General features: G+C 28.2%; 4 protein-coding genes and 2 long non-coding RNA genes across 6 annotated transcripts; 5 read left to right on the plus strand and 1 right to left on the minus strand.

The window, feature by feature from the left end:
* Positions 1–20,222: 20,222 nt before the first annotated feature.
* On the plus strand, positions 20,223–24,128 carry LOC136092136 (uncharacterized). The gene is made up of 4 exons (XR_010644223.1): positions 20,223–21,587; positions 21,860–21,937; positions 22,945–23,109; positions 23,939–24,128. It is a non-coding gene; the product is annotated as an uncharacterized LOC136092136 (long non-coding RNA).
* A 5,367-nt stretch (positions 24,129–29,495) lies between these two features.
* Positions 29,496–29,951, plus strand: LOC136091678 (uncharacterized). Its single transcript, XM_065819386.1, has one exon. It carries the CDS (start codon positions 29,496–29,498, stop codon positions 29,949–29,951), a length of 456 nt encoding a protein of 151 aa, XP_065675458.1.
* A 9,870-nt stretch (positions 29,952–39,821) lies between these two features.
* On the plus strand, positions 39,822–40,397 carry LOC136091679 (histone-lysine N-methyltransferase SETMAR-like). The gene has a single exon (XM_065819387.1). The coding sequence runs from the start codon at positions 39,822–39,824 to the stop codon at positions 40,395–40,397; it is 576 nt and encodes a 191-aa protein (XP_065675459.1).
* Positions 40,398–44,688: 4,291 nt separating this feature from the next.
* On the minus strand, positions 44,689–46,415 carry LOC136091658 (uncharacterized). The gene is made up of 2 exons (XR_010644164.1): positions 45,462–46,415; positions 44,689–44,883 (listed from the first exon to the last, which is right to left on the minus strand). It is a non-coding gene; the product is annotated as an uncharacterized LOC136091658 (long non-coding RNA).
* Positions 46,416–50,535: 4,120 nt separating this feature from the next.
* LOC136091680 (uncharacterized) lies at positions 50,536–50,910 on the plus strand. The gene has a single exon (XM_065819388.1). The coding sequence runs from the start codon at positions 50,536–50,538 to the stop codon at positions 50,908–50,910; it is 375 nt and encodes a 124-aa protein (XP_065675460.1).
* A 7,279-nt stretch (positions 50,911–58,189) lies between these two features.
* Positions 58,190–59,749, plus strand: LOC136091681 (zinc finger MYM-type protein 1-like). Its single transcript, XM_065819389.1, has one exon. It carries the CDS (start codon positions 58,190–58,192, stop codon positions 59,747–59,749), a length of 1,560 nt encoding a protein of 519 aa, XP_065675461.1.
* The last annotated feature ends 12,340 nt before the right edge of the window (positions 59,750–72,089 follow it).

Consider the following 72,089-nt stretch of genomic DNA (forward strand, 5'->3'; position numbering starts at 1 on the left):
AAATAAAAACAACTGCGATCCAGTTTTTTTTTTATTTGAATGCAAGCCAACACAGCAAGTTGATTTATGTATCAGAAAACTGTTAAAGCTGCATCAGAATTATCCGGCTTTAAAGATATACTGAACAGCATGTTTTGAGATGGCGTTCAAGAATTGTTTGATGTTGTGACTACGAACGTTGTGGTGGATTGTAAATGCACCGTCTTCTAGAGAAGGAATTGCAAGAACTTTTCTTACAATTGGGATCAAATATTTAAAATTGAGATACAACTAGCGATTGAGGATTGAAATGACTGAGGTTGTATTCAATAACCAGCAAATATAATCTTTCTCTATAAAATGTTAAATAATGATATATTGAGAAATATTGATGGGTTATAATTAAAATATTGGTAGACAAATTTTGGAGAACTAATAATTTAACTCACCAAAATTTATCTATTTATAGTATTTAAAAAATAATTGTATTAAAAACATAAAAGAAATAATTAGTGTAGTTTACAATACTCACAAAACAAACATAATACATCAAGTTATCGTGAAAATATATTAATTAAAATACTCGAATGGGGATCAAAATACCATCCCATTTTATAATCATAAATATAAAAGTAATATATAAAAGAGCTGAGAACAAATGTGAAGAATATCAAACAATTGCATGCCATTATTGAATAGAACCCTCATGCAATACATTATACAGTTGAAGCACTGACGTCAATTAATCATTTTTCAATCAATTGTACTTTTTTTAACGCTCCTAAAAAAAGCAAATAATCATCACATCAAATACACCGAAAATTAACTTAATTAAAGGATAGAGTTGAGACATAAAGAATATTTATCCCAAGAGAAAACTTGTGGTTTTATTTGTGACAAGTCAGTTATCGTTAATTAAGTTAATGAATGTGAATATACCGGAACAGTAGTAAGACATGCCAGTTTTGTAAGAAAAATTTGTTCTACATCTTTAAAACAGCAGGTTTCATTCATTTAGATAATAATGATATACACCTATTATATTGGATAGGGGGATACCATTATTGTCTAACACTATTTCAATTGCTTAAAACCTGTTAAACTCAAAATAAATGAGCAAACAACAGAGATCCAAAATTTATTAGTTTTTAATTTAAAAAATATTTAAGCTGATAATATATAAACACTTAAAATTCCTACTTAAAAAAGTATTTGCAAAGTAAACGACTGTTTAACACGAAAAGATGTTTTGCCATGGCTAACGAAGATAACTTAAGATTACTTAAGTAAAACACATATTGCTTGTTTTTAAACAAAAATTTATCTAAATATAGCTTTTTTTGAACAAAAAGGGTTGATCTTCTTTATCTAAGCTTTTTTTTCTTTTTTATCTAAGCTAGTGTAGACGTAAATCTTTGTTATATTTTCTCTTGTTTTAAGTTATGAAAGCTAAATCTTCTTCGTCCTACTTATGAGTTTTTGCTTGTAACTCTTTGTTAGTGGCTATGCAACTCTTTTTGTTAACTCCTAATATATATAACTTTAAATCTTAGTTTAATGTGTTTGAGACAGACTGGTAATTAGATTTTCTGAAACTCTGTGGTAGCTTCGAACTATATGGTAGCTCTCAAATTTTTATGTGCTTTTGTTTAGTATCTCTTCACTCAATCACCTTTCCCTTTGTTATTTATCATTCTCCTCTCAAGACTGCACTCTTTTCAATTATATTTCCGATTAAATTGACTATGTGTCCTTTCTCTTTATCCATTATTAGACTATTGTTGTTAATGGTGACTTTAATGCTAATCACAATTATTTGCTTGATACCAATGACTCTATTTTAATTAAATAAATTAGTATTAATTAATACTAATTTATTTACTAACCCGTTTTAAAGGTTGCAAAGTAACTACAAGTAGTATATAGTAGTTTAGCTCGTCATATTTCTTTAATTTTTTTTAATTGGTACTATTTGGTTGTTTTTTTCTTGTGATATGCATTTAGATTTTCATTTTTCAATGCTCATTATACAGGAGATATGCTGATTTAAAGCTTTGTAAATAAATCATGTAGCGTCTGAGTGGGACTTATTGGTAATTTGATTGGATTATTTTAATAATTTTATCAATAAATCAGAATTTTCCACCACTTTTCAGCCAGTTTTCTGTCTACCTTTTATCCTTATAACGCTGACAAGCTCAACAGTTGATTTGACAGAGAAACTTCACATAATTTTTGAAATTATTAAATATGGGCATTTTCAATTTTTAATATCAATATTGAAAAAACTAATTAGATGTAAACTGATTTAAGCTTACAAGCAAAAAGCTAATTATAGAATTATGTTATTAGCTAATGAGAAAAATCTGTTTTTTTCTGTTTTAAACCGGCTTAAATTTGTTTCTTCCGGTAAAAAAAAAATCGAAAAAAGTTATATCCCAAATTTCCTAACCATTTGCAACTATATTTTAGCATAAATAGGAGCGAAAATAGGAAATATAGATATTATACTTTCTGTAAAGGTTGTAAAGTGTTTGATATAAGCAACTTATTATTTACTTAAAATAAATGCAAAATATTTAATTGTAAAGTTATATTTAAAAATTTAAGTCTACGTTGTAAACCTAATTAACCTAAACACAATAGATTATCATTTACCAATTGAAAAGTCTTTAACCACATTTCAAGCCCAAATTTGAAACGCTACAAGATTATGGGTCTATGGATATATTCGTCATTGAAAAAAAGTACAAGGAAATTAAAAGTTTTTGAACTTAAACATTTTAGCGAAAAGTCCGTTGCTGTATTCTACATAAGAACTCCGGATTTTAAATTTATTATTTAAAATGTCCAACCTTTTCCACCTGAATTATTAATGTCCAAATTTTTCCACCCAAAGTATTCCTTTAGTCTCCTAAGATTTTTCTAAATATCAAATGCTTGATATTTACGACTAGATTAATTTCTAATTTTTTTGTTTAAGCGACACAAACGCCACTCGTCAGGGGCGTGTTCTTGCAATATCTCACCGTAATTATTTATTTATTATAATTATTAATTAATTAATTAATCTATTCGTAAATATCACAATGCTTGATAGTTACGAATAGATTAATTTTTGCAACAATTTGAGATGATATTTTTTATTTTAATTTTGAACTTCGTAAGATTTTTACTTGTAAGTGATAATCTTATCAGCTTTTACCATTTTGAATAGTGTAAAGAAAATAATGAATATTATTAAATTTATGTGTTTAAGTTATGATTTAAAAAAAAGAACAGCAAGGTGACTCAATAGGTGAAAACTACAATAAAATGCACATTTTCCCCACTAAATTGCAACATTTCTTTTTTTTAAAGCTTGTTATCACAATAAAGTGAACATTTATGCCAATAAATTTCTTAAACTTAATTATCAGGGTGGCCATCAAACAATGAACTTTTTATGCCACCTTAATCCACGCAGCTTCTTGTAAAAAGAAGAAGAAAACATATTGTTGCCCTAATCCAATTAGCATTCCTTTACAGATTCTTTTAATTTCATTTGAATATAGACACTTTTAAAATTTAAATTAAGGCATCTTTAAAAAAAGTTACAATGTTTAAGGTCCATATTATTTCTGCCTGACTCGAGTTGAAGATTAAAATTTTCTCTATAGTCAGCTGTGCCAATTTGTAGTTTATAACTTTGTTTAAATTAGGAGAATGTTCTCGCAAGTTACTTGAAGCTGCCTCATGGCCAGATGATTTACCGGTATTAATTTTTTTAATGGAAAGTGTGTAAAAAAAAGAGTTAAAACTAACCTCAACCATTTCCACAATTCTAATTCCTTTAAGCTTTTAAAATTCAAAAACACGTTTTAAAAAAAGGGAAAAACTTAAAATAAAAGTTAACAAAAAGTATACCAGTAATATATATATATATATATATATATATATATATATATATATATATATATATATATATATATATATATATATATATATATATATATATATATATATATATATCATATATATATATATATATATATACATATATATATATATATATATATATATATATATATATATATATATATATAAATTTATATATATAAATATATATTTATATATATACATATATATTTATATATATACATATATATTTATATATATACATATATATTTATATATATACATATATATTTATATATATACATTGTGTGCTCTTGGGTGTCCTTTATTCTTCTTGGATAAAAATACAAAGAAGATACACACATGTTAGAAATATCAATATCTGCACTAATGACATCTTCTTTTCTTAGAACTTAAAGTTAAAATTTTAAGAGTACTTTTAAAGGATAGAGAAAGGATGGAAAGCAGCACAGTCATTTCGCGATCTGAAAAAACTTTTTGGCAAAGGAACAATCAGCAAAAGTCAGTGTAAGGAGTGGTTTTCCTTTTTTAAATTAAGCGATACCAGCTCAGAGGATAAGCCAAGAGGAGATCGGCCATCAGATTTCGATGATCAGGCTATTCTAGCAGCCGTGGTGAGAACGAGAGCCTGACCACATGAATGCTGGCTGAAGACTTCAATGTCAATCCACGGTCGTTTGTTGCCTTAAAAAGCTAGGAAAAGTGTAGAAAATTGCTGGATGTGTCCCCCACGAGCTCTTTGACAACATTGGAGCAGATCGCGTTCTATTGATCAACTGCTTTAAAAGAATGGAAGCATTGGAAGCAAACATTTGAGAATTTTATTTAGGATTGTGGAGGAGATCCTCCATACAAACTTTGTTCCACCATTAATTCTGTCTTATGATTGCATTGAAGTGGGATATTCTTATGAAAGTATTATTGAAACCTTGGAAAATTTATAGATAAAAACCCTAAATAAAATTTTTTATAGGAATCAATTACTTATAAGACATCAAACATCAGATGAATCTTTAGAAGGTTTTCCTCAGGGACTGTGTAAACTCAACAAAAATTGTAACTGTAAGGATGTGAAATTGTAATTATAACGAAGATGTAACTGCAGAAGTAATTGATGTAAATAACAGTCAATCACCTGAAATAAAATTTGAAATAAAAGTTATAATAAATAACCAAATAAATCTGACATTCTATATATTATATTAAAATGATGCAATTTGATTGTTGACTTTTCAATATAAATGGAAAGATTGTTGTGATTTCTAGTATTTATGTGATTTTTAGTGTTTCTAGTGTTTATATTGGTATTTAGTTTGCTATTTTTCTTATTTTTTAGATATCTATTAGAAAAATTAAAAAAACTTGTGCAAACTACATAGAATAAAAAGGACAAAGTTTGAGTTTCAGATTGATTTTTTTTGCTTACAAAATGCAATTGTTTATTTATTTTGCATAACAGTTACTGATTGTTTTGTAGTGCTTGAGATTATATTTTGACTATACGAAGGCTTTTTAACTACACATAGGCTTACAATTTGTTGACTTAGTAATATAAGATTTTTTACACTACGACAATTTTGTTTTTGGTAAAGCAGAATTTAGTATTATAAATGTGAATAAAAATATTACATAATTATCCCATAATGTTGTAGTAGAATTAGTAAAAAAAAATATTTTCTTTTTAAACACAGATAAGAAGTGTGGAGAGGGTTTTCTTTCTCTAAAATCTTTTGTGCGAAATGCCGTGTAATACCACTATAACAATAACAATATGGTCAAGTTCGCAAAATTGGGAAAGCGGAACAGTATCGAAAATTAACAGATCGAAAAAATGATTAATATTGAAAAATTACTGACCAAAACCCATTTTAATAATTAAGATCGAAAATGGGATTTTCAGATTAATACCGAAAAGCTTTTATATCGAAACTCACAAATGTGGAACAATATCAAAATCAATAAAAACGGAATAAGATCGAAAACTCATTTTAATGATTAACATCAAAAATGCGATTTTCAGATTAAATAGTAACCAACATGGTTTTCGAAAGAACAAAAGCTGTACTACTAATCTACTAGAAACACAAGATATTTTATTTGATGCTATTGAGAATGGCTGGTGTGTTGATATGTTGTATACAGATTTCTCAAAAGCTTTTGATAAAGTATCTCATATGCGATTGATGTTAAAGTTAAAATCATATGGTATTTATGGAGTAATTCTAAATTGGATAGAAGCCTATTTACATAATAGAAAACAACGAGTAATTTTAGGGTATTGTGTATCAAAATGGCTAACAGTCGAGAGTGGAGTTCCACAAGGTTCTGTCCTTGGGCCTCTTCTATTTCTTATTTTTATAAACGATCTGCCAGACACATTAAAAAATAATATCAAATTATATGCAGATGATAGCAAAATTATAAATATTTTTAAATCAGATGAAGATATTCGCATAAACAAATTACAACTAGATATTGATAATATTATGAAATTGTCGTCATTATGGTTAATGAAATTTAACTATGAAAAGTGTAAAATTATGCACATTGGCTTTAAAAATCCATGTATAACTTATTCAATGTTCGACGCTGAAACTCAACAGAATAATATCTTAGCAACATCAAAAGTAGAACAAGATTTAGGAGTAATGATGCAATCTAATTTAAAATGGACCAGTCATATTGATAAAGCTGTCGGAAAATCAAATCAAATGCTTGCTCTTATTAAACAAACTTTTAAATATTTTGACTCAAATATGGCAAAAAAATTATATACGACTTTTGCAAGACCCATCTTGAGTTTGCAATCCAAGTATGGTGTCCTTATCTGAAGCAAGACATCTTAAAGTTAGAAAAAATACAGAGAAGGGCAACAAAACTCGTACCAGCATTTATAAAAATGCCACATGAAAAAAGACTACAGTTATTGAAATTAAAAACTCTAGAAGAACGTCGTTTAAGAGGAGATCTGTATTTTATATTTTTCAATATAAAATACAGAACGGTTATGAGGAAATAAATTGGATAAACGACTCAATATCTAAAGTTCAATTAAAACCTTACAATTTTCGTAGGCATAACCAAAAGTTAACAAAGGCATATTGTAAGAGTAATGCTAGATATAATTTCTTTTCGTGTAGAGTCGTAAATGATTGGAATGATTTACCACAACATATTGTCGAATCAATAACAATTGACCAATTCAAAAATAAACTTGATAAATCAGATTATTGCAAAAATTATTTATTAAATACTAAATAATATTTATATACATTGAAAAGTAAACAATGTTATTTTTAAAACATTTATAGCTGTTATAGCACAACATCTTCTGTTATTGTGCTCCACAATTGATTTCATCAATTGTCACAGTGTACATTATTATTGTTATTGTTATTATTGTTATTATTATTATTGTTATTATTACTATTATTATTATATCGAAAAGTTTTTATATCGAAATTCATAAATGTGGAACAATATAAAAAACAATAAAAAGGGAATAAGATCGAAAACTCATTTTAATGATTAACATCGAAAATATAATTTTCTTAAGAAACTTACTAAAAAAAAGTCACAGTTTCGATGGTTTCATTTCTCAATCAATAACTATCAATTTTTATAACTGAAGCAGTTTTTATTATGAATGAATGTTCCTATTATTTAATGAATGTTCTTAACAATTTTCCATTGTATACCATTTTTGAAAAGTTTAAACTTAATTTTTTTTAGTTCAAAGTTCAGAGTATTCTGTATATTTCTGTAAATACATTTCATCAAATATTAAACAGTTATCTTGCAACATTTTGGGCCAATATTGAGTAATAATTTTGCATATTCTATTGAGTCAATATTACCAGAATGCGTTTTCAATAAAGAAAGCAATGGAACAACTTGTAAAATATTTTCATTTAAGCTCTCAGCAACTTGTATAATAAACTCAATAACTTCTGGTATGGAAATTTTATTAAATAACATCTTGTAAAATACAATATGATACTTAACTTTTAATATTTGGTAGGTACATACCATACCAGCAATGTATTTAAAGTTGTGTGCTCAATATTTTTTTAGTATTTACAATGTTAAACATTCTGGAACAGAATGACCAGATGACTACGTGTAATAGTAATTTTTCCATGGTATTTGGAGGTAGAGAGGGTATTGTTTATAATCTTTTATTAAAAAGGATCTTTTAGCATGCTCTTCTTTTTTTTATTAATCAGGATTTTTTAGTTAGTTTTTTTAATTATTTTATTAAGCAGGATCTTTTATCCTGCTTTCCTTGTTTTAAAGTATTTTTTTCTTGAAATTTTTTTGCACATATAACAGATGACTTAGTTGCATATAGTCAGTGGCGTAACTAGGGGGAGCACAACCCCGCAAAGCGGGAGGGCCCCGCGGAGATTTTTCACGTATTCTTAAATGAAAAACAGATTATTTTTCTATAATAGGAACTCTATTTTAGAATTTAATTTCAATAGAAATTCTATTAAAGATTTAGTTTTAACAGAAGTTCTATTGGAGAATTAAATTTCAATAGAGATTCCCAGTCGGCAAATTTAGTTGTAAATGCGCATTAGAAACTCGTTTAAATACGTATCGTTGTGGTATGTATGTTAGCCATTTTCTCGTGTCAAACACGCATTAGAAATACGCATTAGATGCGCATAAAGACAGGTATACAATACGACGCCTACTGAGTATCAGATTCGCATTTGAAACTCTTGTAAACACGTATAAAACACGATAACTAGAGAATATTAAATACGAAATTTTCCTGGTATTACATGCGCATTTAAAACTCTCCAGAATACGCATATATGTTAGCCATTTTATCGTGTCAAACGCGCATTAAAAATAGACATCAGATGCGTATAAAGACAGGTATACAGTACGACGCCTAATGAGTATCAAACTCGCATTTACACACGTATAAAACGCGATAACCAGAGAATATTCAATACAATTTTATTAACTATTATGAATTCATAACATAATGATAATGACTAGCAGTAAGCAACCCGTAATACGGGTTATGAGTTATTAAATCATTAATAACAAAAAAAAACATTAGTAACTTTGATATATTATCTAAAAAATTAAATACAAATTTATATATAAATATTTTAACTTTGAGTCCCTATCAGCAACGTCATTGCTTATAGTTAACGACATAAAGACCGCATTAACATCAGTTGAGTTCTTTTTAAAATCTGTCGCAACACAGGTACCTGAAAAGGAAAGTCAAGTAAAGCCTGCAAATACCTAAAAAGAGAAACGAAAAAAAAAATTACAATTTTTAACTACAAAAGTACCATTTGCATTTTGTTAGTAGAATTAGGATAATAATAACAGAAAATATATATTTTGTGTCTACAGAATAATTCAAAAAGATTATAAAAAAGTTAGACAACACAATGTTGAAACACTGGCAAATAACACTACAACTTAATAAGATATTTTATTAACTTAAATACTTGGACTAAAAAGATTTCATTTATTACAATATTTGAACAATCAAGGGACAATTATAGTTAAACAATTTGAGCAACTATATCATAGAATAGCAAGCAACTCGTAAAACATTTGTTATAAATGGTCATTATTATTTGTGGTATTAAGAAATACGTTAGAACTCAGTAATTATAAGTTTCATTAAATTTCTCTCTCATCTAAGAGAGAGAGAGAGAGAGAGAGAGAGAGAGAGAGAGAGAGAGAGAGAGAGAGAGAAAGAGAGAGAGAGAGAGAAAGAGAGAGAGAGAGAGAAAGAAAGAGAGAGAGAGAGAAAGAGAGAGAGAGAGAGAGAGAGAGAGAGAGAGAGAGAGAGAGAGAGAGAAAGAGAGAAAGAGAGAGAGAGAGAAGGAAAGTGTTTCCAAAGCAGCATGTTAACAAAAGTAAAAAAACACGGAATAAATAGTATTAACTGGTTTTATTATGTTACTAGTAAACAAAATTATTTTTACCTTGATTAAAAGCCAGTTTCCAGCATTTCATAATTAAGCTCCAGCTTCTCTCTAACTGTTGACTAATGATTAATAGAGTAAATTTCATATCATACTAAATTTACAAAAATTAAAACCATGTTTCAACAGTAAGCTAACTAATCAAAAGTTGACAAAGGGAAGACACACTAAAAAAAATGACAAAAAGAACATAATTATGATAGAAATTATAAAAAAAATTAAAATTATTTAATTTAAAAGTGTTAATTATTACTATAAATAGTTAAACTCATACTCCGGTTTGTTCTAAAGTAAAATCAAATTTACAGACATTAACACTGCTTGACACTGAATTCTGTCAAGTAAGTTTTCTGCTTGCCGAGCAGCATTTCCTACATTTCAACAACGATTAATTTCATCCTGCCTAGATTTTTTTTTTTTCATTTGACAACTATTTTTAAGTTGCCTATTAGCATTTACATTATTAACTTTTTTGAGCCTAATACTATCTATTTCAATTTCACTATTATCTTTAAACATATTACCAGTTATCTTACCATTGTTACAACTAAATAAATGAACATAAAAGAATCTTACAAATTGTGATCTTTTCTAATCAAAGACTTTATTTAAACGTAAGATTTATTGAAATCCATATCTTTTTATATGTTCATATACATAAATCGTTTTTCAAAAATATTAAACAATATTTATTTACATCAATTATTTTTAATTCAACAAAGAATCTAGACTACAATGCACAAAATTATTTTTACCTTAATGCACAAAAATAATAAATGCAAAATCTTGTATAAAAAATTGAAGCAATGTCAGTCAGCATATTTTACTCTAAAGTATATATATATATATATATATATATATATATATATATATATATATATATATATATATATATATATATATATATATATATATATATATATTCATATACCTTTAAAAAATGGTATAACACTTTACACAATGAAATATGGAAAAACATCATCATTTTTTTTCAACTACTTTCAAAAGGAATTTATTTATTTTTTCTATTCTGTTATTTTTTCTAAGAAAGAATAGTTTATAGACGCAGAGAAATATGAAATATAGGCAGATTTATGTTTATAAACTTTCGTGTCAACAAATTAGTTAGTTTTCCATGTTAAATACATAAAATATAAATTTAATATAATATATATCAAATATAAAATAAATCTAATATAAAATAAAACAAAATAGTAAACTTACTCAAATCAGCATCAGTTATACCGCATGAAGTAACCAAAAAACACTTCAGTTCTTTTCAATTACTCTAAAAAATAACTTTCAGCTCTTTCCAATTGCACTAAAATATAAAACAAAACTTGGTTAGCTGAGTTGCCTAGTTTATAAGAATCTGAAAACAGATAAGTAAAAAACCAAGCAAAAACAAACATTTATTTATTAGAACTACTATATTTAAACAAATTAAATTAAACAAAGAATAACGCCAATTCTCCTTAAAGGCTAAAAAAAATTTTCAGCTCAAATTTGCTTGCAGACCTTGCTTGTAAAACCATGTGAATAAGAAACACATTTAGAAAAGCCCAGAAACTACTTAAAAATGACATATGCAACATTGAAGTTTGAACATTGACTGGACTAATTATTAGCAGATGTTTTTAAAATTTTCATCAAAATTTACATATATTCATTCTTTTATATCGCATAAATCCATCACATGATAAATCTGAAATGAAAAAATGTAAGGGATAAGTAAATACAAAGAAAAAAATTCATGTCATGATAAGAGAGTAGTAGTTGTTAAATATTGTTATTTCATTTTAGCTTTTAGAAAACAATTCATGTTGGTACGTCATGGTTCTAAAAATTCAAATTAAGGTATAAACAAAATGTATATACGGCAAAATGATTTTTCTTGAGCGGCTTTTAGTGAATGATTAAAAGCAGTGAGTTTTATTAATAAAACCACTTATAGTTTTTAACAATAGACACCAGCATAAAGGTAAGCCAAATGTAACAACATTAGTAACATAAATAACAACTTTACGCAAAATCTTGCTCAACATGTTTGCCAAAGTCACACACTTTGAAAACATAGAAATAACATAAAATAAACATATATAATAACTATAATACATAATACATTTATTTAACTTTATATAACATATATAAACACCTCATATAATATTTATATACACAATAGATATATTTTATACTATTCTAATGACACATTTATAAAACAATTATATTAACACATATTACCACATACATATATTTATCAAAAACCTTTTAACTTTAAACATATTATAAACATATATGCAAACTATAAACATATGTAACTTATTATTATATAAAAATAACTGCCGAACAAAAAATTTAAAAATGATATGAAAAAATCTAAAATGATTCATATATATATATAATATATATATTCATATATAAAGACATATATCTCGTAATAAAATATCAAATTATAATCATATTTAATTTAAATCAAATACTTATTGAATAAAGAGCAAAATACAAATAGAAGAACTGCAATCCTTATAACAAAATTTAACGTTTAGCAACAATGAAATGTCAGTGTTGACTCGAAAGTTTAATTTATTTATCTAAATTTTCTAAAACAGAACAAAAAAAAGGTAATAGCATAACAGAAATGTCAATAAAATAGTAATCAACGGAATAAAATAAGCAAGGTATAAAATGATAGGATTTAACGTATATTTGAATTATATTAATTTAGGACTTCATAAAACTGAATAAATAAATTTAAAGGTAGTAATAAATATTTTTATGATAAAGTTTTAGTAACACTTTTAGTGCAAAAAAGTACTGTAACTGTATTGAAGATATGTGATACTGCTTAGCAGAACGATATCTCTTCATATAACTTTTCATGTATTTCTGTCGATTCCTTTTCATTTCAGACAAATTTTATACCATATTTCTAAAGAAAAATCTTTTTATTTTAAATTTTGCTTTCGCAATTTCAGTTTAAGCATGCGCTTTAAAGCAAAGATTTTCGTTTTTCATTTATATGTTGATATTTGATCAAAATCGGGTACGATATCGTATCCGATTTTGATCAAATATTAAATAATGCATATTTTTGATTAATAAGTGGTATTGAACTCGAATTCAAAACTTAAAACTAAATGCGAATTTTTCTGGTATCAACGGCGGTATGTTATTCGTGGTCAATACTCCGAGTATTTACAATATGCCGACTGGGTTCTGTTACAGAATTTAATTTCAATAGCAAATCTATTATAGTATTTCAATTGAATGCTAGTAAACATTAGTGAATATTAACGTTGTCTATTATAGAAATAGCGCTGATATAATTTAGTACTTTCGTATTTGTCGATAAAGTTAGGTGATTTTGAAGTGGAAAATTAAGTATAAATTATTAAATATTATTATATTTAGAAGGTAAGTGCTTTTCTTTTTATATGCATTCATGCAAAGCAGTAAAAATCATAGAATTATAATTTTCATTACAATAAGTTAAGGTATCAGAATGTTTAGGTAATAGGTAATAAACTAGTTATATTTATAATATTGGTAATATTTTTTAACTGCTTGTTAAAAAAAACTTGCAATTTTGTTCTAGCGATTTAAAATTTGATTTAAAATTACATTTTTTAATTTAAAATTTTTAAATTAAAAAATGTATATAAACGCGATACAGGTATAACAATGTTTTTGTGTTGAGTACGCACTAGGTTTTGTTATAGTACGAGGATAGTACGAATTAACAAAGAAACACAAATTATGTGTACGTATCTGATATAAAATTAAAAGGGCGGAGTCAAAATACGAACCAAATAATAAATACAAATTAAGTCTATTATTTATTCAAAAATATTTAGCTATATGTATTTATATCTATTGGGTTAAAACATAGATATAATTGTTCTAATAAAATATTTTTCTTACAATAGCATGGACTCAAAAAGAACTTGTATGAGTAGAGCCAGAAAAAGGAAATTAAAAAAGGAGACTGATGATAGATTACGTAAAAACAATACAAAGATATCCTTATTTTTTTATCAGTAGAACAGAAACCTAGTGAAGTAGTTGTAGATAAAAAATATCATGATATGTCGAATACTCAATATCAAATATGTCGTTACTAGTACTTCTCAAGCAACCCAACAAGAAAAAATGTTATCTGTTTCAATTAACTTAGAACACAATGAAATTTTGAAAGATCATAATGAATCTTGTTATAAAAGTAATGCAGATATTTTTGCAAATCCTAACAATCTTACCACTGCAATGCAAGTTAAAGAAACAGATCCAGAACCGAATATATTTCAGTAATTAAATACATTTACAACAGATATGGGATATTTTAAAGGAAAATTTCTTGATGAAAGCACAAAAAGATTTATTATTTCCTCTGAAAGATGTAAACCACAAGGAACATTTAAAAAAGATCCATCATAAAATTGTAGACATTTTCCCACAAATTATTATTATTATGCATATAAATTTGGTCGAACACAGCGATTTTGGCTCACTATAAAATATCTTAGTCCAGCTATCCAAAATGAAGTAATTCAATATTTAAATCAAAATTTAGAAAAAACATTATTGGAAATAAATGAATCTGCCTTTTTTCTATTATAGTTGACACAACTTAAGACGTATCTAGAAAAGAACAACTAAGTTTAATTTTTCGATACGTTCACATAATTCGCAAACAGGACACTCAACCTTGTCAAATAGAGATTAAAGAAATATTTTTGGATTTTATGAAATAAAAGATCACTCGGCAGTAATTTTGACCAATCAATTGTTATTATTGCTCAAAAATAAAGGAATAGATTTAAAAAAGTGCCGTGGTCAAGGATATGACGGAGCTAATGTGATGATCGGCATTTATTCAGAAAAAAATAAATAATATTCAGCCATCTGCGCAATATGTTCATTGTGCGAGTCACTATTTAAACCTGGTTATAAATGACGCTGTTTCTGGTTGTAGAGAAGCAAACAATTTTTTTATAATTTTACAAGAAATTTTCTCTTTTTTTAGCAACAGTATTAAAAGATGGGATTTGTTATCAAATTTTAGCGGGGAATCGGAAGAAACATTAAAAAAATTAAACCCAACAAGATGGTCTTTAAGAATTAATTCTTTATTAGCTATAAAGTTACACTTTTTAGATATAGTTAAAAGTTTAACTGACATTTTTTTAAAATATTCAAAAAGAGTAGAACAAGCTGAAGCTTTAAAATTAAGGGACAAAATATCAAACTTTAAATTTGTTTTTATTTGCGTCATTATGTATCAAATATTAACAAATGTAAACTATACTGCGTTAAGAAAGTATAGCTATTATGAAAATAAAAATTCTGCCATAGAAATAAGTGAGGTAAAGTTAGTTTTTGCTATTAAGTATGCATCTCTTAAACATAATTTCAATGTTCGTTCTTTTTATAATTATTTTGAGAAAAGATTCTTGATTATTTCTTAAATTTATAAAATAAATATTTTTTATATACTTAATCGTGTTATATTAACTCAATATAACAATCAAATATTGGATATTTCATTTGTATATGTGTATTGAAAAAATTTAAAGTGGGAGGGCCCCTTTACACTTTTGGCGGGGGGGGGGCAAATTTATAGTTACGCCACTGCATATTGTTTTGCATATTTAAAAATAACTTTATCCTTTAAACTTTTTATGGTTCGTAAGTCTTTATTGATTTCGACTAAAACTTTTGTAACTTTTTATGGTTTGTTGACATTTAATGAAATAAAATCAAAACATCTTGTTTCAAACCGTTTTATAAATAGCCAACAACACAACATTCAATATTTTTTTGTTCTACTAATAGAACTTTTAGTTTATATTGTATAAATTATACACTTTTACAGTATAATTACTACACTTTAATTCAAAACCGCAAAATACTAGCCTTCTATTTATTCTGCTTTTGGAATTTTCGAACCTATTCCTTGTTTCGCATTTTCGATATTATTCCAGAAAGCTTCTATTTGATTTTATTCCTTTTTTTACAACTTCGATATTATTCCGGAAAGTCCCTTTTCGATATTATTCCTTTTTTCACAACTTCGATCTAATTCCGTTTTTTAAATTTTCGATACAATTCCTTTTTTTACAATTTCGATGTTATTTTCTATTTCGATGTTATTCCGGAAAGTCCCTTTTCGAGATTAATCAGTTTGGCTGTTTTTGTTACTGTTACTACTACCCCGCAAAATTGTTTATAAAAGAAAAACATTACCGTTGTAACTAAGATAAAAAAGTATAAAACAATTAAAAAAGAATGCCAATTGAAATGCCAATGTTTTTAATTAGATTAGACTAACTGATTGGTTTCTTAAATAAAAAAATCAGTTTCTTAAAAAAATTCTTATATGAAAAAATATATTGATAACATTCTTGTTACAAATATAAAATTATATTTTATATTTAATAAATAGTAATTAGTAATTATTTAATTTAATATATTATTTAATGAATAAACAGATATCTGTTTATAAGCTATATAGCTTACGCAAAAACCAAAAGCTTTCGTAAAAATCTGTTTAGTGAAGCTACTTGAATGGCTAGTGTTTGTTTTAGGAGAGCTTGCATGGTATGGCTACTTGCATAGCTCATGTTCGTTTTAGGAGAGCTTTTCTCAGGCACTCATTTACTCTTGTATCTTTGATACAAGAGTTGAAATATATATACAGGCCTTTAGTTGAATAAAGCCTTTATCAAGTGGTCTTCATTTTATGAGTTCATAACAATCAGGAAAGTCAAACTTGATTTCCTAACTCAGTACAGGCATTAGTCAAAGTCTCTCATTTTCCTATATCCACTTTTTTTTTCAAACTAGTTTATTTCCAACAAGGCTGCAAGCGAGCAAAATTTAAGTTGGGAGTGAGCAGAAAACAAAAAATATTGGTATAGAGCAAGAAAAACGATGGACAAAACATTTAAAAAAAACTGTAATTTATATGAGTTTGAAAATTACAAAGAACTTTAATATTGCAATTTATAAGAAATGATTTATTAATGTCAAAAACCTTCTGAGGTATACATTATAAAACAAGCTTATAAAAAAGAATAGCATGCCAGAGTTTATTGAAAGCGTTTAATATGTCAAGAGCAATAACCTTTGCCTCGCCATCTTTAAATAATGAACAATAAAACCTTTCAGTTAAAAAAGTCAAGAAATCAGCTGCAGAACGAGAGTATTATAATACAAATTAATTGTCAAAGAGTAAGTTTTTAGGCTCAAGATGAGACATTAAAAGTTTGTTAATTGAAGACTACAAGATCTTGCTAACAATAGAGAGAAGAAAAACTTGACAACAGTTAAAGAGGTCAGAGTGTTCTCTAGAGTTTTTTAAAAAGAGGAAACGCAGATGCTATTTGATAGCATGCAAGAAAACTAGGTTTAATAAAGCATTTATTAAATAGTTTACAGAATATAAAAGAGAGTTCTGGAGAACATTTTTGTAAGACTTTGACAGGAATGTTATCTAGACCACAACCAGTGAAATGGTCAGAGAAACAACTTTAACAGAGAAACAACTTTAGCAACAGAAGCCAAAGTAATTTTAACATCTAATAACACATAAACCTCTTTCCCAGGTAAGACAGAAAAAGTGTGGTCATTAGATTAAGAAACAAATCAGAGGAAAGGTTTCTGGCTTATTTTTTGGAGAAAAAAGGTTTATTGAGATCAAAGGAGAACAAGAAAAAACCGAGCACAAGCCATGAGTTGTGTCAAGTCAAAAGTTGAGAAATGCGAAAGCTATGGCTTTTATTTTTAGCAGGGTAAGTGGTACCAAGTCATTAATTGTGATAACATTATTGGCTAATGGGTTAAGGGAAAGGACACAGTCAATTTGATCTCAACACTTATAAGAGTGTACTCTTTTTTTTTTATTTTTTTATTTTTTTATTAAGGTGCCCCAAGAAGACCTAACGGTCTTGTCACAGAGCACCGCGGAAGTGAATTTAACCAGGAAGTTCACGCCTCCTTTCTTACCGTGACGTCCAAACGTCAAAAGTCCAAACGTCCAAAACTCGTCCAAACGTCCAAAAGCTCGTTTCGAACCTGAAATCTCCTGCTTAAAAAGCAAGCGCTCTAACCACTGCGCCACGGCCGCACAAAAAGATTATTATTGTTCTCCTTCTCTTGAGAAGGAGAACAATAAAAAACAAAGAAAAAGACGGGTAAAGGGTTTGAAATAAAAACACATAAAAAAATAATCAGAGGATTCAAACTTAATTTTACAAAAAATAAATGAGTTGATACATAAGCATAAAAATGAAGTAAGCATAAACTTGTGGTTAATGCAGCCTTTGTGAATCAAAGGACAATAGCCAATAACACTGAAATCTAAAGATGAAACAGGTCAACTCAAATTAGTCACACAAAAAGTCTGGTAAATGTTCAAGAGTCTTTAACAGATTTAACTGATAAAAATTACTTCAAATGCCACAATTATTTATAAAAGAAAGATTTAAATATATAATAGTTGGCAGTAATATTTTTAATGATCAAATCAATAATAATAATAACAAACTCTAATTAGCAATAATAATAAACTCTAGTTAGTTGGTACCTAACTCAAAATCGCAACAAAGGGCTATGTATGTGCCTTGATAATACACATCAAAATCACTAGCAGGGAATTCATCCATTTGCGAAATCCATTTACCAAAAGCACGAGCAGGGTCGCCATCTATATCATGGTACTGGGATAATGATCAACACTCTGATAGAATCACCCAAGCTGAGAACTATTACAGAACTCAAGAAACCTTACTACGAGAGTAAGAAACCTTACTACCAGAACCATACCTCTCATTAGGAGTTAAAAAGAAGAGTTGTACAACCGCTAACAAGGAGACACAAGCAAAAATCCACGAGTGAGGTCAAAACGATCTAGCATTCACCACTTAAGACAAGAAACAATTTAGCACAGGATTATATTTATACCAGCCTAATAGATAAAAAGATGGTTAACAGAACTTACCTCTTACACCTTAAGCCTCGGCTTGGAGGCCAATTACAAGACAATAGCCAGTTGCAGTTAACATCTCTCCAAGATTAATACTTTTATTGAGACATCATTTCTAGCTTATACTTAACTAGGAGCTCCAAGGCAGAGGTATTTCAAGTCTGAGTTATCTTTTCCTAGCATTTACTTAGAAAAGCAAATCTTAAAGGGCAGCAGGCCATGGTGCAGGTTGAACTGGATTATGTATCAAAAGTAGTGGAGTAATCGTGATGATCCTAAACCTGACTCGATATTTCTATGGCTTAGTTTGAGTTAGCTGATCTTCTCATCTGTTTCTGACTCATAACTACATTGATGCTGTGTGTCATGCTTTATTTCTTTTTTACCTTTCTCTCTTTTCCCCTTAATGTCTCTTCATGCTACGTTTTGCAGGAAAAAACACTTTCTCTTTGCATAAAAATGAATTTGAACTCTTCATTCTGGATTTTTATCACCACGCCTACTGTTAAACATGTTGATTTTTTGTTCTGTGAACTTTCATAGACAGACAATTTTTCATTAGACAACTTGGGTACTCTGGCTTGCATCCAAATAAAAACAACAGCCTAGTGGTTTACCCTCCGATTTTTCCCGGTCCCCCTGCAGGCGACTGAAATAGTTTATATTTCTTACTTTCAAGTAAGAAACATAAACTATTTCAGTCGCCCGCAGGGGGACCGAAAAAAAACATGATATGATATGATAACCAGTAGCTATGATAACCAGTAGTCCGGTTGAATAACTTTTTTTGGTGTTTTTTATCTCGGGTGAAAATACTCAAGAAAAAAAATTTTAACGTCTTACTACTAAGATACGACGAATAGGAAGCAGATTAATTAAAAATAAATTAATGGAAAAAAAAAAAAAGAGAGAAACTTTATAAGCTGTAAAAAAATATTGTTAAGTAACTTTAGTAACAAAGAGATATTATTGAAGATATATCTTTAAACACAATTTTAAAGATCGTCATTTTTGTCGTAGTCGATATCTGTTTCGCGTCGTTTCTTTTTGACAATCTTAACAAAAGTTTCATTACGCGGAGAAAAAAAGTTGAAAGCAAAGAAACCCAGTCGGCATATCTAGTATTGTAAATACTCGGAGTATTGATCACGTATAACATACTGCCGTTGATACCAGAAAAATACGCATTTAGTTTTAAGTTTCGAATTCGAGTTCAATACTACTTATTTATCAAAAATACGTATTATTTAATATTTGATCAAAATCGGATACGATATCGTACCCGATTTTGATCAAAATCGGATACGATATCGTACCCGATTTTGATCAAATATCAACATAAAACGGAAAAACGAAAACTTTTGCTTTAAAGCGCATGCTTAAACTGAAATTGTGAAAGCAAAATTTAAATTAAAAAGTTTTCTCTTGAGAAATTCAGTAAAAAGTTTGTCTGGAATGAAAAAGAATAGTCAGGAATACATGAAAAGTTGTATGAAGAGATATCGTTCTGCTAAAGCAGTATCGCATATCTCCAATACAGTTACAGTACTTTTTTGTACTAAAAAAGTTACTAAAACTTTATCATAAAAATATTTATTACTACTTTTAAATTTATTTAGTTTTATGAAGTCCTAAATTAATATAATTCAAATATATTATAAATCCTATAATTTCGTACCTTGCTTATTTTATTATGTTGATTATTATTTTATTAACATTTCTGTTATGCTATTACCTTTTTTTTGTACTGTTTTAAAAAATTTTGAAAAATAAATTAATATTTCGAGCCAACACTGACATTTCATTGTTGCTAAACGTTAAATTTTGTTATAAGGATTGCAGTTCTTCTATCTGTTTTTTGCTCTTTATTCAATAAGTATTTGATTTAAATTAAATATAATTATAATTTGATATTTTATTACGAGATATATGTTTTTATATATGAATATATATATATGAATCTTTTTAGATTTTTTCATATCATTTTTAAATTTTTTGTTCGCGCAATTCAAGTTATATATGTTTATTGTTTGCATATATGTTTATATTATGTTCAAAGTTGAAAAGTTTTTGATAAATATATGTATGTGGTAATATGTGTTATGTAACTGTTTTATAAATGTGTCATTAAAATAGTATAAAATGTATCTATTGTGTATATAAATATTATATGAGGTGTTTATATATGTTATATAAAGTTAAATAAATGTATTGTGTTTTATAGTTATTATATATGTTTATATTATGTTGTTTCCATGTTTTCAAAGTGTGCGACTTGGCAAACGTGTTGAGCAAGATTTTGCGTAAAGTTGTTATTCATGTTACTAATGTTGTTACATTTGGCTCACCTTTATGTTGGTGTCTATTGTTAAAAATTATAATTGGTTTTATTATTGAAACTCACTGCTTTTAATCATTCACTAAAAGCCACTCAAGAAAAATCATTTTGCCATATATACATTTTGTTTATATCTCATTTTTTATATCTCATTGTTTATATCTCATTGTTTATATCTCATTTGAATTTTTAGAACCATGAAGTACCAACATTTGTTTTCTAAAAGCTAACATGAAATAACAATATTTAAAAACTACTACTCTCTTATCATGACATCTTATCTCTATCAGATATATTGATTTTTGATTCATATTTGATGTTTATCTTTGTATTTACTTATCAGTTACATTTTTTCATTTCAGATTTATCATATGATGGATTTATGCGATATAAAAGAACAAATGTATGTAAATTTTTATGAATTTTTTCTAGGCTTTTCTAAATGTGTTTCTTATTCACATTTTATTTTACAAGCAAAGTCTGCAAGCAAATTTGAGCTGAAAATTTTTTTTAGCTTTTAAGGAGAATTGGCGTTCTTCTTTGTTTTATTTAATTTGTTTAAATATAGTAGTTCTAAAAAATAAATGTTTGTTTGTTCTTGGTTTTTTACTTATTTGTTTTCAAATTCTTATAAACTAGGCAACTCAGCTAAGCAAGTTTTGTTTTATTTTTTAGTACTATTGGAAAGAGCTGAAAGTTATTTTTTAGAGTGATTGAAAAGAACTGAAGTGTTTATTAGTTACTTCACACGGTGTAAGTGATACTGGTTTGACTAAGTTTACTATTTTGTTTTATTTTATATTGGATTTATTTTATATTTGATATATATTATATTAGATATATATTTTGTGTATTTAACATGGAAAACTGACTGTAATTTGTTGACACGAAAGTTTATAAACTTAAATCTGCCTATATTTCAGTATATTTATATATATATATATATATATATATATATATATATATATATGTATGTATATATATATATATATATATATATATATATATATATATATGTATATATATATATATATATATATATATATATATATATATATTATATATATATATATATATATATATAATTACTTTAGAGTAAAATATACTGATTGACATTGCTTCAATATTTTATACAAGTTTGTGCATTATTATTATTTTTGTTCATTAAGGTAAAAATAATTTTGTGCATTGTAGATTCTTTGTTAAATTAAAAATAATTGATGTAAATAAATATTGTTTGATATTTTTGATAAACGACTTATGTATATAAACATATAAAAAGATATGGATTTCAATAAATCTTAAGTTTAAATAAAGTCTTTGATTAGAAAAGATCACAATTTGTAAGATTCTTTTATGTTCATTTATTCAAATGTAACAATAGTAAGATTACTAGTAATATGTTTAATGATAACAGTGAAATTGAAATAGATAGTATTAGGCTCAACAAAGTTATTAATGTAAAATGCTATAAGGCAACTTGAAAATAGCTGTCAAATGAAAAAAATAGATCTAGGCAGGATGAAATTAATCGTTGTTGAAATGTAAGAAATGTAACTCGGCGTGCAGAAGGCCTACTTGACAGAATTCAGTGTCAAACAGTGTTAATGTCTGTTAATTTGATTTTACTTTAGACGCTTCAGAACAAAGTAAAGTATGAGTTTAACTATTTATAGTAACAATTAACACTTTTAAATCTAAATAATTTTTTTTTTTATAATTTCTATCATAATTATGTTCCTTTTTTCATTTTTTTTTAGTTAGTCTTCCCTTTGTCATCTTTTGATTAGTTAGCTAACTGTTGAAACATGGTTTTAATTTTGCAAATTTAGTATGATGTGAAATTTACTCTATTAATCATTGTCAACAGTTAGAGAGAAGCTGGAGCTTAATTAAGAAATGCTGGAACTTAGCTTTTAATCAAGGTAAAACCAATTTTGTTTACTGGTAACATAATAAAACCAGTTACTACTATTTATTCCGTGCTTTTTACATTTGTTAACATGCTGCTTTGGAAACACTTTCTCTCTCTCTCTCTCTCTCTCTCTCTCTCTCTCTCTCTCTTAGATGAGTGGGAGATTTAATAAAACTTATGTAATTACTGAGCTCTTACGTATTTCTTAATACCACAAATGATAATGACCATTTATAAGAAATATTTTACGAGTTGCTTACTATTTTATGATATAGTTGCTCAAATTGTTTAACTATAATTGTCCCTTGATTGTTCAAATATTGTAATAAATAAAATCTTTTTAGTCCAAGTATTTAAGTTAATAAAATATCTTATTAAATTGTGGTGTTATTTGCCAGTGTTACTATAGTAACAATGTATACATTGTGTTGTCTAGCCTTTTTATAATCTTTTTCAATTATTCTGTAGACAGAATATATGAACCTGTCATTTCGAAAAGGACATAAGTCCAAAACTTTTAGCAGTTAGTTTATAAGTTTGAATTAAAAATTTCTGTATGATTTATGTTTTTTTTATAAAAAATAAAAAATACATAAGTTATATACGTTCTTTATTTATCTACTTCTATGTTTAATTTCTTTAGCAACCTAGACATTATTGTAATAAAAATCATATTTTTGTTGATTTTGAAAAGTTTTAGTAAATGGACTTGTGCCCTTTTCGAAATGACAGGTTCATATATTTTCTGTTATTTTTATCCTAATTCTACTAACAATAAAATGCAAATAGTACTTTTGTAATTAAAAATTGTAATTTTTTTTTTAAATGTCTTTTTTTAGGTATTTGCAGGCTTTACTTGACTTTCCTTTTCTGGTACCTGAGTTGTGACAGATTTTAAAAAGAACTCAACTGATGTTAATGCGGTCTTTATGTCGTTACCTATAAGCAATGACATTGCTGATACGGAGTCAAAGTTAAAATATTTATAGATAAATTTGTATTTAATTTTTTAGATAATATATCAAGTTATTAATGTGTTTTTATTGGTATTAATGATTTAATAACTCATAACCCGTATTACGGGTTGCTTACTGCTAGTCATTATCATTATGTTATGAATTCATATTAGTTAATAAAATTGTATTGAATATTCTCTGGTTATCGTGTTTTATACGTGTTTAAATGCGAGTTTGATACTCAGTAGGCGTCGTATTGTATACCTGTCTTTATACGCATCTGATGTCTATTTTTAATGCGTGTTTGACACGATAAAATGGCTAACAAATACTCGTAAATAATGCGTATTCTGGAGAGTTTTAAATGCGCATGTAATACCAGGAAAATATTGTATTGAATATTCTCTGGTTATCGTATTTTATACGTGTTTACAAGAGTTTCAAATGCGAGTTTGATACTCAGTAGGCGTCGTATTGTATACCTGTTCTTATACGCATCTAATGCGTATTTTTAATGCGTGTTCGATACAATAAAATGGCTAATATACACACCACGTCGATACGTATTTAAACGAGTTTCTAATGCGCATTTACAATTAAATTTGCCGACTGGGAACGATTTATAAAAAAAAAATTCTATTATTCTCCCTCAATCTTCAATTAAATTTAGTCGAAAATATATAGCTTTATATGCTACTGAGACCATTTTTTTTCTTATTTCTCCTAGTACTTTAATAAAAGCTTTTTTTAAGCCTAAAAAATTAAACTTAACAAATCAATAAATGTTGAAGCTGTCTTTCAATAAATATTGAATGTGGTTTTATAATTGTTGTTTTACATTCATTTTATTGATAATACACTTCTCTTATTTTGATGACAAAACCTAAAGTTCTTTACCTAAAGTTCTTGAACACACTTATTAAACTTTTTTATACAAAGTTTTGTGATGTCCTTTACTTAAAGTTCTTAAATGATATCACAAAACTTTATACAAAGTTTTGTAATATCATTTAATGTGCCTTTTTTTTGTAAGAAATATTCAAGTTGTTTTAGTCTATTTTCATATTCACTGAAAGTATGCTGATCAATTTGACTTTTAATTTTTATAAAAAGAAAAAAAAAATATTTTATTATTGTAATTGAAGAAGCATTAAGCTGTGTGAAAAAATATGAGTTGGCCACTACAACAAGATTTGTTGTCTATAGTGTAACCAAGGGCTTTGGAATAACAGGTAAACTATAGTTTTGATACCTAGTTTTGAAACAAATCATTTTGCATTACGCAAATGTTTGCAATGTAAAAGCAGAGATTTTGTGACATGTTTTTTTGACTAACATAAAATACTTGGATTGAATAATATAGTTTATTTAAATGCAAGATTAACTTAGAAAATAGTTTATTTAAATGCAAGATTAACTTTGTATCATAACTAAAAATATTAAATATGATAATTATTTTCATTTTGTCATAATTTGTTTTTAATTTACTCAATGTTTTCAAAAACCCTAAGAGTTCATAACATTTTAAATGGTTTTAATGAAATAAATTGTGCTGAATGAATATATGCCAAATTCAGCATCTTAATATATATAAAGGACAATGTGTGTGTGTTTGTTTGTTTGTTCTCTATAGAAATCCAAACCGCCGGACCGATCTCGATGAAATTTGGCATGGGGGTAGTCCTCGAGGGGGAGAAGGTTCTTAGCTGGGTTTTGACCCCGTACCCCGACTCCCGGGGTCAGGGGGGCCCAAAAATGGATACCCCTGACCCCGGGGTCAGGGGGGACCATTTTTTGGGCCCATTTTTGTGTACAGATATCAGGTAAGCCAGTTTAAATATTGGCCTGGGCAATGCCGGGTAACTCCAGCTAGTTATATATATTATATATCTATAATGCTGAATAAAATGCTTTATTATATATATATATATATATATATATATATATATATATATATATATATATATATATATATATATATATATATATATATATATATAATACAATGTTTTGTTTTTTTAAGGTTGCGATAATATACTGTGTTTAATTTGTTTGTGTTGCTTTAAAATAATTTTTTAATAAATTAATTAGTCACACTCCAAAAACCATGAATATTTTTTATAGAAATGATAACAAAAAATCATAATTTTCTATGGGAAGATTATGCTATTCAGTATTCAGGCATACCCCATGGCTGTTGCTCACAAAATTTTAGATTGTCACCATGGTTTTGATAGGAATATTTCAGCGAAAAGCAGTTATAAAAGAAAGTACCTACTAACATGGGGATGGGAGTCTATATCATCTTTATATAGAAGTTCTCCATTTTTAAATATTGACACATTCACCAATGATTTTGTGTTAAGTAAATCAAATATATTCAAACGTAACCATATAAATCATACTAGTTTCAACTTAATTAATGACACTATTTGCAGTAAAACACCAACAAATCCATAATAAGATAGTACAAGAAAGAGAAACTCTACGGCCTCTGTAGTCTGCGAAATGTTAACAAGCATAAAAAATTTAACATTTGATTTTAATGAATCATCAGAAAAACTATGTCATCTAGATGGAAATATACTCAGAAAGCTTTATCAAGCAAGAAAGGTCTACCATTAAGTTCAGGTAATGTTATGCATGATTATGTAAATTTACCTTTTGTTAAAAAAAAAATTTATTCAAATCGTGGGGAAGGGGGGGGGGGACAAGTTGATGGTAGCCTCTATAATAAATTTTAAAAGCAACTCTCAGTAAGCACCAGTACAGGAATCAATTATTGCTAAAGATCAAATAACTGGTAAAGATACTTTTCAAACAAATTCTCTTACAATGAAGCATTTTTTGAAAAATGATTATTCAGGAAAATCAGTTTTATTTGAAAGAAATTATTCTTTGATTTCACAAGAAGATTTTGAAGACATTTCAAAAAATCAAATGTTATCTGATACAGTTATCAAATTTTTCCAAGATATGTTAAAGAAAGCTAACCCATATGCAAATGGACTTCAAGATCCCATATTGGGACAATTATTAAAGTTTGATGTTCTTGGCTCTTTACCATTTGTACAAGTTATATATAATGGATATTACCATTAGCTTGCCATCAGTACATATGGTTGTACATAAGGTGAAATAAATGTGCTTGATAGTAACTTTCATAGGTGTTTAAGCCTTGAAACACAAAAACAAATATGTTCTCTTTTAAAGTACAAAAAAGATGAGATAACAGTAAAAGTGCTCTCAGTACAGCAACAAGATGGTGGTATTGATTGTGGTTTGTTTTCAATAGCGTTTATTGCATTTATCTTATCACAAAACAGGTATCCAATAGAAGATATTTGGTTTGATCAAAGAAAGCCCTTTCCTGCTTAATAAATAATTTAATAATTCCTTTTCCACTTACAAATATGCAGTAAATATATGCGGTAGTGGTGTAGTGGTAGAGCGCTTGCTTCATAAGTGAGAGGTTCCGAGTTCAATCCTCACCTTGTCCCTGGTAGTACCGCACTCAACTCGTTTCACCGTGCAGCAGCCTTGTTCGTCAAGGTTTGTGTTTCGGAGTTATAGAGTTGAGAGAGGGTTATACCACAAAAAAGTAGCCTCCTCGTCTGTAGTGGCCTTCTCCACCTTTAGGAGGTGAGTTAACCAAAAAAAAATTAAAAAAGATAATGCAAGCCTAGATGCTCTTCAAAGGATTTTAAATTAAAACTGCACTGTTCTTGCAGGTTGATTTGGATTCCGTCAGATAGAACAATATTTGGAAGGTTTTGTACTACATGTTCGACTTTTGGCACTTACAGACATTGTGCAAACTTTAAACTTTTGTATGTTCATGCTTATCTCAAATAAGAATGTTTTGCAAAGAATTGTTGTGATTGGAACCCTTAATTTTTGGCCCACCCAGCCCTCGATTGAAAATATTTTATTAACTCATTGCTGGGAGCAATGAGTTGGTAAAATATTTTCTTTACTATTCTTATCTAAATTTAAATTCATCAACACATTTCAAATTTCATGCAATAACCTCTTTGTGTTCACTTTTTATGACCCTGCAAAATTTGCAGCCCCCTCAAATTGAGAGTGGTTAAAACCTAATATAGTAATAATTTTCGAAAAATAAGAGATTATTGCATGAAATATAAAATTTATTGATGAATATAAATTTAGATAAAAATAGTAGATAAAATATTTTATCAACTTATTGCTCTCATGTTAAGGGCTGGGCAGGCCTTTAAGTTAGGATTTTTTTGTTTCCAATCTCTAATCACTACAATCTAATTACAAATCAAATCAGGAATATGAAGAAATCCAAGTTAGAGCATCATTTTTTATTCAAAAAAAATCTTAAAATTTCTATTTTTGCCCAGAATAATTTTTAGGGGTCATTTGGAAGCAGTATTACAATTACTTTTGACTACAATTACTTTACTCTGGGTGATATAAATAAAAACATTTTGATAGCATCTTAAGAGTTGGATATCTGAAAATTAATAACATTCACAAAATAAATAGATTCAAAAAACGCAAATCTTTTTTTCAAATCAAAACGACATATATATCGTTATATATATATATATATATATATATATATATATATATATATATATATATATATATATATATATATATATATATATATATATATATATATATATATATATATATATATATGGTCTTTATTATTTTTTCCACACACTCCATATTTCTGATATATATATATATATATATATATATATATATATATATATATATATATATATATATATATATATATATATATATGGTCTTTATTATTTTTTCCACACACTCCATATTTCTGATATATATATATATATATATATATATATATATATATATATATATATATATATATATATATATATATATATATATATATATATATATATATATATATATATATATATATATATATATATATATATATATATATATATATATATATATATATATATATATATATATATCAGAAATATGGAGTGTGTGGAAAAAATAATAAAGACCAGCATTAGCATACCAGTTAGGTTAAAAAAATTAGCTATATTAAAAAGGCTTATTTTTATTTGTAGGCAAATGGCTCGATGTTATACTTGTAACCATTGGTTTCATAAGAAATGCAAAAAAATCAACAATATTGCTTTTGAAAACAAAGATAAATTTTGGAAATGTCAAGATTGCTACAACTTGATAAGAAACTAATGGTTTGTTGTATAAATTATTAATAATTATTAATACCTGTTGTGTTAATGCGATTTATGTATACATATATGTTTTGTATTACACTATATATATATACTTTATGTATTTTGTTATTTTGTTATAAGCTAGTATTATTATAGCTCTTTTGAGCCAACATAATTAATTTGGTTATTCTTTACAATCAAAAGAGCTAATATTATTATGAAATCAAAGAAAGATGGAGCGATTCATGAAACCTGATAGGCTTGGTATAGATCCGAACTCAACAGATGCAGAAAAAACATACAACCACTGGTTAAGAACATTTTACAATTTTGTAAGTACAGTTGATGATAACTCCATTAAGCTTAATCTTCTAATAAACCATATTGAACCTAATGTCTATGAATTCATATTAGAGTGTGATGATTTTGAACAAGCAACAAGTATTCTCGAGTCTATCTACTTAAAACCAAAGAATGAAATATTTGCCAGACACATTTTATCAACACGGAAGCAAAAACCGAGTGAATCAATAGATCAATTTCTAAATGAACTTAAAAAATTGTCTAAGGACTGTAAGTTCACTGCTGTAAGTGCTGAACAATATAAATCTGAAATGATTCGCGATGCGTTTATAAATGGCTTACTCTCCAATGTTATACGTCAACGCTTACTAGAAAACAAAACATAAGACCTTTCATCAGCCTTTGACCAAGCTAGATCTTTAGACGTCGCCCAACAAAATTCAAACTTATACTCACAACCAACTATACCTATCTCTGCCTCTATTCAGGAAATCAAATCATCTTTGCAAAATCAATCCATGACTGATAATCACTTAGCTGCTATAGTAAAATCAAAACAACTGTGTTGGTTTTGTGGAAATATCAGACATCCACGTACTAAATGTCCTGCTTGTGAAGCTATCTGTCACAAATGTAAAAAAGTTGGTCATTTTGAGAAACTTTGCAGATAATTTAGTGTTTCTGCTGCCGTTCCTAAAATTGATGATGATTACTTCTGTGCCACCATATCAGCTTCGGCAAACTCTCCTTTCAGAGTCTGTCATAACATCATTATTAATGATAAGTATAAAGCAAAAGCTTTAATTGATAGTGGGAGTACAAATAAAAGTTTCATTAATAATAAACTAGTGGCCCTACTCAATCTAGATGTTATTTATGAACAGAGTGTAATCGGAATGGCATCAGCTTCTTTATCAGCAAAATCAGATGGATATTGCTATGTTTCAATAACTCTTCAAAACAAAATCTATAACAAAGTCAAGTTGCATGTGCTAGATAACTTATGTATAGATGTTATTCTTGGCACAGATTTTCAAGAGTTGCATGAAAGTATTACCATTAAGTATGGTGGGAAAAGACCACCCATAACATTCGCAGCTTTAACAACAATGAACACTGAACCTGATGAATTGTTTGCTAATCTCACGAAAGATTGTCGACCGATTGCCACTAGATCTAGAAATTATTCTCAAAGAGATAAAGAATTTATTAAATCTGAAATCCATCGCCTGGTCCAAGCAGGAACAATAGAGCCTAGTAATTCACCTTTGCGTGCCCAGTTCCTAGTAGTAAATGAAAAGACTAAACGTCGTATGGTTGTTGATTATTCTGAAACTATTAATAAGTATACTCAATTGGACGCATATCCTCTACCTAAGATTGAAACGATTGTAAGCATAATTTCCAAATACAAAATTTATAGTACTCTCGATCTTCGCTCAGCATACTACCAAATACCTTTATCAAAAAAAGATCGACCATATACTGCCTTTGAAGCTGACAATAAGTTGTGGCAATATACTAGAATGCCTTTTGGAGTTACCAATGGATCTGCATGTTTTCAACACAAAATAGATAACTTTGTTAGAACATATAAACTAACTGACTGCTTTCCTTTCATTGATAACATTACAATATGTGGTAATAGTCAGAAAGAACATGATGAAAATCTACTTAAATTCAGATTAGCTGCTATTGATGCTGGGATTACATTTAATGAAGAGAAGTGTGTATTTTCAACTGAGACCTTAGATTTTTTAGGTTACCGTATATCTTATGGGTCCTTGAAACCAGATCCTCAGAGACTTGCTCCTCTCATTAAATTACCTCCACCTGATAATGCAAAGTCTTTACAGCGTATTATTGGAATGTTCTCATACTATGCAAAATGGATAAGAAAGTTTTCAGATAAAATTAGACCTTTGAACTCTGTTACCCAATTCCCACTCAATCAGCAGCAAATATCAGCTTTTGAAACATTAAAAAATGAGCTTGTTCAATCTTCCATGCAAACCATTGATGAGAATATACCTTTTACTGTAGAGACTGATGCTTCTGATTTTGCCATATCCGCCACGCTTAACCAAGATGGAAGGCCTGTTGCCTTCCATTCACGAACCCTTCAAGGGAGTGAACAATACTATTCATCAATGGAGAAAGAAGCTCAAGCGATAGTCGAAGCCATAAATCATTGGCGCCATTTTCTTTTGGGTCGAAATTTTATTCTCATCACTGACCAACGATCTGTGGCATTTATGTATGATTATAAATCAAGCAGTAAAATAAAGAATGATAAAATAATGCGTTGGAGAATAGCCTTGTCTCCATATTCTTATGATATCCACTATCGCCCTGGCCAATGTAATAGTGGTCCAGATACATTTACTCGTATTAGATGTGCAGAAATAAGTTCAGAATCATTATATGATTTGCATGTTGCACTTTGCCATCCTGGTGTTACTCGCCTCCATCATTTTATTCGATCAAAAAACCTCCCTTATTCAGTAGAAGATGTAAAACAAATATGTAAAGATTGTAGAATATGCAAAGAAATAAAACCCAAGTACTATCGCCCAAATGATGTGCACCTAATTAAAGCAACCCAGCCATTCGAACGTATATCTATTGACTTCAAAGGTCCATTACCTTCTTCCCTGAACAATATATGCTAACAATTGTAGACGAATACTCACGTTTTCCTTTTGCTTATCCTGTAAAAGATATGACAACTCAGACAATAATAAACTGTTTAGCTGATCTTTTTTCTATGTTTGGTATGCCTAGTTATGTTCATTCTGATCGTGGATCCTCATTAATATCTTCTGAATTAAAGCACTGGTTCTTATCAAAAGGGATTGCAACTAGCAGAACAACCCCTTACAACCCGACTGGAAATGGGCAAGTTGAAAGATACAATGGAATTATTTGGAAATCAATATTACTCACTCTTAAATCTCGAAATCTGCCTATATCATCATGGAAAAGAGTTCTACCTGATGCACTTCATGCTACAAGATCCCTATTATGTACTTCTACTAACTGTAGTCCACATGAACGTCTTTTCAATTTTCAACGAAGATCATCATCTGGGTCCTCAATTCCTTCATGGCTTGTCAACCCGTGACCTGTAGTTATAAGAAGAAATGCGATGCAAAGTAAATATAAAGATTTAGTGAATGAGGTTCAACTCATCGAAGCAAATCCTCATTATGCTCATGTGAGATTTCCTAATGGTCATGAGACAACAGTGTCTACTAAACAGCTGGCTCCCATTGGAACAACTCCTATAATACAGACATCAAACAACAATTTAGAAGTAACAACCATCGATCACCCAACCCCTAATTGATAGTAATGAAACTCCTTTAATCTCCAAAAAGGGACTAGAAAACAAAGTGAATCCTATAGAACAAATTAACACTATGCCTCGTAGATCTTCACGAACTTCTAAAGCACCAGAAAAACTTAACTTATAAATACCCTTGAACACTTTTAAGAGGAGGGTGAATGTTGTGTTAATGCGATTTATGTATACATATATGTTTTGTATTACACTATATATATACTTTATGTATTTTGTTATTTTGTTATAGGCTAGTGTTATTATAGCTCATTTGAGCCAACATAATTAATTTGGTTATTCTTTACAATACCTAATGCAATTAGCTTTAGAAATATGTAAACGAAGATCTAAATAAAAGGTTAGTGTACCCGGACACAAAAATTTACAATTTATTAAAATCCTGATGACCTTAATTTTTTTATTCTGTCTAAATATTTTCCCAAACAGTTTTTTTTGTGTTACTTAACAAAAAAACTACTTCATACAGAAGTCACAGTCATCACAAAATCTGATGTTGCCTGTTGTGCAATAAACAAAGATATTATTTTTTATATATGTGTTTGCTTTTTGTTCTAATAATTAGAACAAACACTTATATAATAAATAATATAAAAAATAAGTATGTGTATTGAAGTAAAGTACTAATTAGAACAAGTTCATATACTAATTTAACTAGTATATGGATTTGTTATAATTAGTAATTGACTTCAATTTACATACTTATTTTTCTTTCCTTTTGGTTTTTCAGTTAAATTTTTCTGAATACTAGTTTTACAGAATATAAGTAACCAGGGCTGTCAAGAGGGGGGGGGGATGAAAGGGACAGTTTGTCCCTGGCAGCAGATATCTAATGGGCGCCAAATAAAAAAAAGTACCTAAAAAAAAAGTTTCCTTCATCTATAATATCGGAAAATTTTCATAAACAAGGGTGCCAATCTGGGTTGCTGTCCCAGGCAGCATGACGGCTCTCAGCGGCCCTGTTAGTAACCTTCCTTTATGTATGTATGTTTTTTTTTCTAATATTTTTAATTTTTATAATTTTAATATCTGTTTTATTTATAACTTCAATTATACATTAATCTTGACTCTTCATTGAAACAACTTTCCCAAACAAAATAAAAAAGTATGACAGACAATGCAATAGAATAAACCATGCCTTATAACACATTTTTAAAATTTTATCAAGCTGTTGCAAACATTAACTTTTATCATTTAAATAACAGTTTTTTTTAGGCACCCTGAATATCCCTTATATCTGAAAGGCATATTTCCCATAAAATGGATTATATTCAAGATTCCAGGGTTGGAAAAAACAAACATTTTTTCAAAAGTAACTTTGCCATCTTTGAAATTGAAAAAAATGTACAGAACATTAAATATAGACACACCCTAATATTAGAATGTTTCTATGTTTAATGTTCTGTATATAGAAATAGTGTTTTACAAATTTGGGTATGGTTGGGTTTTGGCTATTTGTCTGATTTGCTTAAAAGATAAAAGTAAAGTAAGTATTCCACTAAATGCTCAAAACTTGGATATAAAATGCATAAAAATTATCTTTCTGCCCAGCTCATAATAAAATCTCAATCTTAAATATATGAAGGGAATGAAAACTAATTTTTGATTATAAAAATAATATTTGTGCACAAGGAAATATAAAACAAATGTACTTAAAAAAGAAAAAAGAAAGAATATTAATTCAAATTAACCATTAAGTTTAAATTCGTAAATTTCTCTAGGTTTATGCTAAAAACTTCTACTAGGTTAATAAATACTTTAATTTGTTTGTATATATATAATAGGGGTAGTCATTTTGAGGGAATTTTTGCAAACAAATTAAATACCCAGCTAAAATTAGAGCAAATATGCTAAAAATTTGTCAAAAATCATATTTTCAATGATTCCCTAATTTTCCAAAAAATGTTATTTAAATGATAAAAGTTAATGTTTGCAACAGCTTGATAAAATTTTAAAAATGTGTTATAAGGCATGGTTTATTTTATTGCATTGTCTGTCATACTTTTTTATTTCGTTTGGGAAAAATGTTTCAATGAAGAGTCAAGATTAATGTATAATTGAAGTTATAAATAAAACAGATATTAAAAATTATAAAAATTAAAAATATTAGAAAAAAAAAACACCTAAACAGTACTAACAATAATAATAAAAAATAAATTGCTATATAAATACTAATATGAACTAAGATAAACAAAAAATATATCACCAAACATAAAATAAATAAAACAAAAAATATTAAAAAATAAAAAGTATGCAAACAATAATGAAAGGCCTCAGAATGGAAAAAAAACATGCTACAACTACTTTTTACAACTACAACTAATTTATATGCCTTTCAGATATATGGTGCTTAAAAAAAACTGTTATTTAAATGATAAAAGTTAATGTTTGCAACAGCTTGATAAAATTTTAAAAATGTGTTATAAGGCATGGTTTATTCTATTGCATTGTCTGTCTTACTTTTTTATTTCGTTTGGGAAAGATGTTTCAATGAAGAGTCAAGATTAATGTATAATTGAAGTTATAAATAAAACAGGTATTAAAATTATAAAAATTAAAAATATTAGAAAAAAAAACATACATACATAAAGGAAGGTTACTAACAGGGCCGCCGAGAGCCGCCATGCTGCCTGGGACAGCAATTCACATTCTTGGACCAAAAATCACCCTAGATAGTACTTATATGGTGTGTTACTCAATGCTCAGAGTTGTACTGAAGGATGTTTTATCAAAAGACTTTGATGACGTTAATTAAATGCTTCTACATTTAATTTATCTTTAAAAATACAAACACCAAAAAACATCGTCAACAAAAAAAATCCACAACGCAAACAATGAAGGAATAGAATTTGATGTTGGGAGATATCATTCCAACAAATGCAGTGATTTATTTACATTTAGCACTTAGAAAATTCTTAAACAGTTATTTTTATAGCTACATATCTGAATAACTACATTAGTGAAAACAGTTATTGTTAACTACATTAGTGGCTTAAGACATGTTTCTTTATATTGTCTTAACATCTAATGTTTCAGATACTTAAAAATTGTATATAAGTAAAAATAGTTACAGTTATAAAAAGCATGTTATCTTTTTGAAATATAGTTCGTGAAAACATAGTTAAAAAATTTATGCACTTTAAAGCTTTTTATTTTGGTTAAATGCTTAAGGTCTATAAAATTTAATTGACTTGTTAAAGAGTTAACATTATTTATAAACTTTGGCATATATATAATTCTGACATATATAAAATTTGCTGAATGGTCACTCACGAGCAGTGAACGCCTGAGGGAAGAAATGAAGTACATTAGAATAAAGGACAATTATTTTTAAAAAAAGCATATTTTGACAGTTGTCAAGACAAAAATAAAGATTAATAGAGGAATATTTAAAATAAGACAGACAATGCACCTAAACAGTACTAACAATAATAATAAAAAATAAATTGTTATATAAATACAAATATGAACTAAGATAAACAAAAAATATATCACCAAACATAAAATAAATAAAACAAAAAATATTAAAAAATAAAAAGTATGCAAACAATAATAAAAGGCCTCAGAATGGAAAAAAAACATTAATGCCAATGTGTAAACATAATTTGTGTAGTGATTAAGTAATAAACATCTCCTCAGAGTCGCGTCTATTATTACTGGCGTTTCGATGAGGATCAGCACTTATCATTAGTTTATCCCGTCAGACAAACGTCATCGCCACTTATGCTTTACCCCGCGACTTACGCCTATTCCAGTGGTATGGTAAGTAAAAAACTAAGCACTATAAATTAAAATTCAAATAAAAACAACAGAAACAAAACTAAAACAACTAAAGTGTGCAAACAGAAAATACTATTGAATTTTCCCCAAAGACCATGCAATATGTCAACGATTTAAACCACAAAGGTACTTCCAGCACAAATAAACCAAAAACAATCAAATGGCAATATACCCTATTAAAAAACAATAAAAAAAAAAGGTTATTTTCATAGCCACATATATTTAAAAACATTGTTTTATCTGAACATTGTTTTATCTGAACATTGTTTTATCTGAACATTTATGTGTTTGTTACAGAGTAACTAAAGCAAGTTAAGTTTTTTATGTAAATAATTTTTTCATTATAATACAAATCTATATGATACTCTTCTGAATGTGAAGATACCTACGTGTATATATTATAATATTTGTTTTAATTGCATAATCTCCTTTGGCTAAAGAAGATTCATTGACCAGATTAACAATTTTTAAACTACTTTTTCAGACAAGCTAAAAAAAAATTACAGCTACATATTAGTTAGTAATTGGGGATACAGCACTATAAACACAAAAATTCACAGTAAATTTCTTTTAATTAATCAAACCTTTATTTTTTTTTTCTGTTGAATATCTCTTTATATTTACCAACATTTCATTTTAGTGTGGATACTGTTGAGAAACAGTTTGTTGGATACTGTTACAAGATGGTTTTAATTTAGTAATTTTCAAGACCTGAAATTTACTCTATTGATCATTAACTAACAGTTTAGGAAAGAAAAAAAAAATCAACCAAAGGTAAGAATAGTTTGGCTTATTGTTAACATTAAAAAATGGTTTCCATATCAAAATTAAAATTATCAAATTACCAAATACAAAAAAATTTAAGAATAAATTTTTTAGCTAATAGTAAAAGAATATAATCCTGGCTTAACTCAAATCCGAGTTATTTCCTTTTCATTTTATGGTAAGATGAAAACAGTGGTGGGATTCAGCTAGTTCGCACTGGTTCGCAAGAACCGGTTCCTGGACAGTAACATACTCTGCGAACCGGTTACTAAATCCTTGGAAAACGTAACGAAATATAGCGCTCTCGCAATATTTAATTATTCGGAGTTGTCACATAACAAAAATGGCTTCCCTGACGAAGACAAAACACAAATAATCTCTTAAAATTACAAATATTAGATATTACATTGAAATATTGAAGACAACTTTAATAAAATAAGTTATTATGTTATAAATAATAGTTTAAATTGACATGAGATCCAAAACTAACAATGTTAGATAGCATTTGATGGACATTATGATCGCCACATGTGAAAGAGTCTTAAACTTGTACATGTTGTATTTTTGGTTATTCCTTAGAATAAATTCTGAAAATGAAGAGACAGCGGAGCATGTTTTACTTTGTACAGAAAGTAAGAAGGTACTCTGGATGAGACTGCTTTATCTTCAGCTACTGATACTGCATCTCTGCATGATGCTATGGTAGAAGAAAAAACAGATACCATGTTAGTTCCTTATGCAGTGCTATAAGAGAAAATGATTCATCTCAGGATACTATGCTGCAGGAAGAAATGAGTACCACCTCAGCTCCCAACGCTGTTCAGCAAGAGCAACAACTTCCAGATCAACTCACAAAACAAAAATGTTAAAATTGCTTGGATTGATCAGTGAAAAAAACTAAATAATTTTTAAATCACTATGTTTAATTCACAATGTTACATCAACTTAAAATGATATTTTTAAACAGTTCTATTTAAAAAATTGTGAGTTATATTAACATAACACTAGACAAGCTAGTTATTTTCATAGAAGTAGCCGAAATAATAAAGCAGGGCAGAATTTATCGTTTGTGTGTGGTTTGAAATTATACCATGAAACAGCTTGTGGGTTTGTTCAACTGGACTCCGAAAAATTAAAAAAAAAACTACTCTAAACATTAAACATTACCCAAAAAAAAAATTAATTAATAAATATATATATTTCACATTTTAATTTAAATATTATTTGTCATAAACGCGAACAGTATGAGTCAAGCCACCTTTGTTTTACTTATTAATGCGGTAAAATAGAATAAAATTTGTAAATGCGGCAAAGTAAAAAAATAAAAAAAAATACGGTAAGCGAAAACATCGACCTACTTTGGAGTTATGTTAACGTCTGCTAACCTTTTGAATCCGAACTAGAACTCGAACTAATAAAAAAGTAAACGGCCGCCGAAAAAATCGACCTACTTTGGAGTTATGTTAACGTCTGCTAACCATCTGGAATGAAAAGGAATAGTCAGGAATACATGAAAAGTTGTATGAAGAGATATCGTTCTGCTAAAGCAGTATCGCATATCTCCAATACAGTTACAGTACTTTTTTGTACTAAAAAAGTTACTAAAACTTTATCATAAAAATATTTATTACTACTTTTAAATTTATTTAGTTTTATGAAGTCCTAAATTAATATAATTCAAATATACGTTAAATCCTATCATTTTATACCTTGCTTATTTTATTCCGTTGATTACTATTTTATTGACATTTCTGTTATGCTATTACCTTTTTTTTGTTCTGTTTTAGAAAATTTAGATAAATAAATTAAACTTTCGAGTCAACACTGACATTTCATTGTTGCTAAACGTTAAATTTTGTTATAAGGATTGCAGTTCTTCTATCTGTATTTTGCTCTTTATTCAATAAGTATTTGATTTAAATTAAATATGATTATAATTTGATATTTTATTACGAGATATATGTTTTTATATATGAATATATATATGAATCTTTTTAGCTTTTTTCATGTTATTTTTAAATTTTTTGTTCGCGCAATTCAAGTTATATATGTTTATAGTTTACATATATGTTTATATTATGTTCAAAGTTAAAATTTTTTTGATAAATATATGTATGTGGTAATATGTGTTATGTAATTGTTCTATAAATGTGTTATTAAAATATTAGGTAACCAAAAAAGTTCGTGCAGTTTTTGGTAATTGAATTGTTTTTAGGATTTTTTACAACACCCACATCGCACAAGGCAAGTAGCTTTGTTGCGTAATAGAACGCGTGTGTCACGCGCAGTTGCTGCATATATAGTGTAAGCTTGTAACGAGCTTACAGGAAAGGTTTTGTGTAAAGAAAGGATGGCAACCCAACCAACGATTATTCGATCTTGCTTACTTTACGAGTTCAAACTTGGAAGGAATGCAACACAAGCGGCCAAAAACATCTGCACAGCATTTGGAGAAGGTACAGTAAGTGAACCCACAGCACAGAAGTGGTTTCAGCGATTCTCTTCGGGAGATGAGTCCATCGAAGACCTGCCGCGTTCTGGACGCCCATTGTTGGTTGATGAGGATGAACTGAAGGACGCTGTCGAGTCTGACTCCAGCCAAACTTGCCAAGAACTTGCAGTGAGGATTGCTGTGAGTGTTGAAACCATCCGCCTGCATCTGCATGCGATTGGGAAAGCGTGGAAGCTGAGTCGGTGGGTTCCGCACAAATTGTCGATCGACAACAAGAAGCAATGGCTTACGATCTGCACATCACTCTTATCACGCCACAATGTTGAGCCTTTTCTTGATCGTTTATTGACATGCGACGAAAAATGGATTGTGTACAACAATACCAAGCGTTGCTACCATTGGTTGTCCCCCGATGACCCCATCCCAAAGACACCCAAGCCCAATCTCCACAATGGTGACTATTTTGATGAATAAATGTACTTACTTTTGTCGTTTTGTGTGTTTTTATTATATACGGAAAAACCGCATGAACTTTTTTGGTTACCTGATAGTATAAAATGTATCTATTGTATATATCTATATGTATATAAATATTATATGAGGTGTTTATATATGTTATATAAAGTTAAATAAATGTATTGTGTTTTATAGTTATTATATATGTTTATATTATGTTGTTTCTATGTTTTCAAAGTGAGTGACTTGGCAAACATGTTGAGCAAGATTTTGCGTAAAGTTGTTATTTATGTTACTAATGTTGTTACATTTGGCTTACCTTATGTTGGTGTCTATTGTTAAAAATTATAATTGGTTTTATTATTGGAACTCGCTGCTTTTAATCATTCGCTAAAAGCCACTCAAGAAAAATCATTTTGCTGTATATACATTTTGTTTATATCTCAATTTGAATTTTTAGAACCATGAAGTACCAACATGATTTGTTTTCTAAAAGCTAACATGAAATAACAATATTTAACAACTACTACTCTCTTATCATGACATCTTTTCTCTATCAGATATATTGATTTTTGATTCTTATATGATGTTTTTCTTTGTATTTACTTATCCATTACATTTTTTCATTTCAGATTTATCATATGATGGATTTATGCGATATAAAAGAACAAATGTATGTAAATTTTTATTAATTTTTTCTAGGCTTTTCTAAATGTGTTTCTTATTAACATAGTTTTACAGGCAAGGTCTGCAAGCAAATTCGAGCTGAAATTTTTTTTTAGCTTTTAAGGAGAATTGGCGTTATTCTTTGTTTAATTTAATTTGTTTAAATATAGTAGTTCTAACAAATAAATCTTTGTTTGTTCTTGGTTTTTTACTTATCTGTTTTCAGGTTCTTATAAACTAGGCAACTCAGCTAAGCAAGTTTTGTTTTATTTTTAGTGCTATTGGAAAGAGCTGAAAGTTATTTTTTAGAGTGATTGAAAAGAACTGAAGTGTTTTTATATATAATTACTTTAGAGTAAAATATACTGATTGACATTGCTTCAATTTTTTATACAAGATTGTACGTTTATTATTTTTGTTCTTTAGGGTAAAAATAATTTTGTGCATTGTAGACTCTTTGTTAAATTAAAAATAATTGATGTAAATAAATATTTTTTAATATTTTTGATAAATGACTTATGTATATAAACATATAAAAAGATATGGATTTCAATAAATCTTAAGTTTAAATAATATCTTTGATTAGAAAAGATCGCAATTTGTAAGATTCTTTTTTTCAATTGTAACAATAGTAAGATTACTGGTAATATGTTTAATGATAACAGTGAAATTGAAATAGATAGTATTAGGCTCAACGAAGTTATTAATGTAAAGTGCTAATAGGCAACTTGAAAATAGTTGTCAAATGAAAAAAGTAGATTTAGGCAGGAGGAAATTAATTGTTGTTGAAATGTAAGAAATGCAACTCGGCATGCAGAAAACTTACTTGACAGAATTCAGTGTCAAACAGTGTTAATGCCTGTTAATTTGATTTTACTTTAGACACTTCAGAACAAAGCAAAGTATGAGTTTAACTAATTATAGTAACAATGAACACTTTTAAATATAAATAATTTTTTTTTTTTAATAATTTTATAATTATGCTCTTTTTTCCATGCTTTATATAAGGTTACTTTCTATATATGTTTGTGTGCCACAAAATTTGAAATCAATTTTTGAAAGCTTTTTTCTCAACCAATTTTGCACACTTAATCATTTTCGATGACAATACAAGGAAATGGAAAAGTTTGACCAAAAAAAGTTAATTAAGTTAACAAAAATTTAATTTGTATTTCCCCATACATTTTATTTATTTGATATGAATTGCGTATTACGTCACAAAAATCATTGATTTGCAAATTATTTGCAGTTTCGAAGACATTAAAGCGCAGCGATTCAAAACCTATTGTTTTTTAAGTCTTAAGTTATTAAGTTAAAAAACAAAAATTTAGTAAAAACAGTAATTTTTAAATTTTTTTAAAAAAAAAACAGTAATTTTTCCTTCTACAAAAGATAACAAAAAAAGAATTTCTAGGCCCAATAGAATTCTGCTTGCATAAAGCATGGATTTGAAAAAAGAATTTTTTTTTGATTTACTAGTTTCATTTTTATTTTTAGTTTGTCTTCCCTTTGTCATCTTTTGATTAGTAAGCTAACTGTTGAAACATGGTTTTAATTTTGTAAGTTTAGTATGATGTGAAATTTACTCTATTAATCATTAGTCAACAGTTAGAAAGAAGCTGGTGCTTAATTAAGAAATGCTGGAAATTAGCTTTTAATCAAGGTAAAAATAATGTTTACTGGTAACATAATAAAACCAGTTACTAGTATTTATTCCGTGCTTTTTTACATTTGTTAACATGCTGCTTTGGAAACACTTTCTATCTCTCTCTCTCTTAGATAAGAGGGAGATTTAATAAAACTTATGTAATTACTGAGCTCTTACGTATTTCTTAATACCACAAATGATAATGACCATTTATAAGAAATATTTTACGAGTTACTTGCTATTTTATGATATAGTTGCTCAAATTGTTTAACTATAATTGTCCCTTGATTGTTCAAATATTGTAATAAATAAAATCTTTTTAGTCCAAGTATTTAAGTTAATAAAATATCTTATTAAGTTGTGGTGTTATTTGCCAGCGTTACTATAGTAACAATGTATACATTGTGTTGTCTAGCCTTTTTATAATCTTTTTTAATTATTCTGTAGACAAAATATAATATATTCTGTCTACAGAATAATTAAAAAAGATATATATTATATTTTCTGTTATTATTATCCTAATTCTACTAACAATAAAATGCAAATAGTATTATTTTGTAATTAAAAATTGTAATTTATTTTTCATGTCTTTTTTTAGATATTTGCAGGCTTTACTTGACTTTCCTTTTCTGGTAATTGTATTGTGACAGATTTTAAAAAGAACTCAACTAATGTTAACACGGTCTTTATGTCGTTACCTATAAGCAATGACGTTGCTGATACGGAGTCAAAGTTAAAATATTTATAGATAAATTTGTATTTAATATTTTAGATAATATATCAAGTTAAAAATGTTTTTTTTTTGTTATTAATGATTTAATAACTCATAACCCGTATTACGGGTTGCTTACTGCTAGTCATTATCATTATGTTATGAATTCATAATAGTTAATAAAATTGTATTGAATATTCTCTGGTTATCGCGTTTTATACGTGTGTAAATGCGAGTTTGATACTCATTAGGCGTCGTACTGTATACCTGTCTTTATACGCATCTGATGTCTATTTTTAATGCGCGTTTGACACGATAAAATGGCTAACATATATGCGTATTCTGGAAAGTTTTAAATGCGCATGTAATACCAGGAAAATTTCGTATTGAATATTCTCTAGTTATCGTGTTTTATACGTGTTTACAAGAGTTTCAAATGCGAATCTGATACTCAGTAGGCGTCGTATTGTATACCTGTCTTTATGCGCATCTAATGCGTATTTCTAATGCGTGTTTGACACGATAGAATGGCTAACATACATACCACATCGATACGTATTTAAACGAGTTTCTAATGCGCATTTACAGCTAAATTTGCCGACTGGGAAGCTTTTTCTGCAATTAATGGTCTGTCGCTTTCTAACGACAATTATATTATAGCTTTAGATATTTTAAAACAAAGATTTTTGAATAAACAATTGACAGTTAACAATATTAAAAATGTAAATTCTTTGCGAAATCATTTACCCAGTCGGCAAATTTAGTTGTAAATGCGCATTAGAAACTTATTTAAATACGTATCGTTGTGGTATGTATGTTAGCCATTTTCTCGTGTCGAACACGCATTAAAAATACGCATTAGATGCGTATAAAGACAGATATACAATGCGACGCCTACTGAGTATCAAACTCGCATTTGAAACTCTTGTAAACACGTATAAAACACGATAACTAGAGAATATTCAATACGAAATTTTCCTGGTATTACATGCGCATTCAAAACTTTCCAGAATACGCGGTATTTACGCATATATGTAAGCCATTTTATCGTGTCGAACGCGCATTAAAAATAGACATCAGATGCGTATAAAGACAGGTATACAATACGACGCCTAATGAGTATCAAACTCGCATTTAAACACGTATAAAACGCGATAACCAGAGAATATTCAATACAATTTTATTAACTATTATGAATTCATAACATAATGATAATGACTAGCAGTAAGCAACCCGTAATACGGGTTATGAGTTATTAAATCATTAATAACAATAAAAACACATTAGTAACTTTGATATATTATCTAAAAAATTAAATACAAATTTATCTATAAATATTTTAACTTTGAGTCCCTATCAGCAACGTCATTGCTTATAGTTAACGACATAAAGACCGCATTAACATCAGTTGAGTTCTTTTTAAAATCTGTCGCAACACAGGTACCAGAAAAGGAAAGTCAAGTAAAGCCTGCAAATACCTAAAAAGAGAAACGAAAAAAAAATTACAATTTTTAATTACAAAAGTACTATATGCATTTTATTGGTAGTAGAATTAGGATAATAATAACAGAAAAAATATATTTTGTGTCTACAGAATAATTCAAAAAGATTATAAAAAGGCTAGACAACACAATGTAGTAACACTGGCAAATAACACTACAACTTAATAAGATATTTTATTAACTTAAATACTTGGACTAAAAAGATTTCATTTATTACAATATTTGAACAATCAAGGGACAATTATAGTTAAACAATTTGAGCAACAATATCATAGAATAGCAAGCAACTCGTAAAATATTTCTTATTATTATTATTTGTTATTATGTTTATTTGTTATTATTATTTGTGGTATTAAGAAATACGTAAGAGCTCAGTAATTATATAAGTTTCATTAAATTTCCCTCTCATCTAATTGAGAGAGAAAGAGAGCGAGAGAGAGAGAGAGTGAGAAGGAAAGTGTTTCCAAAGCAGCATGTTAACAAAAGTAAAAAAACACGGAATAAATAGTATTAATTGGTTTTATTATGTTACCAGTAAACAAAATTATTTTTACCTTGATTAAAAGCTAATTTCCAGCATTTCTTAATTAAGCTCCAGCTTCTCTCTAACTGTTGACTAATGATTAATTGAGTAAATTTCACATCATACTAAATTTACAAAATTAAAACCATGTTTCAACAGTTAGCTAACTAATCAAAAGATGACAAAGGGAAGACAAACTAAAAAAAGAAAGAAAAAAAGAACATAATTATGATAGAAATTATAAAAAAAAATAAAACTATTTAGATTTAAAAGTGTTAATTGTTACTATAAATAGTTAAACTCATACTTTGCTTTGTTCTGAAGTGTCTAAAGTCAAATTAACAGACATTAACACTGCTTGGCACTGAATACTGTCAAGTAAGTTTTCTGCACGCCCAGTTACATTTCTTACATTTCAACAACAACTAATTTCCTCTTGCCTAGATCTATTTTTTTCATTTGACAACTATTTTCAAGTTGCCTATTAGCATTTTACATTAATAACTTTGTTGAGCCTAATACTATCTATTTCAATTTTACTGTTATCATTAAACATATTACCAGTAATCTTACTACTGTTACAATTGAATAAATGAATATAAAAGAATCTTACAAATTGTGATCTTTTCTAATCAAAGACTTCATTTAAACTTAAGATTTATTGAAATCTATATTTTTACCTATGTTTATGAAAAATTTGTTGAAGTTTTCAGCTATTTCTTTCTTATCAAATATTTGTTTGTTCATAGTTAGCTTTAATCTATATGGAATTGTGGTGTTTTTTTGTAATTGTTTTTTCCCTGTAATTTCTTTAATTACTTCCCATGTCTTTTTACTATTTCCAATCATTAAACGTATTACCAGTAATCTTACTATTGTTAGAATTGAATGAATGAACGTAAAAGAATCTTACAAATTGTGATCTTTTCTAATCAAAGACTTTATTTAAACTTAAGATTTATTGAAATCTATATCTTTTTATATGTTTATATACATAAGTCGTTTATTAAAAATAATAAATAATATTTATTTACATCAATTATTTTTAATTTAACAAAGAATCTACAATGCACAAAATTGTTTTTACCTTAATGGAAAAAAAAAATAAATGCACAATCTTGTATAAAATATTGAAGCAATGCCAGTCAGTATATTTTACTCTAAAGTAATTATATATATATATATATATATATATATATATATATATATATATATATATATATATATATATATATATATATATATATATATATATACTGAAATATAGGCAGATTTAAGTTTATAAACTTTCGTGTCAACAAATTACAGTCAGTTTTAAATACAAAAAATATATATCTAATATAATATATATCAAATATAAAATATATCCAATATAAATAAAACAAAATAGTAAACTTACTCAAACCAGTATCAGTTACACCATGTGAAGTAACTACAAAACACTTCAGTTCTTTTCAATCACTCTGAAAAATAACTTTCAGCTCTTTCTAATAGCACTAAAAATAAAACAAAACTTGCTTAGCTAGGTTGCCTAGTTTATAAGAATCTGAAAACAGATAAGTAAAAAACCAAGTACAAACAAACATTTATTTGTCAATACTACTATATTTAAACAAATTAATAAATTAATTTAACAAAGAATAACGCCAATTCTCCTTAAAAGCCAAAAAAAATTTTCAACTTAAATTTGCTTGCAGACCTTGCTTGTAAAATAAAATGTGAATAAGAAACACATTTAGAAAAGCCTAGAAAAATTCATAAAAATTTACATTTTTTCTTTTATATCACATAAATCCATCATATGATAAATCTGAAATGAAAAAATGTAATTGATAAGTAAATACAAAGAAAAACATCAAATATGAATCGAAAATCATTATATCTGATAGAGATAAGATGTCATGATAAGAGAGTAGTAGTTGTTAAATATTGTTATTTCGTGTTAGCTTATAGAAAACAAATCATGTTGGTACTTCATGGTTCTAAAAATTCAAATTGAGATATAAATAAAATGTATATACGGCAAAATGATTTTTCTTGAGTCGCTTTTAGTGAATGATTAAAAGCAGTGAGTTTCAATAATAAAACCACTTATAATTTTAACAATAGACACCAACATAAAGGTAAGCCAAATGTAACAACATTGGTAACATAAAAAACAACTTTACGGAAAATCTTGCTCAACACGTTTGCCAAGTCGCACACTTTGAAAACATGGAAACAACATAATATAAACATATATAATAACTATAAAACACAATACATTTATTTAACTTTATATTACATATATAAACACCTCATATAATATTTATATACACAATAGATACATTTTATACTATTTTAATGACACATTTATAAAACAATTACATAACACATATTATTACATACATATATTTATCAAAAACTTTTTAACTTTGAACATAATATAAACATATATGCAAACTATAAACATATATAACCTGAATTGCACGAACAAAAAATTTTAAAATAACATGAAAATATTTAAAAAGATTCATATATATATTCATATATAAAAACATATATGTTGTAATAAAATATCAAATTATAATTATATTTAATTTAAATCAAATTATTGAATAAAGAGCAAAAAACAGATAGAAGAACTGCAATCCCTATAACAAAATTTAACGTTTAGCAACAATAAAATGTCAGTGTTGGCTCGAAATTTTAATTTATTTTTCTAAATTTTTTAAAACAGTACAAAAAAAAGGTAATAGCATAACAGAAATGTTAATAAAATAATAATCAACATAATAAAATAAGCAAGGTATGAAATGATAGGATTTATAATATATTTGAATTATATTAATTTAGGACTTAAATTCAAACTAAATAAATTTAAAAGTTACTTTTAAATTTATTAAGTTTTATGAAGTCCTAAATTAATATAATTCAAATATATTATAAATCCTATCATTTCATACCTTGCTTATTTTATTATTTTATATTATTTTATTATTACTTCTTTTAAAGTAGTAATAAATATTTTTATGATAAAGTTTTAGTATCTTTTTTAGTACAAAAAAGTACTGTAACTGTATTGGAGATATGCGATACTGCTTTAGCAGAACGATATCTCTTCATACAACTTTTCATGTATTCCTGACTATTCCTTTTCATTCCAGACAAACTTTTTACTAAATTTCTTAAGAGAAAACTTTTTAATTAAAATTTTTCTTTCACAATTTCAGTTTAAGCATGCGCTTTAAAGCAAAGATTTTCGTTTTTCCGTTATATGTTAATATTTGTTTAAAATCGGGTACGATATCGTATCCCATTTTGATCAAATATTAAATAATACGTATTTTTGATAAATAAGTGGTATTGAACTCGAATTCGAAACTTAAAACTAAATGCGTATTTTTCTGGTATCAACGGCGGAATGTTATACGTGATCAATACTCCGAGTATTTACAATACTAGATATGCCGACTGGGTAGATACTGTTGAAATTCAGATTTGTAGTCTTGAAAATATTGGTATTGATTCTTCGATGTATGGGTCTTTACTTGTCCCAATAATACTTGAAAAGCTTCCCGAGGAGCTCAATTTAATTATAAGTCGTAAACTAAATGAAGATGGAACCTGGGAAATTAAAGATGTGTACGATATTTTAAAATCTGAGTGAAGAGCGTGAGAACACATTATTTCTTCTGACTCAAATACTTTACCTTCCACTGTCAGTACGTTTCGTTCGAGTGATAATCCGAATAGTTAATACGATAAGAAAACTTATATTCATAAGAGAAATGGCTCTTATTCACAGCTGTGTTTATTTTGCAATAATAACCACAAATTGCATTAGTGTAAATTAGTAACTAACATTACGGCTAGAAAAAAGATTTTAAGTAATAAAAAATGTTGTTTTCGTTGTCTTATTAATAAACATTTTAGCAATAAGTCTTTATCAAAATTAAATGCAATCGTTTTCATCATGTATCAATTTGTGACAGTGACAGTAGAGATAAATATAATAATAACAAAGACGGCGAGTTGACTTTAGTAGCGAGAACATCCTTTCTTTCTGCTTCTTAATCTGTTCTTCAACCTGCTGAAACAGGATTGTTACAAAAAGCATAAGCTACTGATAAAAATCAAGATCATTCCAGATTTGCTACATGTCGAATTTTATTTGACAATTGTTTACAGCTAAACTGCTTAACTATTGATACTTGTGCCAAACTTAATCTAAAACGTACTGATAGTAAAGAAGTTAACATGAAATCATTTAGGCACGGTAGCATTTCGGAGGTCTTAGATTAAGTGAGAGTTTCTATTAAAAGTATTTATGGTTATTTTATAAGTGTTGTATGTTTTGTAAAGAATATATGTTCCCCTTCAAGTCGGCAGCATATTAATATGGCATCTAATAATTATAAACATCTTAAGGGTCTTAGATTAGCCGATCATAATAATTCTAAAGAAAATTTATCAGTTGATATTTTAATAGGTGCACGTTTTTATTGGAAATTTATGGAAAATTCAATTATAAGGGGAGTTACCGGTCCCGTAGCAATTAAATCTAAATTAGGATATTTAATAAGCCCATGATGGTTTATAGGGATCCTATTGATAATTCAACTGTTTTATCATCTCATGTTTTAAAGGTTGCGTCTGATTTGAATAGGGAACAAATTTTAATTAAAAATGACTTAAATTTATTATGGGATGATTCCAAAATTAGTGAGAGTGATAAGAACTTTCAGAAAAATATTAAATTTAATGGTGCCATGTATGAGGTTGAATTTCCTTTTAAAATAGATCATCCGGTGATAGGCGACAATTATAATTTATGCAAGTCTAGGTTTTTAGCATAAGAGAAAAAACTTGCAAGCGATAGAGATTTATTTGCATCTTACAATAATATTATTAAGGATCAATTATCTAAAGGCATTATTGAGAAAGTCTCTAATTTTGAATCAAATATTGGTGACGTTCACTATCTACCTCACCTTCCTGTAATACGTGAAGATAAACTAACTTTAAAGGTTCGTATAGTTTTCGATGCAAATGCTTGCACATCTGGTTCTTCTTTAAATGAGTGTCTATTTTTATGACCATTGCTTTAAACTTCATAATATAGTATGCTTTTACTTTTTTGTGTAAAACGAATCGCTTTAATTGCTGATATTGAGAAAGCATTTTTAAACATTGCATTAGCTGAAAAGTATTGTGACTTAGTAAAATTTATATGGTATAAAGATTTATTTGATTTAGACAATAATAATTTAAAAAATGCTGATTTAAGTGTTTATCGATTGTGTCGAGTTTTGTTTGGCGTAACCTCTTCTCCTTTCTTATTATCTGCGACCTTAATTAATCACGCTAAACATTATGCTGCGAACGATCTTGATTTTAGCATGAAGTTAATTCAATGTTTACATGTTGATGATTTAAATGCAAGTTTCGATTCTGTATCCGAAGGACTTATATTTTATAATAAAGCAAAATCGTGGTAAAGAGAAGGAAATTTTTATCTTAGAAAATTTGAGTAAAATTCAACGGAGCTTAATAGTTTAATTAAAGAGGACAATCCAACCTCAAGTGACATATCCAAAGTTCTTGGTTTAAAATGGGATAAAATTGAAGATAACTTTATTTTTTCCTTTCAAGATTTATTATATTTAGTGGACAATAGACCTACTAAACGAAGCATTCTTAGATTCATTGCAAGTTTTTATGATCTTTTGAGATTAGTGAATCCTATTATTGTAAGCTGTAAGATATTATTTCAATCGATTTGTAAGTTAAAGTTAAGTTGAAATTCACTTATAGAAGATGATATCTTAATTGAATGGAACGATATTATTTATAATTTAGGTTCAGTACCTTTTATTTGTATTCCAAGATGGTATAGTGTGAAGACAGCATCCAAAATATTAAATTTGAGTTATATGGTTTTTGCGATGCGAGCCTAAAAGCGTATGGGTGTGGTATTTATTTGAGAAGTTGCGCTGAGGGAATTGCGAATTCTTGTCTAGTTACTTCTAAATCAAGAGTTTCTCCTTTGTTAAAAAATACTATTCCTAAATTTGAATTAAGGGCAATGTTATTATTAGCTAATTTGTTTTTAGTTGCATACAAAGAATTATCATGTGTTTTAAACAGGGCCGGTTTAACCACTACTCAACGCCGTTAATGCATGTTCTGGAAAATACACGAATTTTGCGTTTTTATAAAAAGGTTATGTTTGACTGCATTTTTTTAGCCCAAATAATTAATTTTTTTTAATTTTTTTTTTTTCCCCGAGCGCTTTAATTTGTCTAAAATCAAATAAAGTTAACTTTTTTTTAAATTACTAAAGTTTAGATATAAAATTTTGCTTTATAGTTGATGAACCATATTTTGGTATAAAATGGTGCTGCTCTCAATGAAGATAAAACATTAAATTTAGAAAACAACTTTTTCAAACAAGTTTTAAGTTATATGTTTAATTTCTAACCAGTCATATGTCTGCAAACATATTAAAGGTCGAAAAAAATTAGTTATTTCAAGTTTAAAATCTGTTTTTTCCATTTTATATGAAAGTTTTTATTAATTTGAGTGTGAAGAACACACAAATTGACATACGACCAGTTAGACTTTTAAAGTTAAACCTTTTAATGTTTATTTAAAAGTCTAAGCTCAAAATTTAAACATTACTGTGATATGAACCACCCCTATTTTATAATGCCATAAAACTATTTTACTAAAATTCCGGTCTTTAAATTACCTTAGATTAATGTAAACATGTAAAATAGCGGGCAGAATATAAATTTACTTAACCAAATTTAGAATACAAGTAAACAACAGATTTATAATAAAATTTACTCAATTTTTTGTTATGTCAGAGCTGTCTATTGCTGATCCTTTAACTTGCGGTTTCTCTAAAGTTGCAGTATATATAGCTTTAACTGAAAAACATAGAATCAAACATTTAGTAAATGAAAATTATAAAGTTTTTAGATCAAGAGTGCTAAATCATCAATACAAAATTTATATTGAAAAAAATCCTACATTTCACTTTAGTTATGAACAAATAAAAAAAAAAGGCCCGGTTATTGTTAAACATTTAAAAAACATTTCAAAATTGTCTTTGAAAGATATTTTGCTTACCTTTTCCAAAGAAAGATTTATTAATTTAGGAAGCTCAAAAATGCTTCATAGCCTTTTTAACTGTCAAGAATGCATAGCTAACAAAAGATTAAAATTAGTGTTAGAAAAATTTCCTGTCAAATGTAAAAGGTTCAAATATAAAGCAGAAAAAAGAGGAATGTATAGGCAGAAAAAACTTTCAATCGCAACTCATAAAGCACTGAACAAACTAGATCAGGATTTTAATAAAACATTTTCCACCACATTCACAAAGGCTATGAAAATCAATATACCTAATCCACAAAATAAAAAAAACAAACTCAGATATGATGCAAATAAAATAAAAAATGATATTGAAAATCAATGGAAAGAAACCTCAACAGATAAGTATTTATAAACACCTGAGTATTTAGATCTATACATACTAAATATTGTTTGTACATACTGTATATACTACACAAGTGTGTGTGTGCTTGCTGCGCTAGAGAGAGAGAGAGAGGGAGAATGTACTCTCTCTCTCTCACTTTGTTTTACATATATAATATATGTATATAACACAAAGTATAATAAAAAATTAACTTTTTTAGGGCATTTGGTGTTCCTGTATCATTAAGCAATAGAGATAAGCTCCGCCTAACCCATAGTTTTGAAACACAAAAAAATGCGAAAAAAAGAAGAATATTAGAACTATCAGCTATAAAAAATGTAAGTCAAGTGCAAACAAATGAGTTGGTTAAAATAAGAATAGTTTATCTTCAAAACAGATTTGAGTTAAGTCAATATTTATAATTACAATGCGTCATTATGTTAAATTTAGGACTGGCATAAGTCATTAGTTCATCCAGTGACCCCTGGGTGAAGTAGTATGTAGGGATTTTTCTACATAAACCAAATAAAGAATCTAATAAAACCTAATAAATATCAAATAGAGGAAAATTTAACTTACACCATTATAGTTCTTACCAGCTCAAACGATCATTAATTATAAATGATGTTTGCATTTTTTATAATTTGGACAATATCACTAATTAAATGCAACAGATAGCCTTGGTATTATAATTTCAAGTTGTATATTTCAATATATATATATATATATATATATATATATATATATATATATATATATATATATATATATATATATATATATATATTCATACACACATACTAAAACTCTATTCACATCTAGAAGGAACCTACGAGATGTGGAAACACTCACAGGGCTCGTTTAACAATCCATATGACAAATGTGTTCTAAGTACAGAGAAGTACTAGCCATTCCTTATGTAGTTATGTTATATACCTTCTAGCATACTACAGAGAAGGATTAAGGATTGAAAGGTGCATATAGTGAGGCTTATACAAAGTTTTTTTTTTCTACCACTAATTTAGGGAGAGAAAAAAGCAAAAAACCCTGTCGGTTCTATTGAGAAATATTCTTGGAAACAAGTTGAGTGTTTGGATGAAATTTCATCCTACCCTAATGGTTTTAAAATAAACTTTTCTGAACTAGCACGTAAATTTTCTGTGACAAACAAAAAAGGTAATAGTTTTAAATGTCTGCGATATAGTATATTTACAAAAATAATAAACTAATAATAAATGTATTATGCTAATAAATTAGTTTTACCATTTTAACAGTAATAAGTACCAATAAAAAACAAGAATTTTAAACAAAATAATTTTTAGGTATTACACCCGCAAACGGAGGCCAAGTACTGAAAAGACTTTTAGAATCTATGAACTGCGATCTAAAAAGACTAAATCTAAAAAGAAAAATGTCAGATAATACATACTTTGATGGCACTAATATTAATAATATACAGTATAGAAGAAAAAAACGGAGGTATTTATTACCTTTCCTTCACTTATCATTAATAAGTTAAACTTTTCAAATTTTATTAATCATTCATGTTTAAACTCATTTATAGGTTAAACATGCCATACATCAGAGATATATCTTTGCCATGCGAGCCAACTAATAAAAAAATAAAGCAGCAACTCAAAAAAAAAATAGACGATGGAACATATAATTCAGGGGAAAAGATTGTACCCCAAAGATATGAAAAAATATTTATATCATCTGAAAATCAAACAATTACAAAAAAAGAGGTTCATATTGAAGGCAGAAAAATTTCCTTGAAAGATATAAGACTAAATATGTTCAAAGACCATGAGATTTTTATGAAAGTTCGAAACGATAATGAACTAGAAGCACTTTCTCAAAGGCAAATTGTTGATGCTCTTGATAATATTAAGGAATATAAAGATGAATATGACACCTTAACTAAAAAAGAGCTGATAAATATACTTAAAACTTATGAAAGAACAAGGAATTTAATGTTTTGGCATGATTGCTCCAGTATATCTAATCACACTCACTTTCTTGTTACTGTTAGCGTAATGTATGATACAGCCATATTTTTAAGTAGCTTTGAATATAAACAAAAGTATGGAGAGGACATAAATGTTCAATCAGAGGTCGAAAAGCCTTATTTATACATACTTGGTAGATGTCCTTCCAATGACCAGCAACTTTTGTATAGCGATGACAGGATTAATGACATTTTGCAATTGAGCAATCCCTTAGAATTCAAGGGAACACCTATTTTAGATGTTGCACGAATATTCAAAGGTGACAATCCAGCAGCACAACTGGAAGCTGGTCATCAGAAGGGTGGTAATTATTTTTGTTGGGCATGCAACATGCATGCAGATCTTTCTAATAATATATCTATATCACTAAGCTTCCCATACACTTCCTTACAAAATCGTATAGACCATATAAATGCAAGTAACACCTCACAGCTGGCAGTAAACCAAGGAAAAACCAAATTATATTCATTTCTAAAAAAAGATCAGATTGAACAAGAGCTTTATGAAAGAAATATTCAATTTCCATTAAATACATCTGTCAAAAAATTAAAGGAGCTATTGGCAAATGAAATGCATGGAGTGCAAGGATTGCCTGCCCTTCTTTTTAACAAACCAGGTTTTTCTTTAACGCAACTAAATCTTTTGCACTATGAAATTTTAAATAATGAACCAATGCATGATATTTCAAACCATATTAAAAATATATTTGATGAATTGCCATATTTAGTAGAAAAAAAAGATAAAAAAATTGTAGAAAATATAATTAAAAGCTCTTTCAATGGTATTGAAGCAAAAAATGCTGCCAACTATCGAAAAAGTTTATTAATAGTTACTAACTGGTTCCTAGAACATTACAAGGTTGATCACTTTGTTTTTAAATTTTTACTAACTCTGTGCGAAATACAAAACATCCTTTATATGCCAGAAGAATCTAGATCAACACACAGTATTCTTCGTTTAATAAATACCACATTTGTACATGCAATAATTATAAAAGAACATTTAGAAGCAAATTTAAAAAATAGCAAGCGAAAATTCTTTGGTGCATACTATCACTCAATCACATCCCATGCTCCACTACAGTATAGATTGTTTGCAGGTCGTACGTCTAATGTGGAAAAAGAAGAAGCAATGTTTCAAAATTTGAAACTGTCAACAAAAACATCTTCTAATCATCATTCAGATAATGTTATTTTTAATGCAATAATCCGCAACCAAGCAAAAAAATATTTAAATGAAGGAAAAAAGTTATGTGATGGCGTTTCAATACTTCATAAATTCTACCAACCATTACATAGTCTATTTAATGACACAAAAATATCATTTACTTGGATTGAAAAGAATAGCAATGAATATCAAAAACTTTTAGAAAAATCAGCTGACTATTTAGTAGAAGACATTAATGTATGGTGGAAAGAAGTTGAAGATGGAGTAGTATTCTTTGATATAAACTACCCCAATAATTCGAAAAAAATATTTACCCATTTTCGTTCCTCCTAAATGCAACAACAGTCAGAGTACTTAGAAAAATGCTGGAAACATTGTTTGGAAAACAAACACAAAATTCCTGCTTATAAAATCACAGTTAATGCAAATGTGTTTTATTTAGACACACTTCAATATTTTCAAATTTTTAACACTGAAAATATATCTAGAAATAGTATTATACCACTAGATATAATTTTGATTTAATAATATCAAAGTTTTTCAAATTAGTATTAAAAACAGTTATATAAATAATACAATTATTCTTAATGACAACATCTAATGTTATTATTATTTTATTATAAAAGAACTTAAATATTATAAAAAATGAGTTTATAACGTTGTTATATATATATATTTATATATATAACAACGTTATTATGCAAAATATGGTATGCATACTGCAAAATTATGGCTCAATGATTGTGTACTTAATTGTACATTCAATGGTTATGCACTACATAACGATTATGTGCATAAATAATTATAACTACATATATATATATATATTTACTACATATTAAATAGTTGTAACACTACATATTAAATAGTTATAACTACATATATGATATTTGTAGTTATAACTACACATATAATATTTGTATGTGTTAAATAATGCTATATAATATAGCATTATTTAATACTATATATCATAGTAATTAAATATGTAATTTAATACTATATATCATAGTAATTAAATAGTATTAAATAATGCTATATAATATAGCATTATTTAATACTATATATCATATATACATATGTAATATAGCATTATTTATCATATATACATATTATCATATATATTATCATATATATATATATATTTATCATATATACATATGTAATATAGCATTATTTAATACTATATATCATATATACATATGTAAATAATTTATTATTAAATAACATTATTAATATTATATTATACTAGGATTATTATATTATATTAAGATTTATTATTGTTATCAAAAATGAATTTTTATTCATGATATAAAAAAATATATTACTTCTAATAATTGAGTAAAGTTCAACAAAAAATATATATATATTCAACAAAATATTGCGTTTCTTTACAACATTTTTTTACTTTTCGCAAAAGATGTTAAGTTTTAAACAATATCTAAACAAATGTTGCAGACCGGAAAAAAAGTATGTTTGTTATCACCGAGAATAAACAAGACAAAAAATTTTGAGAACTTACATTAACGCCGTTGAGTAGGTAAACTAGGCGGCCGCCTAGGGCGGCAAGTTTTCTAGGGCGGCACTAAAACTAGCTACATAAGAAATAAATATATTAAAAACATTGCTAAAATCTTTTTCAAATCGCTTTGAATTGAATTTAGGAGATTTGAAATAGTACTCTTTTAATTCGCGTCAAATAAAACAAAAGAATCAACTTTGATACTTTTGTTTTATTTGACGCGGTTTCCTTCTTCTTTTAATACTTTTTTATGCAGAATGAAATTTTGGAGCAATTAATACAATGCAAAGTTTTCATTTCTCATTTATTTTAACACGTTTAACTTTATGGAGAAAATTGTTTTTGCTTGCGTCTTAATTCAGAAATAGTAAGAAATTAATTTTAGTTAAATATTTGGTGATAGCAATTACGAAGTAGTATAGTAACAAGTTAACTGATTTATATTGTGTTTTTATACTAATAGAGTTTTATTTTTTATATTTATGGACCTTTAAAAATTTTATAAGGAAGTTTAAATAATATTTTAATTTAAGGATATTAAAAATGCCCGAGGAGTTCATTTTTATTATTTTTAGCAGTTTCCTTTGTTATTTCAATCCACGATGGCAGAAAGAAAAAAATTGTCCGGTGCGCAATATTGTAAACGACGAGCTGCAAATGAAGGGTTTAAAACAAAACAGGCTGGTTCTTTGTTAAAGTATTTATGTTCACCGCAGAGAAACGAAAATGTCACAGATGATTTAAAAAATCAAGTTGAAGCAGACAGAGAAGCCGATGAGATGACAGTATCAGAAGAGTTTGAATTACATAATGTAATACACGTAGCACACAAAGAATCTGAAGCGCATAAAATTGATAAACTCTCTGGTCTATATGCTAACTATAGCGATCCGGCTACTTGGGTCGTATTTGATGATGAGATGCGACAACTTTTGATAGAACATGGACCAAAACAAGTCGATCAGTTTGACTTTCCTAAGGACAGTATGCAAAGAAAATTTTCAAAAAGCCATTACAACCGCCGGCTTGTCAATGGAGATGAAGTTCGCAGGCATTGGCTGCAGTATTCTGTACGTAACGACTCTGTGTATTGTTTCTGCTGCAAACTGTTTACCAGTAGCACAACAACTGCATCATCTCTTTCTTCGAATGGTTCACATGATTGGAAAAATATGTCCGCAATTCTGTCAGGGCATGAGAAAAGCAGTGAACATCTAGCGAATTTTCAGTCATGGAAAGAGTTTGAGCTGCGACTGCGAAACAATAATACAATTGATGCCGAACATTTGCGTCTTGTTAAAAAAGAAGAACAGTATTGGCAGCAAATCTTGAAACGGCTAATAGCTTTAGTTAGAGTTCTTGGTATGCAAAATCTTGCTTTTCGTGGAACACATGAGAAACTGAACACTGCTGTTAACAGAAACTTTCTGAAATTTGTGGAATTTTTAGCTTTGTTTGACCCACTTATGGATGAGCATCTTCGAAAGATTAAAGACAATGAAACACATGTACATTATCTAGGCAAAGACATACAAAATGAACTGATTCACCTATTATCCAATGCAATCAAACAAAAAATCCTTAAATCTGCTTGTGATGCTAAGTACTTTTCAATAATTATAGATTGCACACCTGATGCTGGTCATGTTGAACAAATGACTATGATCATTCGCTTTTTGAATGTGATTTCAAATCCAAAAAATGGCGTTGCAGCAACAGCATATATAAAGGAACATTTCTTAGATTTTGTGCCTCTAAAGGCACGGGTAGATGCACGGTTTATTGCAAACGCTATTTTTAGTTTTAAGTTTGTCGTTTCTCTGGTTGTGTGGTACGACGTGTTGTTTCAGATTAATATGACTAGTAAGCAACTTCAGGCAAAATATTTAGATATGCATGGCGCCATAAATTATCTTAAAAAAACAAAGAAGTTTCTTGTAAATTGCAGAAATGAAATGGAGTTTAAGAAAATACTGGTAGATGCAGTTGAAATTGCAGTCAGTTTAGAGATACCTGCACTTTTTGAACCCGAACCAACCCGTTTCAGAAGAAAGAATAAACAGTTTACGTATGAAGGAGATGACGAACCTATTCAAGATCCAAAAGAAAATTTCAAAATAAACTTTTACTTTGCTATTCTTGACACAAGAATAGCAAAGTAAAAGTTTAGTTGTTTGGTTTTCTCTACGATGTTCACAGTTTACAGGGTGTAACTAGCAAAGAAGTTATGGAACATTGCTTGAATCTTGAGAAAGCTTTGCAACATGGAGACTCCAAAGATATCGATGCAGCTGATCTATGTAGTGAACTGAAATCAATTTCAAGACGAGTTGAAAGATGTACATTGCCACTAGATTTACTGAATTTAATATTAAAAAATAATCTAGCAGATTGTGTCCCCAACACTGTTATAGCTTTAAGAATCCTCTTGACACTTCCAGTTTCCGTGGCTAGCGGTGAGCGAAGCTTCTCAAAGCTCAAATTGATAAAAACATTTTTGAGAACGTCTATGCAGCAAGAAAGACTTGCTGGATTAGCTACTCTGTCAATTGAACATGAAATTGCTAGAAACATTAACCTGATGGAACTCCTTTCTACATTTGCAAAAACAAAAGCGCGAAAAGGGAAGTTTTGATATTATTTATTTATATATTATAAAGTTACACGAATATACGCCTCTTTATGATTATGCATGCATGTATTCTTCCGAATGTAAATACATTGTGTCAAATTTGCCTAGGGCGCCAAATACTCTTGCGCCGGCCCTGGTTTTAAATATTTCTTGTGTCAAGTTATTTTCTGATTCTATTATTTATCTTAATTGGGTAAACAATGTAAATAAAAAATATGAAGCATTTGTTCAGAAACGCTTAGAAAAAATTCGTTCTTTGTATGATATTAATTTTTGGAGTTATATTGATAGTGAAAAAAATCCCGCAGATATTATATCTCGTGGCTGTAAATTTAGTACCTTTCAAAATAATGACCTTTGGTTTAAAGGTCCAAGTTTTCTATTCAATGGTTTTATTTCATAGCTTTCATTGATTTAAGCAAGCAAGGAGATTCTCTGTCTGAAGTCGCAACTTTAATTACTTCAGAACATTCTATAATAAATTTAGATTTTATGAATATTAAGAATTTTAAAACATACGATAATTTAGAATCTTAAATAAATATAAATAAAGATTATCGTCTTCTTAAGGTTACAGCTTTAGTTTTACGTTTTGTTCGTATTATTAAAAAAGAATTCAATAATGATTTTTATACAATAACTACTTTAGAACTAAATAAAGCAGAAATGTTGTGAATAAAATTTATTCAGAAAAGTATATTTAATAGCGAGTCTTACAACCAACTAAAAAGAGATTTAAGCTTTTTTACTGTTGATAAATTTATTCGTTGTCAAGGTTGTCTTAGTAACGCCCCGATTCCTTTTAATTCTAAATTTCCTATATACTTACCTAATAAGAGTTAACTTTCAAATTTAATTATTTTACATTATCATTATATTACTACACATAGTGGTGTTAAAGAAACAATAAATAAATTAAGAATTAAGTTTTGGTTGACAAAAGCTCGTAGTCTAATTAAGACTATAATTAGAAATTGTGGCATTTGCAGAAGATTTGACAGTAAACCCTATAAGTATCCGAATTCTCCGCCTCTACCCTTATCGAGAGTTAGTGATAAATATGCATTTAAGTACGTTGGAGTAGATCTTCGCGGTCCATTTATGATTAAAAATATTTATAAAACTAATATGATGTAAAAAGCGTGGATATTTGTTGCTACATATTGTAGTACACGTTTTCTTTATTTAGATTTGGTACCCGATTGCACAGCGGACGCTTGCATTCGTGGTCTTCGTCGCTTTATTAGTCGCTTTGGCGCACCCAGAATTCATAAGTGCTAATGATTTTAACTTCACTGCGGAAGAAACTCAAAGCTTCACGAGTTCACGACGTATACAATGGCGTTTCAACGTTTCCGCAGCTCCTTGGTTCGGAGAGATATTCGAAAGAATAATCCGAACTACCAAGAGAGTAATTAAAAAAGTACTTGGAACATCAAGAGTAACTTACGAAGAAATGAATACAATTCTGGCTGAAATTGTAGTTACTATAAATAACCGGCCGATTACATTTCTTTGCGAGGTACCCGGCGACAATCCACTAACCCCAAATCATCTCGTGTTTGGGCGAAAATCACCTTTAGAATCTGTGAATCTTAATAACCTTTTACCTACAGACCAAAGCGATGATAAACAAAAGTATTTACACCAAAAAGCAATTTTGGATTTCTATTGGCATATTTGGAAAAAAGAATACTTTAGAAATTTACGAGAATTGCATAAAAGCGTGACACACCGAAGTTGGGGATTTCAAATGAAAGTTGGCAATGTTGCGATAATCAACGATCCAAAACTGACTGTAGAGTGTCTTCAAGGATGGCAGACGTTTTTTTTAACGGAATTAAAGAAGGGAAAAAAAAAAAAGAAGAAAAAAGTTTACAGAATTATTAATAACTTAAATCATTTCAATCATCTAAAGAAGATTTTAAAACAGTAAATCTTTTTTAAGTGAATAAAAAAAATAATCATATAAAGATATAACAAAACGTAAAGCTTAATGTTTATATATATATTAAAAACGACTACCTGAGCGTATTACATAAAATCGTATATAAATACAAAGTTATAATTCCCATGACAATTATAAAACTACAATAATCGTTAAAAACCATAAATGAATGCGTGACTTTTGTCACGTTTATCTACGTGACTTTTACCACGTATACGTAATAATTTTAATTCACCAACTTTAATAGAACAGTTATTGTATATATATATATATATATATATATATATATATATATATATATATATATATATATATATATATATATATATATATATATATATATATATATATATATATATATATATATATATATATATATATATATATATATATATATATATATATATATATATATATATATATATATATATATATCATTTATTTATTTATTACATCTTAATTTGTATTTATTTAAGATTCTAATTTATCATTAGATTATTTATTTTGTTATATTATAATAAATATTTATTTTATTATTATATTATTAGTTTATAATGCTTATAATTAGTTTCTTAACTTATAGTTTTTTATTCGTTTGATAAAGTTATAATCATTAATTTCCAGTTGCCTGTTTGTTTTACTGTTATTTCATTACCATTCATTATTATTATTGTTAATACTTTTTATACATTACTTATTAATATTATTATCTTTTTGCTACTATTATTTACATAACTATTTACTTATTAATCATTATCTTTAGATCCTTTCAAATATTAAAAAAGTTCATTTTCACTAGTTTAAACTTGGCTTTGAACTGTCATTTGTGTAAAAATGTAAATAAGTTCAAGTTGCCGCTCAATTCAATGTGACATTTGTTTGTTTTGGACTCATTCAAAATGCAGCAGGCTTGATACTGAGTACAATTTACTACAATTAAGTCGCTCACTCCGGCATTGTGTAAGCTGTACAAAGAGTGTCTTTCCATTCACAAATGTACCAGATAACGAATTCAAATTACTATTTTCTTCTGACAAAATTCTTATAACTCATGATTTACCTCCATCATTAAATCTCTTTCCGTCTTCTCATTTAAATAAAGTTTTTAATCAAATTAATGATTATGTTTCATCTCATATTTTAGATTCAGATGAAGAAATCCATGCGTCAATAGACATAGTTTGCAAATTTTATTATAAAGTAAATTTTGTTCACTAAACTTCGAAAAAAATAACGCTCTCTCTTTATTTCATCTAAACATATCATATTTGCAAAAACAATTTGAGGAATTTAACGTATTACTATTGTTAATGAGTTTTGAACTTTCCATTATTGGTATAAACGAAACACGATTAAAAAAAGGAACACAATCAATTCATCAAATCCTCATTGATAACTACAACATTGAGCATACACTAACTGAATCTTCTTGTGGAGGTACATTATTATACTTATCAAAAAAATTATTATATATACGAAGAGATGATTTAATGATTAATACACCACATTATTTAGAATCAACATTTGTTGAAATAATTTTTTCTAAAAAATCTAATATTAATGTTAGTTGCATTTATTAACACCCTTGCATATAAACGATTTTACAATTATCATGTCTGTCTAACTTCAAAAAATAAATGCTGAAAATAAATCGGTTTTCTTACTAGGTGATTATAATATTGATCTGATACAATCAAATGATGACACTGCAACGTCTGATTTTTTAACTTGCTTTCTTTTTATAATATTCGCTCTTTTATCACTTTGCCAACCAGAATTACTAACCACTCTGCTACAATCATTGACAATATTTTTTCTAATTTAATAACTAATGAAATTATTTCAGAAAATTTGACGACTTCAGTTTCTGATCACTTACCTCAATTTCGTATTTGTCCTAATTTTAATAAGTTATTTATACCACACAATCACAATTTATATCGCAGAAATTTTAAAAAATTTAATAAAATAAACTTCAAATCAGATTTATTTAAAATTAATTGAGACAATCTTATAGAGAACAGTGATGTTAACTCTTGTTTCCGAACATTTATTTCTGAAACAACCTAGATTTTGAACCACTAAGCCCCACTTAAAAAAATGAGTATTAAGAACTTCAAGCGTCAACTTAAACCTTGGATAAAGGAATCTTAAAATCGATTCAAATACGCAATCTTTAAAAAAAAAAAAGTTAAGATCAAAAGATATTAGGAACATAAACAAATTTAAAACTGCTTTCAAACAATATAAATACATGATAATTACCTTAATTAAGCTCAGTAAAAAAATGCATTTTAAAAAGTACTTTACAGAAAATGTAAAAAATCTTCGCGAAATTTGGAAAGGAATGTTCTAAAATTATCTTGTGTTGTTCTAATATTTAAAAACGGCTCTAAACTTTTATGTAATAACTACAGACCTATTTTTCTTTTGCCTAACGTAAGTAAACTTCTTAAAAAACTTATGTATTCTAGAGTGTACTCTTTTTTAAACTCTTTTGACTGTTTAAATAAATTTCAATTTGGTTTTCGTTCAAAACATTTTACCTGCCATGCATTGATAAGTATAACTAAAAAAATCATGTAAGTTCTCGACACTGGTCATTTTGTTTGTGGCATTTTTATAGATTTACAAAAAGCTTTTGATACCATTGATCATAACATTTTGATTTCTAAATTAGAACACTACGGTATTCGTGGTGTTGTAAGTGACTTGTTTCGCACTTATCTTACAGATCGGAAACATTTTGTAAGTATTAATGGTTATAATTCTACTAATAAAGCGGTGTTTCTCAAGGTTCTGTTCTTGGTCCTCTTATGTTCTTAATTTGTGTTAATGACATAAACAACTCTATTCGCTTCTCGTCAATTCATCTTTTTGCTGATGACACAAACCTAATGCATATCAACAAATCGTATAATTCTCTATATAAAAACATAAATTCGGATCTAAAAGGTATTGTTCATTGGTTAAATGCTAACCTAATATGTTTAAACACACAAAAAACTGAACTAATCTTTTTTTCATCTTCTAGAAAAAAACACAATCAAAACAACAATTCTAAAATTCAAAATCAAATTAATAATAAAAGATTATATCCTACCAAAGTTATTAAATATCTCGGTGTTTTGATTGACTGCAATCTCTCATGGAATTTTCATATTGATGAGCTACGCAAGAAACTCGAGCTAACGGCGCACTTTCGATAATTCGTCATTATGTCAATAAATTCACACTAAAGAATATTTACTGTGCATTATTTTTATCGCATCTTAGTTACTGCTGTCAAATTTGGGGTCAAAATGGCAACTATCACATCAAAAAATTGATGTCCTCTCAACGTCAATCCATAAGAATTATAAACTTCCAACCTTTTAAGTCAGAAATATCAGAATCTTTCAAAAAACTAAAAATTCCAACCTTTCCAGCGCTTGTAAAATTTGCTCATCTTCTTTTTTTTTTTGACTCCTGATAAAAAATTACCTTCTTCTGTACTTTTTTACAGAAAGTAGAATAATACATAAATACTCTACTAGAAACGTATATAATGGAAAACTTAGTGTACCACCATTTAAAACTCAGAAGTATGGTAAGCATTCTGTTGTCTATCAGTGCATTTGTGAATGGAACAAGAGTCTTGTATGCATAATAAATGAGTTCAAAAAACTTCAACTCCAACCACCTTTATCGACTTTTCTTAATTTAAAACAAAATCAATTTAAAAAAGTTCTGAGAACAATTTTATTCTAACTTATTGACATGATTTTCACTAAATATTTAAAATATACTCTTATTTTTTTCAATTATGATTACTACAACTATTTGTTTATTACTAAAACTTCTTGTTTGTTTATTTTTTAATATTAATATCAAAGAATGTTTACTTTGTTTATGTATGTTCTATGTGTGTATGATTATTATTAATCATCTTATGTTTAAAAACTGGTGTCACTCCTTTGATCAGAATTCTGTTTGAGTGACACCATCCTTATCAATCATTTAGTTATTATAATTAAATACTTATAATTGTTTTACTCATTATTATATTATTTTATATTATTATCATATATATATATATATATATATATATATATATATATATATATATATATATATAAATATATACATATATTTATTATTATTATCATTATTATACTTATTATTATTATTGTATGATTTAAAAAAGGAAAATAAATATCTTGTTGTTGTTGTTAAAAGTTCCACGTTCAATTTGGAAAATGGGCGTTATACAAAGTTTACGATATTCAAGTGATGGTCAAGTATGTGCTGCCAAAATACGTGTTATCTCTGGCGATAGATCTGTTATTATTAAAAGAACAGCAAATAAACTTTATCTGTTTGAAAGACGATATTAAAGAACAATCAACTCAAGTAACATTTGTGAATGAGAAAAACATACAACGCTAACGCAGCAGCCAGTAGGGTTCTTGATTTATATAAAAAAGAGAAAGCGCTCTTTTCTCTTTCTCTTGCGTTTCATATTATTCAACGTGTGACTTGGCGTATGCACTTGACGCGATCCAAGATTTTATTGTAAATAACGAGTTGTATCTTCAAGAAATATATGATAATGTAATCTTATCTACGTGATTTAATACTTGAGTCCCTTCTAAACTCTTTAGTTTATAAGAAGCAAAATAAATATCTCAATGGTATTGATGTTCCTTATTAATTTTCTTGTATGCTTCAACAATACATATTTAGACTCATCCATAAATAAATTATTTGTAGGCATACAATATCTGCTAAGCATATGTGCATACTTTACGGAAGAACTTCACGAAAGGAAGTGATTTATGATTTATGTCCCATTCTTTAAATTTCAATTTATACGGGTTTACCTTACTAACAAGCTGTAATTTCATAACATACTGAACTGCATTAGTAGCCGGTAATGTTTGAGCACGCTCCTCTATTTTCACAACAATATATACAGCTAAACACTTATCGTTGAAATAAATAAAAAAATATTAAAGATTAGGAAATAAAAGTTCATCGACTTGCTGGAGATCTTTTTTGTGGAGGATTTCATTTACTACTCACATTTACTACTAATTTTAAGTTTTTGAGGTTTATCCTCTCTAACCTTTATTTCTTATAGACTTATTATTATTGTAATGGTTCCAATAGAAAGGAAAAAAACTACCTTTTTGTTGAGTTTTTGAAACAAGTTTTTTAAATTAATAGTGAAAAAAAAAACTATACACAATTAAACAATCCTAAAAAAAGTTGGTTATATATAATTTTAAATATGCTGATTTGACATTTTTTTGTAAATTTGAGCATATTTTCAAGTACATGTACATTAGGCTGCGCTGAAAATAAGCAAAAGTGTGAATTTTATCACAACAAATCATACTTATTTGCCAATCCATGTATGAAACCAGAAGCATTTGCAAAAAATAAAAATGCTTTACTGGAAGTGCCCCATTTTGATCCTTAAACATCAGACAGGTCCCTAATATTATAAAAAAAATAATGTTTTTAAAAGTATGTCATGTTGGGTCTCAAATAAAGCGAAATTTTATAAAAATTTGAAAAATAATGCATATTTTGTATTTAGATTATTAGTTTATATTTTAATGCGTAAAAACTGTTATTTTTAACATTACTAAAAAACTCATTTTTTTTCTCGGTATTTTTGAATTGTTCTTATAGAACAATTCAAAAAAATATAGCTCTAAAGAGATGTTCTTATAAAACATGAATATTATTTTTGAAATTTTTATAAATTTTTGTTTCTTTTGAGATGCAACATGGCATACTTTATAAGATATTTTTTTTCTATAATACTAGTGACCTGTCAAATGTTTAAGGGTCAAAATGGGTGGGGGGGGGGGGGTTCCCATATCTTATATTAATACTTTTAATATTTTTTGTTCATTTACAGTTAGACGCAACAAATTATTCTTTGATAGACCAAACTTTTATTTTCGCCCTAGCCTAATGTACATACTGAAGAACTTTGTTTTGAGAAAACGCAAAAATGAAAGCAAGAATAACTAATTCACAAAAACTCAAATTCCTTTTCGAATTAAAGAATCTTCTTCTTATTCACCTGGCTTTAATCAACTAACCTTTTTTTGACTGCTATTAGGATTTTCCATCATTTTAAACTTTGAGTAAAAACTTAGCTTGAGCTGTTCTGTTTACATCAAAAATAGTTTAAGATGCATCATTGAATTCAATGAAATAAGGCAAAACTGCACAGACTTTAACTTCAGTGTTGTATATTAATCCATGTAGTAAATTAAACTAATCCATAAAGTAAAATCAATTTTTTTAGAGACATCAATAACTTCATCCGAATTACACAACTTTAGACGATTTGCAGTTCTCTGACAATACCTGAATACTATTTTAATACTGTTATGAAGCATTCAATGATGCATGACCTTTTTTCCAATTTTTTGCAATATACAAAATACAATATACTTGTACTATACATAGAAGTCCTTAAAATGTTACAACTTATTTTATAAATTTTTTGATTTGATTCGTATTTTTTACTTCTTACATATCTTGCAAACAATGAAGACCTTTATATCAAACTTCCATTAAATGCGTACACTTTTCTTGACTGCAATGTAAAGAGTAGCTATCTTTAAACACACAACTTTTAACTTTAAAGTTTAATTTATGAACATCAACCATGCGAGGAGTTAAATTGTTAATAAAATGTCTATGTTTTAGGAAAAACATTCTAGAATTTCAGCTAAAGGTAAACATAAATTTTCAACAATTTGAAGTTTTTAGTTTTTAGTTTAAAGTAAAATCATAATCATTTAGGTCTTCTACAATATTTTTGTACAAGAGTTAACTGCCTCTAAAATCAGACATTCTTCTAAGTTTGTGGTTTTGCTTGTTTGTATTGTATTATTGTTCAAATTATTTACATTTTACTTAGCTGCTAAAGCTAATTACCTTGTCTGACAGTGTTTAGAAAATAAGTTATTTCATATTGAGTTTTATTTTGAACAAAAAAAAATTAATTTCATCATGAGAAAGAGAATTAAATTCTACATAAATTTATTCAAAATAATAAACTTTTTAACTGTTTTTTCGATAGAAACCACATTAACAGATAATAGTAATCGGCCTTGCGTTTTAAAGGGTTTCAAAACATGCACATCGGCATTTACCCACGACTTGTCCACGAAGGGTCCGAACAGCTAGCAGTTAAATGCTTTAACGCTTAATAACTTTAACGCTTAATAGTGCAGCTGGCTATCATAAAAACATTTCACTTCTGGACACCAGCGTGTAACTTTGCATAGTGATAGTGGACGGTATGAGCAACAAAAAAATAGCGAGACACAAACTTGTTATGCATCTGGAATCGTTTTACAGATGAATTATTCAAAATGGCCAATGGCGGCCATTTTGAATGTATTTAAATGGTCATAACTGTAGAACTAGTAGTGATATCCACTTCAAATAAACATCGATTTGTTCTAAGAGAAAAGTTACATAAAACTGACTGAAATCAATGTTTTGAAATTTCAAGATGGCTGCCATCGGCCATCTTGAAAGTTTTTAAATGGTCATAACTTTAGAACTAGTAGTGACATCCACTTAAAATAAACGCCGTCTTGTTCGATGATGTAACAAGAAACTCATATTTACATATTTACATACATTTACGTATTTACATAATTACAATACACTTTTGGATTACAATTCGTCATGGAAGGAGATCTGGAGAACATGGTCGAATTCCGGGTCTTCTTCAACTTCTAGTTCTTCATATGAATCACCATTTGTTTCTTTGTAACAATAGCCGTTACATGCACACAGCTTAGTGCATGGTAAACCATGTCGTTTACATGAACAGTTTTTACACTCAGTTTTGCACGAACAACGAATCAGTTCCTGGCAATGTCGAGAAATCTCCGGCAGAGTGCACCAAAGTGGTGTATAGCACTCATCAGCAGTATCTTTCCATCCCCATTCAGTGGGTAAATATCCTGGAGTAACAGCAGACAAGCATTGTTTCCATAAGTGTGCCTGCAGTGCTGCTCTCTTTGTGTGCTGCAGAAGAGCGTCTGCAGTCGGCGGAATGTTTTCAATTGCTCTATTCTTTATGGTGTAGAGTATACGGCGGCATTCGTTTACGCCAGCAGCGGTTGATGATCGATCGTACATCAATACTACAAATCGCTCAATGGCCTTCATTGCCGTATCAGTTAAGACATCATTTTTTAAGTCTGACGTGGAAAGATTGTGAAATGCAGCATCAACTACTCGGTAGTTCATCCACGCTTTCCATGCCGTTCGTTTTCCAATCCCACAGAATGTTGATACTGTGTCACATCCGGTGAAGGCATGGAAGAATGGTAAATTTGACGATACACCATCTGGAATGTGTTGATGTAGATGGTGAACTCCTATCATTCGTCTTCCTTTTCCAACTCCAAAATCAATCCACAACTCTTTCACTCCAATCATCTGGCTAAACACAGAGAGAGCTATAACGACCACATCGGAGTCCACAGTGCGTATAGTTATAGTTAAGTTGCCATTTTTCAGTGCATGATTAGCATGGAGCAAAAGACGGCCATCTGCCTCTTCAGCACTACAAGGAGATATGGACGATACATCTAAATCTTGTTGACTGGCACATGCAGTTTCTTCAATGGTACAAACAATAACTTTTCCAACTACGGATTGCGTTAAAACGAATCTGGAAATAAGGCCGAACAGTTGCGTCTTATTGAAGTCCACAGATAGGAATTTGTCAAACTTTTTTGGAATAAGTGTACCCATTGTGACGTTTATGCGTTGCCCTGATCCACGATCTTCCCGTGTTTCGGACTTCAAGCTTTTTGGGACATACCGATCAAAAACAATGTCAAGGCGCTGCACGGATCTCAGAAGTCTGTCCACGAATGGTCCAATCACATTTTCGCAGTAGTCAGAGAATGTCTTTGACGATCTCGGGTGAAGCATGTGTACGAGTGCTGCACCATCAACAATCAGAGCAGAAACCTTATAGTCAAGGTTGAAGTCTTGTTGTTTCTCGCTACCATACTGTTCCAAACAAATGAGGACATCTGATTTGCTGGTGGCCTTACGCTTCCTTCCGAATTCAGAAATTGACGGCGGATAACGGTTGTTTTCGTGTGAAAAGAAATCCTCTATATCACTAACACGATTTTGACTTGCTACATACATTTTACAAAAGTAGTTGGAGTTATGTTTAAGATCAGCGATTTTAGTTTTATGTTTGGAACCTGGAATTTTCAAACTGTGGAACAATTCAAATTTGTTTCTTTTCAAAGGCTCATGAATTGACTTTTGTCTGGACACAAGACGGTCAGCTACGTACTCGTTGTATTGCTGTTGCCCTGTGATCTTGGCTTCTTGAACAGTTTTTTCGGCTGAATTGGACATTATAATCTTATGGTTGTCTGCTGTCTGCAGTAACTGCTCCGCAAAAGGATTCCCATCATCGCGCATAGATTTCACCACTTCAGACACGTGATGAAGATAACGAGTCTGAAAACTATTTCTGTCTTCATGATGGCGACGGTGTTGATAACCCAAAGAAGTGGAACTGCGAACTTCATTCTCAAACTCATTAATCATTCGAGAAATTTCTGGACCAGCCACCATCCACTTAAGAAGAGCAGTTTCGTTATGAAGTACATTGATTGCTCCTCCGTCACTCTTGATCAATTTGTTGTTCTGTTCATGAAGCTGGTCATCAGACATGGCAGAGAAGTCCGCGTTAGTTTTCCTACTTGTGAAGTGGCCCTTTTTAAATTCCTCAAACACATAAGGGTGTCGGACAGGTAGCTCTTCCAAGGTTTTGATGAAAACCGGCAACCAGCGAGAGTAATTAGTTAGATCAAGTGCGAAGAACCACGGAGCAATCTGCTTTAGCATTCGCACGTACTCC

This window comes from Hydra vulgaris, chromosome 15 (assembly GCF_038396675.1).
Source record: "Hydra vulgaris chromosome 15, alternate assembly HydraT2T_AEP".
In the NCBI taxonomy this organism is placed as follows: Eukaryota; Metazoa; Cnidaria; class Hydrozoa; order Anthoathecata; family Hydridae; genus Hydra; species Hydra vulgaris.

Bases quoted from the DNA above. Each gene is read 5' to 3' on its own strand.
- LOC136091678 (XM_065819386.1), top strand. From the start codon at position 29,496: ATGGAGCGATTCATGAAACCTGATAGGCTTGGTATAGATCCGAACTCA.
- LOC136091681 (XM_065819389.1), top strand. From the start codon at position 58,190: ATGGCAGAAAGAAAAAAATTGTCCGGTGCGCAATATTGTAAACGACGA.
- LOC136091679 (XM_065819387.1), top strand. From the start codon at position 39,822: ATGGCAACCCAACCAACGATTATTCGATCTTGCTTACTTTACGAGTTC.
- LOC136091680 (XM_065819388.1), top strand. From the start codon at position 50,536: ATGCTTTTACTTTTTTGTGTAAAACGAATCGCTTTAATTGCTGATATT.